The sequence below is a fragment of the Carya illinoinensis genome, chromosome 11, assembly GCF_018687715.1.
Source record: "Carya illinoinensis cultivar Pawnee chromosome 11, C.illinoinensisPawnee_v1, whole genome shotgun sequence".
Lineage (NCBI taxonomy): Eukaryota > Viridiplantae > Streptophyta > Magnoliopsida > Fagales > Juglandaceae > Carya > Carya illinoinensis.
The window spans coordinates 26,327,502-26,399,590 of NC_056762.1; the positions used below are offsets into that span (position 1 = coordinate 26,327,502).

General features: G+C 35.8%; 3 protein-coding genes, 2 non-coding genes and 1 pseudogene across 5 annotated transcripts; 4 read left to right on the forward strand and 2 right to left on the reverse strand.

Moving 5' to 3' along the window:
* Positions 1-9,221: 9,221 nt before the first annotated feature.
* LOC122281047 (E3 ubiquitin-protein ligase HOS1-like) lies at positions 9,222-34,484 on the reverse strand. Its single transcript, XM_043092262.1, has 10 exons — positions 34,194-34,484; positions 27,385-27,775; positions 26,920-27,054; positions 26,660-26,835; positions 19,177-19,581; positions 18,951-19,109; positions 17,354-17,851; positions 16,424-16,561; positions 9,901-10,580; positions 9,222-9,764 (listed from the first exon to the last, which is right to left on the reverse strand). The coding sequence occupies exons 1-10, from the start codon at positions 34,302-34,304 to the stop codon at positions 9,593-9,595; spliced, it is 2,865 nt and encodes a 954-aa protein (XP_042948196.1). The 5' UTR covers positions 34,305-34,484; the 3' UTR covers positions 9,222-9,592.
* A 3,323-nt stretch (positions 34,485-37,807) lies between these two features.
* Positions 37,808-48,710, forward strand: LOC122282329 (annotated as a pseudogene).
* A 35-nt stretch (positions 48,711-48,745) lies between these two features.
* LOC122282330 lies at positions 48,746-49,171 on the reverse strand. Its single transcript, XM_043094290.1, has one exon. The coding sequence runs from the start codon at positions 49,169-49,171 to the stop codon at positions 48,746-48,748; it is 426 nt and encodes a 141-aa protein (XP_042950224.1).
* A 17,309-nt stretch (positions 49,172-66,480) lies between these two features.
* On the forward strand, positions 66,481-70,722 carry LOC122282889 (rRNA 2'-O-methyltransferase fibrillarin 2-like). Its single transcript, XM_043094944.1, has 7 exons — positions 66,481-66,633; positions 67,191-67,486; positions 68,147-68,242; positions 68,360-68,437; positions 68,519-68,695; positions 70,101-70,169; positions 70,336-70,722. The coding sequence occupies exons 1-7, from the start codon at positions 66,618-66,620 to the stop codon at positions 70,510-70,512; spliced, it is 909 nt and encodes a 302-aa protein (XP_042950878.1). The 5' UTR covers positions 66,481-66,617; the 3' UTR covers positions 70,513-70,722.
* On the forward strand, positions 69,209-69,280 carry LOC122283604. Its single transcript, XR_006231001.1, has one exon. It is a non-coding gene; the product is annotated as a small nucleolar RNA snoR60 (small nucleolar RNA).
* On the forward strand, positions 69,355-69,425 carry LOC122283605. The gene has a single exon (XR_006231002.1). It is a non-coding gene; the product is annotated as a small nucleolar RNA snoR60 (small nucleolar RNA).
* Positions 70,723-72,089: the final 1,367 nt, after the last annotated feature.

Sequence of the window (72,089 nt, forward strand, 5' to 3'; positions counted from 1 at the left end):
ATGATCAGTACTAAATCCAAATAAAAGCAATCCTTTTTTAGTCATTTTGCTCGATCTATTTGGACTGATTTTATTATATCTTTGAGATCATTTAAATGATTATTACTTCATTAGGATTTAAAGAAAATATCAAATTGTGAATTTTTTGCTCAATCTTACTGCCCTGTTTGGTTACACAGATGAGATGAGATGTTTTAAATAGTAATGAATAAAATATTGTTATAATATAATTTTGTAATATTAATTTTGTATTGGGATTTGAAAAAGTAAAGTTATTTATTATATTTTGTATGAGAAATTGAAAAAATTGTAATGATGAGTTAAGATGAGATGAGATGAGTTTTTTAGTTTTGTGTAACCAATCCGGGTGACTGAGGAAGAGATTCTTGTGAGAAAAAAGTTCGGGCTTTGAGGCATTTGTTCAAACAGTTTGCACTCATCTTCCATTTAGACCTCAACAACATAAAATCACCTACTGTTATGATTCCTAAATACATCCAGCAATTTCCACCCGTTTACAACAATATTCATTATTTTCAAATTTAAAATGAAAACAATAAACTTAGCAATTAAAATGGTGGTGCAAGCGGCACTATGTTGATGGCTGGTAATGCAAATGTTGGAGTGTGCGATAGAGATACGACGGCAACACCAAGAAGAAATGAAATGGGGATGATAAACGGCGTAGAAGAAATGAAACGAGATAGTGAGAGACGACAGTAGAGAATCTTAGACTGGGAGTGAGAAATCAAAAACCTGTGTTATTTGCAAATGGAATAAGAAATGAAGAAGAAACAACCTCGACGGTTTCTATACCCAACCATACGACGTCGTTCCTATCTAAAAGGAACGTTGTCATTTAACTTATGAATAAAAATAAACACAGATGCAAAAAGATGTCATTTTGCATCTCTGTTATTAAAAAAAAAAAAAAAAAAAAAATTGGAGTCGAAGTTCGGAGACGGAATTGGAACGAAGTTCGGACAGAGTCAGAATTCTCGAAAATTTGCACAGCCCTAATGGCGAGTAAAGCGTGTTCTAAAGCATAATCACATATAAATGATGGCTATCCTATATTGCACAATGATGATTGCGATTCTTCTGAATGGTTATCCAACATATCCAAAAGTCAACAAAACAAGAAAGGGATTTAGGATGTATTAATGATAATTTCAGTACAAAAGATGAAAGTTGGAGTCCACTTTTTTTAATTAATGATTTGTATGTTTTGAATTTGTATAAATCATTAATTAAAAAATAATAATGAAGATTTACATGTAATCCAACTCATAAATTACATTTATTTTGAAATGTGAGAGATAAGAAGAAAATATCAATGGTCAAGTGCCCATGTAATATGTGGCTCCTTGATTTCATCATCAGTTCTCGTTACTATTTGCCATACAATTAGTACCATCCAATATTCACACACCCACAAAATTAAAGATAAAGACTTGATGAATACATAGGTGGAATCATACTATTTTTTAATTTAATCTTATCTCATTATATCTTTAAATTATCAAAAATAATAATATATATCTTTAAACTCAAGGATTACATTGTGTTATGTCATTTATATTTTATACTGGAAAGGGCTTTTTATCTCTGCCCAAGCCACCCAACTAAAGCCCGTGATTGATAGTTTGGCAGGCTAAGAAGTGATAAAGAAGAGGGCCCAAACAGGCCCTGAAAGGGGGAAACAAACAAGGTTCCCCCAAACTCAGCACATTAGTGAGGGAAAGGCTGGTCAAGATCCTGTTTCTCGCTAAATCGGCTACATTAAATGCTATGTCAAGTGGCCAGCCTCGAGGTCAAGTCCCTGTTGTTGACAAGAGTAGTTGCATTAAATGTGACACCATGCCATCTAAAACAAGGGTGATCATTACAGCAACAGATGAGTCTAACAAGGGATTCTATATAAATGGGAAAATGCTAGTGACAAAGAAGAGGTTACTCATTCGCTCACACTCTCTCTCTCTAGCTCTCTTATACTTCTTACTTCCTTCTTCCTTTGCTCTGTCCTAGAGAGATTTTGACTTTAGTATCGAAGGTGACACGATCACACCCGACCACCACTTCTTCCACCCTTACTAGTATTAGGAGCATTATCTCAGTTGGCGGCTACAAAATACGCTTTAATATATACATTTTAACAATCCAATCCTAACTTACATTGAAGGCATGATATGACAAAGATTATAACTTATAGTTCATATTTTAAAGTGAATAATAATTTGAGAAATTATAATTCTCTTATAGGCTAAGTTCACTATAGGCTAAAAGTAAAATTGGCTAAGGTTGCATTTTGGATAGAAGTATCATAATTGTTTTTTAAAATATAAATTCATATTTGATATATGATCCAAACATGGAATTTAAATTATATAAAGTAAAATTCTAAGTTGCCCCCCAAATGTGCTTATGAGTTTGCCCCCTCACATGTAAAAGAGTGGCTAACATGGCAAGTCCATGTAAGGAGGGGCAAACTTGGGGGAAACCTAGCACCCCCCTTATAATACTTAGTCCCAAATCCTCCTTCTCAAATCCTGCAATCTAAACACACCATAAGTCCATTTCAAAATAATAACAAAAATTAAAAAAAAAAAAAAAAAAAAAAAAAAAAAAAAAAAAAAAAACCTAGAACCTACATAATTTTTTGTTAAAATCGAAATTATTGTTCAAGTAAAAAAATAAGTAGGCCCAAACAATCAAACCAAATACAACATGACAAGTCTATATTGACAAGACAAATATATGAGAATGAAATAATTGTGATCCAACTAAATGTAACGTGTTCAATAATGAAATGGTCGGCAGCTTATTTATCATTATGTAATTAATATATAGAAACAAAAAAAAAAAATAGTACAGAACCCTATAGAGCTCTATGCACCGAGATAAGGGATGTTAGGAAATGGCAACAAAAGCCTATGGAGCTCTATGGACCATGGACCCAGATAAGGGATGTTATGAAGGGTAGGAAATGGCAACAAGATTAAAATCTAGAAAGATAAGTGGTTGTCTATTCCTACAACATTTAGAGTGCAATCTCCTGTTTCTTCACTAGACAGAGAGACTAAGGTGAAAGAGCTAATAGATGCTAATGCAGGCTAATAGAAGGAACATGTTATTCACCAAATCTCAAACAAGAAGAAGCTGAAGTTATTTGTAGCCTACCTCTAAGTCAAAATGGGAGCTGAAGATCAACTGGTATGGGGATATACTAGAAAGGAAATTTCTCTGTCAAGAGTGTCTATCATTTAAAACATACAAGATTAAAGAAAATGAAGGGATAATCTTTCTTATCATCAGAAGGGGAGCAATAGTGGGAACAGATTTGGGGTCTTATGGTTCCAGGGATGGTAAAACATTTTCTATGAAAAGTAAGCTATGATCTGTTGCCAACCAGACAGAACCTTGTCAAGAAAAAGATTGTTGATAACCCTTTGTGCCTAACTTGTGAAAGAGAAGAAGAATATGTAGTACATGCTATTTGGAACTACCTTGATGGCAGTGATGTTTGGACTAAATTAATTAGTCCAATCAAAAAGTGGTCAACTTCAAAGACTAACCTCAGGGAATTGTGGAAGACTTTGAATTCAAAATTGAAAACTGAGGATATTGAGTTAGTAGTTTTCATTATGAGAAGAAATTGGTTTAGAAGATATTCTCTAATTTTTTAAAACAAGTTTGAAGACCCAAAGAAGGTGATTTAGGCAGCAAATACTGGATTAAATGAATCCTTCTAGCCTAGAGCAATCAAAGAGAATACAAACAATCAGAGAATTTTGAGAGAAGTGTTGTCAAATGGAATAAACCAGCTAAAAATCAAGTGAAAGCAAATTGGGATGCAGCTATTGATTCAAAATCAAGAAAACTAATATTGGGGTGATTATTATAGGTGACGCAGGGGAGATCATGGCTTCACTAAGCACAAACATCAATTACATTATGAAGCCTACTACAAATGAAGCAATGGCTTTGAGGAAATCAATGGAGCTATGCTCCGATCTGGGGTTTACTAGTGTGATCTATGAAGGAGACTTAGAAGTAGTGATCAATGCTACTAATAGTAATGAAAACATCTACACAAATTATGAGACATTGATACATGACACTCGAATAATGCTGGAAAGAAAATCAGGCTGGTAGGATGTCTTCACTTACCGAGAAGCTAATAAAGTAGCACATAATCTTGCAAAGATGTCATTCTTACATTTAGATGAGAAGATTTTGTTAATAGAAGGTCCTGTGCAGATTCTGAATCTTGTATTGAAAGAGAAATGTTGTAATAATTGATTATATTGATTAATAAGATCATTTCCATTCTGATTTAAGAAAAATGATTACAGAAGAATTATCGACTTTCTCATTTATCATTTTATTTTGTTATAATCTTAAGATAACTGTGATGCCCCCAAGTTATGCTTGAGATTTGACAAAACTTGAAGTGTCGAGACATGTAACACAAGATTACTTGCCTCCGTTCATGACAAATAAAGATGAAATGCACCTAACCTGCATATAATAATATGCAATCTTCACAGTGGATAATTTTTTTTTTAACAACACTATGTACCAAATATGACATATCCAAAAATAACATAAACATATTTCATCATCATATAATAACATAGATCCAAAAGTTACAGTGTTGGTCCAAATAGTTGTAACATCATGAGTACTAGAGACAACACTCATTAAGTACATAAATAAACTATCATAACTACTAGGCTAAACCAATGAGTAGCTCACGCAACTCAGCTAAGATAGTCATAATCCTATCTACAAATTGGAGCATCAAAGCAATGAGGTCCTCGTTGTTGCATTGCAGCATAATCAACCTCATCCAGGCCATTCTTTGCTGGTTCTTCAAATCTTGACACATGATCTACCATTTTGGGAGGAATGGTAGTTGGGACTACTCTAATCTCACCAAGTTAACAACCAACTTAAACTAACAGTATACAGATACATGCATGAAAGTAAAAGATATGAATGCTAATGTGAACATAAATGAGCGTTACATGACTTGACAAATAGCATGACGTGTGTTGACATAACTTGAATTGAACTAATATGAACTATAATTGACTTAAAACTGAAAATGAAACTGAACATGAACTGCACTTAAAACTAAACATGAATTTGGAATCTTGTTCCATAAAAAAAACAGGTTAATTAAACATGAATTGTGTATGCAACATTGATCCCCTTAAGCCGTGTGCTCTTGCCGATACCGCATCACATCATAGGTATCTGTAGCAACTGTGAATAGCTTAACATATGTATCACACCACAAATATCTGCACATGCTGTGAATACATAATGTACATATCCAATAATAGGTATTTACACATGTTGTGAGTGCGTATAACATAAACATGAATTGTGGTTGGCACCATCAGCGTTGGTTCTTGACTCTGCTCCGACAAGTAGTTACTTAGACCTCATTCGAAGCCTGTTGAAGATACTTTTTCAACCCAGGAAATTTCATACCAGTTTAAACACTCCAATCTGAACAGTAAAATTTCACTAGGATATTACCCCATCCTAACACTTGGGGTCATGATAAATATAAAAGACCCGACTAACTTGAAAATATTATTTTTCGTAACATATTCCATGTATGTGACATGAAATAATTGACAACTGATATAACATGACGTGAAATGTACGTCTGATAATTGACATGGCTTAACACGGCTTGTAAAATATAAGTATGTACTTGGAATAAAATCATGGCATGGCATATATAGCATTTATAATGAGCATGATAAACATGAATGATGATTTCTCACCACCACACATACACAAGTATCCTGAAAGTAAGTTAGAGACCAACTTACAGTGATTTAGCGTGATGTAAAGTAGTGCAAAATAATGTGATCAGTGTTGGGGTTATTTTTCCCCAAGGCCTCAGACCTAAGAGGATAGGACTAAACCCAATAACAGAGGGAATACTCACAAATCCCAAGGGGCCAGCTCCTAAAGGCCTATACCTGCCAAGCCATCAGGCCGCCCGATCATAGGTTCTCGACCCATATAAGCGAGGTTTGAGATCCTGGGTCAGGGATGGGATGCCATTCCTAGCGCAAAAGGTCATCCCCATGAAGAACGAAATGGACACACCATCTTGACGAGACTAGACTCTAAAGCAATACCATAAGATCATGCTGAATTAAATGCATGCACCAAGAAGATCATGCTACATTAAATGAAGCCTGGCAAAACGGGCTCCTGGAGGACATCCCTCTGCCTAGCCGCAGGCCATGGGCTTCTGACCCCGAACCCATGCTTAAGAATGAAGGCCTGCGTTGCTGGAGGCTTGGTTGAAAAGCATACGAAACACGACGTTAATAGACAGGAGATATTTCTAAGGATGAGAGACTTCTCACTAAAATACTTAGAAATAAAAAATCACTAACTTATGGCAAAATTACAATTTTCCTCTACATGTGAGGAAATGATCATTTTGCCTATAAATTAAGGATTTCGCATCCTAACTTCAAAACTTACCAAAATTTATATTCATCATGTAAATTTTGTCCTAATTTTAAATATATAATCAAAAAAATTTTAAACACATCACAACCATAAGAACTATGCTTAGACTGATTCACCTAAAAAAGGCCAAATTTTGTATTTTTGTTACAATTCATCCAAACTTCAACTTTCATGCCAAAACCAGTTTATGAAACACTTAAAAATCACATCATATATTTTAGAATCATGATAAGACCATAAAATATACACTTCAAAAAATCACAAACTCCTCATGGCAAGAAAAGTGTCAAAACACTAGGTTTAGACTAATAGAGCAACTACTCGATGCACTGATCTAACACTTTTCAAATCAACTCCAAGAAGTCCAAAAGTTCATAAACATACTCTTAACATATTTATAAGTCAATCCTAATAAATAAAATTATTGGAAAAACAAATCAAAAAACACAAAATCACAAAACATCACCCAACATAATTGGCTTGAACACTAACTTCAAAATCGATTACCACATGTTATGACTTTAGATCAAATCACTAAATCCAAATTTCTCATGAAGTAAATATTCAAAAAATGAAATCATATACCTCATATTCGAGTTATAAACTTGATCTAGGCATTAAACCTAGGATCACATGGCAAAAATTCATAAAAACGCAACGCAAACCCGTGAGCCTCAAGTTTGTGTTCTAATCAAACCTTAGCATGAATAACAATTTCTTCCATCAAGATCAAAATCATTGTTCTCCAAAAATAACTTCGTAACATGTGTGTGTGTGTGTGTGTGTGTGTGTGTGTGTGTGTGTGTGTGTCCTAAGAACCACATATGTGAATATCAAGACCATAGAATCTTGTATACATAACAAAAGATCAAGACTTTCTAAGATCGAAACTATTTTTACACCTCCAATTTCCAACTTTAAAATCATGTAAAACTCTTTGTAAAAACTCTTAACATGCCACAAATCCAAAAATAACTTACATGTTAATGCTAAGCCATAAAACTATTGAACCAATATTTTTCCAAAACCTTCGTAAAAAACATCAATAGTTTACACAATATCTAGATTGTCGCTCAGCATGACCATTTCATGCTCAAACCAACTTTTCAGTAACCAAACCCTCATGAAAAATAAATAAAATAAACCATTTGAAACTAGACTCAAATAGAAACAATTTATATGGAGTATTTTTTTGAGAATCTACTTATAAAGATTTCGAAGAAATCAAGCAAGATCTGCGAGAAACACTGTTTGAAACTTTCTCTTGAGTTCTTTCCAAGAAAGTGAAATGAAAGTGACAAAATTATGAAGGACAAGCCATGAAAGACTTATATATGACTAGAGGGCTTATAAAGGATGTGAGAGTGACCCTTTGATGGTATTTTTGTCGGCCAAAACCATATGCAAAACCATGGGTAGCAGCACATGAACCTTGGAAGCTGTCGTGTGGAAGGGGCTTTGTGTAAGGTGGTTTGAGCTCCCATCAGCCACTATTTGGGCTGAATATCAGCCATAGGATAGCCTTTGGTGGTGGGGGAGCTTCTTTAAGAAGCCTTGCTTAGGTGGAGCTTTTCAGTGGGCCTTAATGGACCTAAGTCGATTGAGCCTCAATTAGGATTTCAAGAGGATTTGGTTTGGGGTTTCAGTTTCTAACAAGCCTAAATCTAATTTTTCTTAGCCTAATGAAATTACCAAGGTATAAAAGAATGAATGAGGGTGTAATTTCATGAATTTGAGTGGTTAATAACATGTGAAATTAATTTATTCAAGTGATTAAACACTAAGATAAATCGGCCAACATTTAGGAAACCATCTAGAGTTTTGGCTCCCACCAAGGTTTTGGGATTCAATTGAATCTCAAGGTTTAGGGAGAGGAAGAGTAGAGGGAAGGAAAGGGGATGGTCATTGGTAAGTTATTTTAGAGAGAAGGGAGAGAGTTTATGAGAGTTGAGGGATGTACCAATATCATGTCGTATCTTATATTCGTCAATGGGCCAGTTGAGCTAGAGCTAAAAAAATGTAAAGACGTCGACATTGGGCGCCACATGTAATAGACTCGCAAGCAAACGAGATCTATGAATTGACAGGCAAAAATGGTGTCTGTAGCTTAAACATGTGACCTAAAAACAGAATTTGTCACGTCACACAATATATATATATAGACACAGAGAAGTGCTACAATATTTGTAAAAAAGTATTTCTCTATAATATATTTTAATAGAAATGATATTTGCAGTCGTGGTTGTGCAAGTGGCGTACAGTCGCTTTGAAAAAAATGAATTAATATGAGACCCACATGAAAAAAAAAACTAACTTTTTAATCGTAGACCCCACTTTTCTTCAAAGCGATTACGCAGCGTTTACAATTCCACGACTGTATATAACATTGCTCATATTTCAATCATTAAGTACAATTCTTTTCCTAGAAGAAAATGATTTGAAATTTTGTACAGTACTAAAGTGTGCAAAACCCACACTTCCTTTGAAAAAAGTAAAAAAATTTGAAAACCAATATGAAAAAATCTACTTTTAATGATAGGCTGTACTTATTTTCAATAGAAGTACGCGGAGATCTTACCCACTTTAAAACAGTATCTAACATACACTTTATGTAAATCAAATATTAGAACACGATTCAGGTAAATTGTTTCATGTATCTTACCAAAACGTTGATGGTACCAAAAGACTGAGAAACCTTTGAATTGCCTCAATAAAAATACAAAAGACTGAAAAACCTTTGAATTGCCTCAACAAAAATACAAAATTGTCAGAAGCTGCACAGATTGTTCCTCCTAAAAGACAATTCGCCTCTTGTCAATGACGAGGAAAAGGAAATGATTCAATGCCCTATCTTCTTACTGGAATTTGGTTAACACAACTGTATACAAGAATTATGTTTACTCGTCCACTTTCCACCCATGAAAACTGAAAAAAGGGTCGCAGTATTAACCTTTTTACTCGAAAGACAGACTCTTTTGCAGTGCTAGCTAGCTCTTGCAGCTTCCCTTTTCCCAGACCAAATTGAGAAGCCGCCATGGAAGGGCAAGGATATCAAAAGCTTGAAAATTGGCACATGCATTCTTTACCTCTTGGCAAGTCTACTTCTCCTAATTCTTGTGGGCGTCGTTTGATAAGCCATTCCCATACTTCCCTCTGGACCCTGCTCCTCCTCCTCGTCACTGGTCTCATCAGACCTCCATCTCAGTCCACAATTCATACCGTTGTCTTGGGCAGCAGAGCCCCTCCCTCCATGGCTGAATTTAAGAGATCATATAAATAAGAATGAGTTCAAATTCTGAGAATATGTGCATCTGCAATTAACTGTACAGGCAACAAAGCAGGCTAACAGACTTAACGTGAAAGGAGGAGGACATACGAAGTAAGATTTACCTCCACGAGATTTCCATTTGATCATCTGAAGATGCCCCATTCCAAAGTCTATAATCTCTATCGGATTGGATCCTTTTACCAGTGAAACTGGAATTCAAGCCTCCAGAATCTTTAAACAAGCCCTGGTTGCTGCTAGGTGTGCCTATTGGATTAGAGCTAAGCCTGTAGGAATATAAAGGACTGGCATCGTGGAGTTGGTTAATGAAACCATTTTGTTCCATTTCAGGTGAGGAGTCTTGGAGATTGCCAAAGGTAGCCCTGTTAATTTCTCTTGACAGCGAGGCATTCATGAGACTAACTCGACGAGTTTCAGGAGTTGAGTCATTTAAGTTGAAATCTTTGTTGATGCTACTTCTAGGTCTTAGTCCCCTTCCATATAAAATTGATTGGGAACCATACTTGATGACTTCAGAGTGATGAACATTGATAGACCCAGGTAGTCTTGTTTGATTTTCAAAAACCGATGATCTCGAGAAAGGAGTCAGGTGGTCCATTCCAAGACCAAGAGAAGAAGTAGACGAAGGAATCAATAAACTTGTTGAGATTGGCTCTTGAACCATGGTAAAATCAGATTTTGCTGGCATTTCAATGTTTTCGACAGAACTAGCAGCAATCTCAGGCAATTGACCAGACTTTACTTGTTGCCTTTGGACGTCTGGCAGCAATTCCATGCATTTATCCTGTTTATTGAAGCAATCCCATCCAATGTACGTTAAATATCTTTTCTCAAATAACATACTTGTAGAAGAGCATATAAAATATCAAGCATGTAAACATATGTTTATTTATCATGCTCAAACTAGGCCCAAGTTTTCCACTTCTCAAACAAGGTCTTGACAAGCTGAAGTTGTGTACGTTGTGGTGTGCTCAAAAATAATTTGCTAGATTTCCGCTTATAATAGAACATCCATTGTCCAAAGATGCAGGATCTTAACTCACTACTAAGAGGGTATAGGTCAGTTCCTTCAAGGAATAGCATACAAAATATAAAATGCAGAAAACAAAATCAAATCTATCCTTGCAATGTCCAGAAATTGTATTGGAGTTGAAAGAGTAATCTAGCAAAAGCTGAGTTGGTTCCAATGGGTTCTGTGAAGGATTTGGATAGTTTTTTTTCTATTGGCATCAGGGTGTCCAGTTCAAAGTCCCAAACTAATTCCAAGTATGCCCAAGCCCTCAACAAGGAATTTCCCGCAAGTGCACTTCTGGTAATTCAAAAGAAAACTTTCCCAATCCAATGACCACAAAAGTGTGAAAAGTTTTGAACCTAAGACGTCCGATGGTTTGTCCCAGGACCACTACACCACCCTTCAGATTGAAGGATGTGGATAGCTTAGCAGGCATTCTTGATAGTAAGGTCACTTCCCTGCCCATGACATATATTGGCCTCCCATTGGATGCTCACTTCAAGGCCAAGTCTGTTTGGTGGGGTATTCTTGAGAAGATGGAATGGATTGGTATGGTGGAAAGAGGTTATATATGTAAAAGGGAGGCAGAGCTGCACTGGGGGTGTGGGGGAGCAGCAAAGATTTTCCCTTGTGAACTGACCCAAGGTTGGCTCCCCATTAACATGATATCCTATATTCTTAATACCTATAGATACATCTATAAAGTTTTTTTTTTTTTTACAAGTAAAATAACATTTTATTGAAATTAGTAAATAGGCATAGCCCAAGTACACAGGAAGTATACGAACAGCATACACCTAGTTATAAATTAAGAGCTAGAAAGTGATACAAAAAAATCATTAAAGTAGGCTCCATTAAAAACACAAGCTGAGGCCCAAAGAGAAAGTATGGAAGAAGAAACTTCTGAGCCCAAAGAAGAAACTTGGACCATTCCTTTCAATCCATAGACACCACATGATACATGAAGCAATCATTCTCCATACATCCACAACATGGGAATTGACCCCACTCCTTGCCAACAGGCAAACTCCACACATAACATCCTTGTCACCACAAAGTGATATAAAAGGTGACCCACCGACTCCCCACTCTTCTTACACATATAAAACCAATCCATTACAACAAGACTACGCTTTCTCAAATTGTCCATAGTCAAAATTTTCCCAAGAGATGCAGTCCATCCAAAGAAAGCAATCTTAGGCGGCACCTTACTTTTCCAAATACAAAGGGAACGATATATAATTTTGACTCGACAAAGCCTTGCACAATGATCGCACAATAAACTTCCGACTCCCTGTCTTCATCCAAAGCATTTTGTCCACCACATTCTTAACAATACTCAAAGTATACAATAAATTGAAAAAAAAAAATCAGAAATAAATCATGAGCAACTCTAATATAACAAACATTCCACTCTGGACAGTTACAACATTTTCCATCTAGCCAATCTCCCCTCAATTTTCTCCACAACCCCATCCCAAATAGCCTTTGCCTTGAAGGAGGCCCTAAGTGGAAGACCCAAATATTTCATTGTAAATGAAGCTACCTTGCGACCCAAAATACTTGCCAAACTTCTAATGTTCCTTACTTCGCCCATTGGCACCATCTCAAAACTTCCTCAAGTTCACCTTAAGACCAGAGACAGCTTCAAAACAAATCAAAAGAGCCTTAATTGCCTAAAGATGGATTGGACCCGTATCACAAAACAGTAATGTGTCATCTGAAAAAAGGAGAGACATTAATAAAACCATTGTTAGTGCCTCCCACCAAGAAGCCAAATAGAAATCCCGCATCAACCACAACCTCCAACATCCAACTAAGCACATCCGTAATGATCACATAGAGAAAAGGGGACACCGGGTACCCTTGTCTCAAACTGCGTGTTGTTAAAAAAACCAACAAGAGCACCATTTACCAAATCAGAGAACCGAACAGTGGTGACACAATGTTTAATCCACATACACCACCTCTCTCCAAAACCACATCTCTCAAGTAAAAAAGAAAATCCCAATTCACATGGTTATAAGCTTTCTCCATATCCAGCTTACATAAAATACTTAGCACTCTCATTCTCAATCCACTCTCCAAACATTCATTTGTAATAAGAACCGAATCAAGAATTTTTCGCGCTCCTTAACAAACGCATTTTGAGGTTTGGAGATTGACTTCTCCATAACCGTACTCATACGATTAGCAAGTACCTTGGAAATATTATTGTACACCCCATTCACAAGGCTAATGGGATGAAAATCCTTGACATTCGACACCCCCATCCTCTTAGGAATGAGTGCTAAGAATGTCGTATTGAGGCTTTTCTCTAACTTTTTGCAAGAAAAGAATTCATGAAAAACACTTCTAATATCTCCCTTCCATGGAAAAGCCATCCGACCCAGCGGCTTTATCTCTAGCCTTCCCTCTTACGACATGATGCAGCTCCCCCCTCAAACGGTCTCTCCAAACCAATTTGCATTCAGAATATCAGTAGTCTCAAAAACCAACCCATCAAGTTTTGGCCTCCACAAATGTTGTTCCAAGATAAGTGTCTCATAATAATGAACCACATGGTTCTTAATATCAAATGATCATCAACAACACGACCTTCAGAATAGAGCATCTCAATGGCATCGTTCCTACGGTGAGAATTGGCCACCTGATGAAAAAACTTTGTACAACGATCTCCTTCTTTCAACCAAAGAGCCAGAGGTTTCTGCCTCCATGAAATCTCTTCCATCAAAATCAGCTTTTAAAGTTCAGCAATCACTGAACTTGAACTTTTCCTACTCAACTACTCTGACAATCAACCCTATCCTCCAACCTTTGCAACTACTCGAAGAGAAACTTTCTTTGACAATTGACATTCCCAAAACTTCCATATTCCACTTCCTCAAATCATTCTTTAAAGCTTTAAGCTTACTTGCCAAAACTTGGGGTACCGATAAACTGGTAAGGAGACCATCATTGTCTCACGATATCCACAAAACCATCAGTTTTTAACCACATATTTTCAAACTTAACATACTTTCTACCCCATGAATACCCCCACAATCCAATATGATAGCAAAACGATCAAAACATGCCCAAGACAATCTTTTCTAACGGCACTCCAGAAAATGAGCCTCCCAAGAAGGAGAGACAAGAAGTTTGTCCAATATCGACCATGCCCAATTGTTAGACCACGTGAAAGTACGGCCCCTCCAGAAGCAAGTCCAATAACTCCATATCAAAAATAAAATCAGAGAAATCTGCCATAGCCAGACATAACCAAGACTCTCCCGACCTCTCACTCGGAAAGCAAGTAACGTTGAAGTCCCCTCCAATACACCAAAGCACATCCCATCAGTTATAAACGCCTGCAATATCATCCCATGTAAGTCTTCAACTACTATCTAGATTAGGCCCATAAACAACTGCAATAGCCCACTCAAAACTATCTTCCAAATTCTTGAAAAAACAAGCCACCGAGTATTCCCCAATACAATCCTCAAGTTCCACATTCCTCTTATCATCACAATGATGCCATCAAAGGCCCCTTAGAGGCAAGGAACACCCATCCCACATAAACACAACCCCATAAGCTTTTGATAATTCTCCTATAAAAAAACTACAACTTTGTTTCCAGTAAACAAATGACATCAACCTTCCATTGGCGAAGTAAATTTTTTACATGAAGGCGCTTGTCCCGCTTCAATGGCTATAAGTAAGGCCCTAAACTGGTCTTCAAAACCCTTACAGGAGATCCCCAAGCACTCCTGAATTTCTTTAACTTTCTTAAGCACCCATTTTGAAGAGCACCCAACCATACTTACACCCAGAAGCAAAGTACATAAAGGCACAGGATCATCACCCACCTTCTCCCTTTCAATAAAATTACAATCCATACTCTCCAAATCCCCCTTATAACCAACTGCATCTCAGCAAGCCTCTGGTCATCCCCCCATAAGCTTCAAATCAATCCCACCAAAGAGCTAAAATAATAATCCTCCTCTCCACACATGATATCACCGCACCTAGAAACACTCTCAGAGCTTTCCCTCTGATTCTGGAGATGAAATTGAGGAAAAATATCGCCTTCATGTTCTGTTCCAGGCAAAGCCTTCAGACGTGAAAATATCAGCAAAACCACTTGCAAAGCCTCAGGAGAGTCCATCAGTGAACATTCCAACGACTGAATACTATTCATGGGGACAAAAATGGCCAGTGACCTATTTTGTTTCAACCCCAGTGCTGGAGGAGATTCCGTCAATGTTGACCGATGTTGTTTGAGGTTGAACCCGAATTAGACCCAAATACATTCTTAACCTGCCACACCGAAACAGGCCGGGCTAACTTCTGAACATCTGGTCCAACTTTTTGTTTACCTTTATCCAATTCATTGGATTTGGGCCCCCTTTTTACAGCCGACTGAAGTCTTCTCTTTATTCTCACAAGAAACATGACCCACCTGCATACCAGCCCCATTTTTAATAGCCAAGCCCACAACCCCTAAATCACCCTCTTCCTACACACCTCCACCCCAAACCACCCAAATGCAAGTTAAGGCCCATCTCCTTAAAAATCCTCAAAAGAAAATTGTTGATCTTCTTATTGATTTCGATCAGATCAAACTGCAACTCCAACCACAACTTTTCCTCTACCCGACCTGATATGCCTCCCTCAGAGACTCCATGCCACCTGTTGAAACATGTGTTTGCTTGGAGGTGTCAGCAATCTTTACACCATGGACTAATCCGCCACCTACCTCTGCCACCTATTGTGTTCCACCAGAAACTTAATGGAATGGCTGGGAAAGACATCGGGTCTCATTAACACCGCCTTGTAAGACCCTTCTCCCAAACTAGCCCTGTCAACATTGACTTGGAAAGATCTCAACCCCCACCATGAGCCTGAACTTTTACACCATAATCCAACCTTCCTCTGTTATTGGTGATAGGAACAGGGAACTTCAGAGAACCTATCCTTGAGAGTTTCAGCAAAACATCAATCCCTTCCCATCCACACCCTTAGGGATGACAATGAAACCTTTCCTGCCACCATCACCATACTCTGCTATCACTAAATAAAGCCCATAGTAGTTTTCACATCACTGTGCCAGAAAAGCTCAGTTCTCTTCACACAACATCTTATAGAACTCACCACCTCTGGATGCAGTGCATGCAGCAACCGTTTTCTCCAACCATCTCACTGTCACCTTACCGATGATTGATAACAATTTTTTTAACTTTTCTGCTTCTTTTGGTAATACGCATCAACCCTTCATTTACAATGCAAAAAATGAAAATCTTTGAGTCCACCAATAAACTTCTCTTAGAAGCCATCCGGAAAGAAAAATAATTTTCAAAACCCGAAAAATGAAGAAAAAAGAAGGAAAAGAAAGATTTAAAGAAGGGAAAAAGATTGGAAAAACAAAAAGGGGACAATTATGGATTATTTCCAGTGCTTCTTGCCAGAAATAAGACGACAGGTAGTCATGAGAGGGGCAGAGAATATCGAGAGAGAGAGAGAGAGAGAAGGCAGGAGTTAATCATTTGTTCTTTCTAAAATAAACTAATCATACAGAATGCTTTTTTTTTCCCCGTAACAAGTAAGATTCCATCTAGAAAGTTAATATAACTTACAATCAAACTTGCTCTCCAGTGACTTGCTGATCTTATTCTAGACAAAACTTCTTTACCAACAGAACTCTTCGAGATGAAATCCTGTTCCACGGTCTTAAGTTTAAAATCGACTTGGAATGCTTCAGTATATCGGTAGCGCTGAAATGATAAACAAAAACAATTTTGTAACTCTGAAATGATAAACAAAAACAATTTTGTAACTCAGAATATCCTTTCAAAAAAAAACTGTTGTTATACACAATAAACAAGCAAGTCATCATAAATTTGTACGACATTTTGTTTCAAGAAGCAAAAAGGGACAGCTCCAAGTAACAAAAATTCACAAAATAATCCACACATCTATTAGATACAGAGATATGTCAACACCTGGCAGTAATTCATTTTTCTTTTCTTTTTTTATAAGTAATTCACAATAATAATAAGATGTAAACATATGAAAAAACACTATGAGACCAAGTAAAACAGCATTAATTTCCTCAATGAAGCCTTATCCCAAAGAAAAAGGATACACAAGTTATTTCATTAAACGATTTAATGAATAAAAAATGAACCGAAATGGAGATATCCTGCAGTCATTTAAACAAATTATTGTGGTCGCCAACTAAAAAGATAAATATTTATTTTGACATAGAACTACAATTGTAGCTCATCCAGCAATTCAGTAGTACAAACTTACGAAATATGGTTCAATAAAAAGGAAAAAGAAGTTATGTGGAATAAAAAATAATAAACAGAAAAAGCTACCACAGACTTGAACAAAACAATAGTCATATTAACAATAATGATTATTTCAAGAAGTTGTATTGCATGATTCTAATGATCAGCAACCATGCAGTAGTGTTAGATGCTTAACCCAATTACTCAAATTTAAGTCAAACTTAAAATCTTGTTGATTCCTGAGTCTAGCTTCACTTAAAACCTTGTCAATACCTGAAGATAGAATACGACAAGAAGACTTCCTGTAGTTGTTGAAGGGTCTTCAATAGAAAATTCCAACAGGCACTTATGGATATGCTTCTCCTCATCAGAATTCCATGGCAACTCTATCATTCGATCTACCAAGTTCCTTCGTATGCAAAGGCAACAGATTTCAGTTACCAATATGTCCACCCATTCCACCCAATTCCTGAACTCACTTTTGAAATTATCAGAATCATTTCCAGATGGTCCATGCTTCAACTTCTTCTCCCTGACTTTGGTGCAGAGCATTCTCTGATGTGTAAATGCTTCAGTCAGAAGTCCACACTCCACCCTTACCCGAACAGAAGTTATGGCCTCACTAAGTGAAACCATCTGCAATCCACCATCACACCCAGACCACCGTAAAACCATCAGAGCTGTATCAGGATTATTCCTTTCTAACAACACTCGTGCAATCTTAGGATGAGTTGTGGGGCCTGAGATCTCTGGAAGAAAGCGACAAGCTTCCTAAGCAATAGGATTTTGTGAAATATAATTAGCAATCAAATGATAGAGAGCACCAAAAAACACTTCCATATTGTCAAGCACCTGCATTTTTACATAAGATTTCAAGCCAATAAAACAGATATACTGTTTAAATAGTTTAATCAGAGTCTCAGCTGCTACAACATTGAAATGTTGCTATTTTATGTTTGAGTGAAAACAAGATAACATGCTACACCAACATAGCCCAATATGAGTTATCTCAGGTTAGACAAGCAGCACCATTAATCCAGTGTACACTAGGGCACACATCTAATTCAGAATTTCATATACATGCAACTTATTTTCAGTAATCTAATTTTAATAAATACACTGTAATACCCTAGATTTAGTATGAGGGTGGAGAATGGCATTGTTTGAGAAAACCTTTTATAATGATTTTCAAGAAGCTCCAATTGTAACATTAATTATTCATTTTGGAGTATAGGCTCAGATGTGACTTAGACCTTTCCTGGGTTGTTCCAAATGAACGTTAATCAAGGAAGGCCTAAACCATATCTGGGCTATACTCCAAAAGCACTAATCAATGTTACATTTGAAACTTTTTAAAATCATTATATTAGACAAAATTCTTCCCAAGCAATGCGGCATCCTATTCACCATACTCATACTAAACCTGGGGTATTACAAAGTTATTTCCAACTATCTACTTTTATGTCAGGTCTTTAGATTATTAAGTTGCGAGACCTTTTCCAAGTCAAATTCGCTTTCCCAAAAACAATAAGTTGGTAAATTCATTTCCCTAGACAATCAATGAGGTGTATTTAGTGCCCCCTTCCAAGAGTGTGGTGATAGTGTTAAAGGCGCCATGGCCACCTGGAGCCCCAAAAGTTGACACGTACATGGTTAGATTTTATTATTAGATATAAACCATTGAAAACTTAATTCCTTCATATAAAAATACTCATGAAAACATTATTGTACACCAATTGAATCTTCAGACTCATACTGCAGTAAAATTTTAAGTGGGTTCAACTGAAGTAGTTACAATTGGTTTAGCCATATATATAATGCTTTGACAAAAAGCAAATGGTCATATACAAACTCATCGCCAAAATGTTACCTGCAGAGCCTCATCCGTGTGGTCATCCAACAGATAAAAAATTAAAGATTCCAGCAATGAGTGCCTGGTGATGCTAAAGCTGGTTGCAAAATCTTCCACAATGTGTCTCCACATTTCATCAGGCATTTTCCAATGTCGATCAAAAAGAAAATAGAGAAGCTGCCATAAATTAAGGGAAAAAAATCTTGTACACTTACAGCTTGCATAATTGGTAAGAAAAGGATACAATTGCTTGCTTTGCAACCACCAAATCAGAACTTCCACATAAGAAGAGTATATCAACTGCAGCTCGAAGATTTTCAAAAGGATAGCACCCTGCCAATCCTTCTATTTTAGACCGGAGAATTGACAAGACTCCACTTTTCACCAGTGATGCAGCTTCTAATTTCTCTGCTGTTTCCTCTGAATCTCCCTGCTCAATATCAAGATTCACCAAAGCATCTTCGATGAACAAGGAACCATCCTGTCTAGTGGACTCTGCAGAGAAATTTACTGCATCAGGCCATGAACGCTTAATTGCAGCTGATTTCCGTTCAGAGACACAGGAACGCCATGACATGAAATTAGCATATCGAGATCTCACATTCTCCAGAAATTGATGTCTTATGCACCACATCATTATCTCCATATGCTGAAAATTGAAAAACAATATGGAGAGAGAAGATCAATTAAGGGCAGATAAGAGAAATGGTCATTGGCAGTTTAATTTGAAGAAGTCCAATCAGACCCTAATGCTTACTCAAAACTCCTGCCACAAAAAGATTTAACACTGGCCTAGTCACAATGCATGGCATACACATTAAGCATCTATAACATTTATAATTTTCAAAAGCAGCATAAATTTTATCATTTAAACATTTGAAATTAAAACAATTTTGAAGCCCAAAGGTTTGCTACCATTTTGTGATTTGCTAACTTTGTTTTATTTCCACAAAAAGAGTCTCTTCAGTTCTCCACAACGGAGCTTTTGTTCAATCCAAGGAAAGACCCTTCAGTTCTATGCCGAATCCAAAAGAATACCTCCACCTACTCCTGAAGGGAGCTCTGCTCCTGTTTAGTAACATCATTCACTACCATCATATATGTCATTATATAAAAATTAAATAATATATGTTATTGAAAACAAATTTATTCAATGAAATATAATATTTAGTAATTTTCATTTTAGAGTTATAAATTTTCTGATGCGTATTTTTTCAAAAAAAAAAAAATTATCAACTCATGCCTTTTATTAACAAATGGATGCATAAATTTGTAAGAGTTTTCGAGTAAGTTAAGTGCTCTTGATAGCCAGAGTTACTGCACACTTTGTTAAGAGCTCTCGATCTCTCTCCATAGAACAAAGTTCCTAAGGTTTCACATCACTAGCATAGAAACAAAGTGAAAGGAGAGAAGATCAAGATGCTCAAAGGAATATTAGAAATCAATGTGCTAACATTGATAATCTTCTTCTTCTTTTTTTTTTTTTTTTTTTTTATTGGCACTTAGTGTCCGGGAACAACATCCTGACTAATCCCGGGGGTGCACAAGTTCTCGACAAGGAATTTCCCGCAAGTACACATCGGATAATTCAAAGGGAAAAACCCCTTAGTCCAATTGCCCTTAGATATTGTTTGCACCTAATGGGAATTGAACCTTGAACCTTGGAGGGAGCATACCACCAAGACCAGGGTCTTTACCACTTGAGCCAACCCCTAGGGGTTTCTAACATTGATAGTCTTCAAGACTTCATCTATTTTGTAAAGTATACCCTAGTCAAATATGTTACGTTAGGGCTTTGGAAGAACTCATGGAGAATGGAGAAGAGGGCAAATAATATGTAGTTCAAAGATTTGGTTCTACACTCTTACTATTGCACCATATGAAATTTGGAAAATGACATTTGCATTTACAATTTTTACACACATAACAATACATACTCACGTGTCAACCATTGATATGCTGAAAATTATGAAATTTAAAATTTAAAATTTGAATTTAAAAATAAAACTGATAAAATGGATCTTGTACATAAAATTGTAAGTACATGCAGCACTACGCATATAACTTTGCTCACATTTTTACATTTCTACCATCAAGGGGTATACTAATTACAATTATGCTCTCTAACAAAAATTTTGCCCTCCAACAAAATACAATTTTTTGTTTAATAAATGAGTAATGCTAGATACAATTCTAAATTATGCAAGCCTCACACACTCCCTTTGAAAAAAAAAGGGGGGTCCACCATGAAAAAATGATTTTTTTTCATGTGGGTCCCAGATTTACCCACTTTTTTTAAAAGGGAGTGTGCAAGATTTGTAGATACTAGGATTGCAAATATCATTTCTCTTAATAAATTTTGTTATTCCTAAATATCACATAGGTCTACAACTGTATTCTAAAAGAATCCCATCCCATCAATTGTGATAATTCACTTGCTTTTTGTAGTCGAAAAACCAAGAGAGAGAAAAAACTTTTGTTGTATAATTCATTGAAAGCTGTCCAACTATAAAAATACATACAGTGATCATTATACCCTCATAACATACACTTAATTACAATTATGCATTCTAACACTCCCCCCCGAGCTGGGGCATATATATCATATAAACCTAGCTTGGAATAAATAAGCTTTAGCCCACTATGACACAGTGATTTGGTAAACACATATGCAAGTTGATCAGCAGACTTCACAAAAGGTGTAACAATGTCACCACTCAATATCCTATCTCGAATGAAGTGACAATCAATCTCAATGTGTTTAGTCCTCTCATGAAATACAAGATTAGATGCAATATGCACTGCAGCTTGATTATCACAAAATAACTGAAGAGGGACAGGAGCTGGAAACCCAATCTCCTGAAGAAAGTGTTGCAACTATGTCAGCTCACTAGCAATGTGAGCCATTGCTCTGTATTCAGCCTCTGCACTAGATCGAGCTATTATTGTTTGCTTCTTACTCTTCCATGTAACCAAGTTACCTCCTACAAAGGCACGATATCCAGTAGTCGATCTTCTATCTAAAGGAGATCCTGCCTAATCAACATCTAAAAAAGTTTCAATTCTAAGATGTCCATTTGGTCTATACAACAATCCAAGGCCAGTAGCTCACTTCAGATACTGAAGAATATGGATTACAGCATCCCAATATGAGACCCTAGGCATTTGTAGAAATTGGCTCAATACACTTACTGCATAAGAAATATCAGGTCTAGTGATAGTCAAATAATTTAATTTTCCAACAAGTCTTTGATACTAACCTGGATTTCCAAACAACTCTTCTTCCTATTTCAAGAGTTTACGATTTAGATCCATACGAGTGTCAATAGGTCATGCAACCAACATGCCAGTTTCCTCCAAAAGATCAAGTACATATTTTCTTTGAGATAGGTTGATACCCTGTTTTGATCTGCTGACTTCGATTCCAAGAAAGTATCTAAGTTTGCCCAAGTCTTTTGTCTGAAATTAATCATGTAAAAATTGTTTCAGCCTGACAATTCTAGCTGAGTCACTTCCAACAGTTACAATGTCATCTACATATACAATCAATAAGATATGACCTAGATCACTATGTAGATGAAATACCAAGTTGTCCGTTTGGCATCTATGAAGACCAAATGCCAATATAGTATCAGAGAACCTCCCAAACCATGCTCAATGAGATTGTTTCAAGCCATATAATGCATTTTTTTAACTTATACACAGTACCTCGACACTCCCCCTGAGCAACAAATTGCTTGCTTCCTATACACTTCCTCATTCAAGTCACCATGTAGGAATGCATTTTTAACATCCAATTGAAATAGGCACCAATCCAAATTAGCAGCAAGAGAGATTAATACCTGAACAGATAAAATTTTGGCAACAGGGGATAAAGTCTCACTGTAATCAATGCCATAAGTTTGAGTGTAACCCTTAGCAACCAAACAAGCTTGCAAACGTTCCACAGAACCGTTAAGATGAAATTTGACTATATATACCCATCTACAGCCAACAGGTTGTTTTCCCCGCAGTAAAGGAACAAGATCACATGTCTCATTATGTTGAAAAGCATCCATTTCATTTTCCATAGTTGTCCTCCATCCCGAATCAGTTAAAGCATCCTAAATTGTCTTAGGAATAGAAAATTTTGAAAGTTGAGAAGTAAAAGATGAAAATGATGGAGAAAAGGCATGACAAGAGACATATTGGCTAATCAGATGTTGAGTAACACAAGAAATAGTACCTTTTCCGTGAACAATAGGTGGAGATTCTGAAGCACTAGGTAACTCAGGATCTGAAGGCGGAGACAAAATTGGTGGAGGCAAGAGAGCTAGGGGTCGTAAGCAACGCGAGTACACCTGTAGGGGGACAAGAGAAGCACTGACGGGGATTGAATAACTGTGGTGATTGTGGAGGAGAAAGGGTAAGAGTAGGTAATGGTAGAAGATCACATTCAACAACCGAAGACGTATATGAGAAATAGGATATGGACTCAAAAAATGTGACATCAGTACTCGTAAAATAGCATCTATGAGCAGGACTATAGTAACGATATCCTTTTTGAGTCCAAGAATAACCAACAAACACACACTTGGTAGCACGTGGATCAAGCTTATCAAAACATGGGTCAATGTTAAGAACATAGCAAACACACCCAAAGATTTTGGGTGGAAGAGAAAAGGATGGCATAGAGGGGAACAAGATGGAGAAGGGAGAGAAACCATCAAGGACAAGGCATACAGATGACAAGGTGACACGTAGTAAGAACACATCACTCCAGAAACGTTTATGAACATGCATGTGCAGTCAAAGTACTTGGGTTACATCTAACAAATGACGATTTTTGCGTTCAATCACTCCATTCTTTTAAGGTGTATAAGAGCATGAAATTTGATTAACAATTCATTTATTACTTAAGTAAGCAGCAAAGGCATTAGATTAATATTCTTTAGCATTGTCAGAATGCAAAACTTGACCTTTTTGTCTAAATTGAGTTTTAATTTCTTTTTGAAAAACTTTAAATATGGAAAGAAGTTCAGATCGTGCTTTCATCAGAAATAGCCATGTCATACGAGAATAGTCATCAACAAATGTAACAAAATACTAAAACTTGTTTGATACAATGTTGAATGGTCCCCATATATCAAAGTGAACCAATGCAAAAGGACAAGATGCTCGATTATCAACTCAAGGTACAAAAAACACATGATGGTGTTTACTAAGCTTACATGCTTCACAAGGAAAGGGAAACACATTTTCAATATTCTTAACTTGACGTTTCAAAAGTAAAAGAGATGGGTGTCCAAGGCGGCAATGTCATTCAAGAGCAGATGATGATGAGGAAGTGAGGGCTCGAGTGGGTGACTGCTCGATGTCAAGATAATACAAACCACCAGCTTCATGCCCCATACCAATCTTATTCCCCGTCTTGAGATCCTGAAAGATACATACAGAGGGATAAAAGGTCACAGAACATTGAAGATTTTAAGTAATTTTACTAGTGGACAACAAACTAAAGGGAAAATTAGGAGCGTATAGAACATATGACAAGCATATAGAATCAGTGAGTTTGGTGGATCCAATGTCTATAACTTTAGCAAGAGAACCATTAGCAAGAGTAACACTCTTGGGAAATGACATAGTACCTAAATTAGATAAAGAATGAGACAAACCGGTCAGATGTTCATTAGTTCCTCAATCGATGATCTATGAATTTTGGGTAGATGAGACAAGACATGCGGACGCTGTACCTGGTTGGGCAAGAGTAGCTCTGGAAGATGAAGCCACTCGTGTGACTAAAAACTGATCATACTCATCTTTCGATATGCTAACCATCTCTGGAGGTAAGTTGGAGCTTGTTGCTTATGATGTAGCATCTTCACAAGTGGCCTGATTAGTGAACTCAGATGGTCTACCATGTAGATCTCAACAATAGTCCACAGAATGGTTAGTGCGACTACAATGGGTGCACATACAAGATTCACGACCTCAAGTGCAATTACCTCCAGCATCACGTCCCCCACGTGCACCTCTACCACTTCAATCTCCATGCCCACCAAGAGCAATATAGGAGGTAACTAAAGCGGATCTCTCATTACTCTGATCAGAAGACAACTGAGATCCCTATCCAGATAATGTGCCTCGCTGAAGTCGGGAAAACACATCAGGAAATGAGGGAAGCTATGGGCTTGCCAAAATTTGAGAGCACACCGACTCATACTCAGATTTTGAGCCAATAAGAAAACAAACAACTTTGAACTCCTCACGTTGTTTTAGCATAGTTGAAACATCAGAAGTGATAGGCTGATAAATTTTGAGTTCTTCACATATACTCATTACTTGAGAATAATACTCTTCCAGGCCCAACGTACCTTATTCCAACGCAAAAAAAAATTGTTGACACAACTCATAAATACGGGTTGTGTTTCCAGCATCCGAGTACATCTGTTTGAGATATGCCTCCATATCTCTTGAGCAGTGTCAAAGCGAACTAAACTAGCACAAATATTAAGCTCACTAACCAACATCAAGAAACAGATTTGAACATCTTCTTGCTCCCATTGAGCAAAAGTGGAACTAGTTGAATCAGGCATTTGATCAACCAAGTGGATACGACGAAGATCCTTGCCTTTCAAAAACATTTCAACAAATATTAACCACAATATATAGTTTTTTCCATTCAATTTCACCGTAGTCATAGGCATATTAACGTTTGATACAATAGATAGTGACTCAAACTTAGCTGCCACGGAGAAAAGTACAAAACTATGGATGAAAACTGAACAAATACAAGCTGGAAAAATAGAAACCCAGCTTAAAAGCCAAATCTAGGATCTATATCGGTTGAAAACAAACTATACCGGCCAAAACAACCAATTTTTGGGCCTAAATCAGCCTATTTCGGGTCTGAACCGGCCAGAACCGGTACGTATCAGCCTGTTTCGGGTTTGCCCGTATCGAGTCCAAAGAAATGCTCAAACCGAGAATATGCTATCCTAACCGGGGATAAGAGAAACTGGGTTACCGTATTCCTGTTACCAAACAGGTGCTATTCCAGATATGAATAGGTTCTTACTCCAAGTTGGGACATGCACACTCGAGGATAGGATAGTGGAGACCCGCAACCAAACGCCCCGAGACTTCCTCTCCGGCCGGCAATGAACAATCCTTCTGGCAACCGTTGGAGACGGAAAAACTCACCGGAGTGGACAGACCAAGCCGGCAAGCTCAATTCTGGTGTCCATTACCAGAGAAAACCACTTTTGTCACCGGAAACCTCTTGGAGAAGAAAAACTACCGGCTGAAAAACCTCACAGCCACTATGCACAGCCACCAGCAACCACCGACTACTCAACTCTCTAATACCATGTGGTCGAAAAACCAAGAGAGAGAAAAAAATTGTTGTATAATTCATTGACTGCTGTCCAACTACACATATACATACAATGACCATTATACCCTCATCACATACACTTAATTACAATTATGTATTCTAACACTTTTCAAGATTAGGAATTTAGACTTAACCAAAAAAATAACTGCCTCATAAGGACTCTAAAAAATCAATGCCATATATCGCGAGTAAATAAAACTATTTTATTTAAAATTAGAAAGAGACTTTTTATAACTATCATCACAAAGATAAACGGTATCCTAAAACAAATAAGAAACAGGTCAGCCATCAAAGCTGAAAAATGTAAATGGTAGATAAATGTGCTCCACCAAAAGTAACTCCCAATTAAAACCTGCTTCGTCTTCAATATGTTCTCTTGCAGGTGGCACAAGTCATGAAGCTGTGCTGAAAGACTGCCCTTAAAAGATGACTCCAAAACTTCAAGCACATTGCATATTCCAGTCAGCTGTACAGAACAATTGAGTAGAAAACTCAACCTAGATTTCATCTCTTCCACTTCAAGGTTATCTAATGAAAAATGATAAGAAGAGAACACTTGAAGCTATGGAAAGTGTGCACACTTCAAACATCAAAATATTGCTCTAAGGATACAAATTCCTTGGAGTTCTGTTGCAATGTTTCTGAAAGTCCTCTTGCACCAATCCTTGACAACCACTTCATCCAACAAGAAAGCAATGACAGGGTCACTAGACACAGCACTTTCATCCATGCAAACATCTGTTACATCTGTGAACTCTGTTAAAGAAACATAACCTTCAATAGAATAGCAGAATAATGTCATGAAGTTACACATGCCTGTAACCTAAATAAGAATACCTAAGATCAAGTTACCCATATAACATTTTTACTATGTATTCAGATTTTGTGAAGAAAATAATGATATAAAGAAAGGAATTATAATGTTGAAGGGAATTTTCCAGCCAGAAATGTACCCAAAAAAAAAATCTTTTGATAGGTAATAGCAGAGACAAAAAGTGTTGAAATCCAAAACTAATTTATAAGTCTACGAGAAACAGGGAAAAAAAGTTAGCATATCAATCTAGACATGAAGGATACAATGGCAAACCAAAGAAACTAAGTTATTCTCCAGCGCAACATCAAACAAGGAATAGAGACGTAGGACATCAGCAGTTAGTTGCTTGTCCCCATCTTCAATCTCTTGAAATCTCTCATCAGATCTTTTGGAGATGAGGCCAGCTTGTATGCACTCATAGTAAAGGCGGAGCCGTAGTCTATTGCCAATCTTTGGTAGTGGGATTCTACATATGGGGCAAAGATCACACCGTTGACTACACTCTTCGCATAAAGAGGCATGACCACACGCAATCAAAACATTGTGTACATAGCGTCCACAGATTCTCAAGTCTCTAGTTGCACGACAGTGTTCAACTTTTGCCTCATAACACAACTCAAACAGGTCAATGGATGCCAAGCGTTCCAATGCTTCCTGAAATTGAAATTAGAAGCTAGGTATAGTTTCTCATGATATAGTTTCTAATGAATCAATAACATTACAATTGGCATACTTCTTTTTTAAAGTAGCAGCTCATGATATGTTATGGTCCATTATATACATGGAAGCATGAAATGCTATAATGTCAATATATCGATCTTTTTTGTCTTATAACTTTTATTAATATCAGTAGGTGTAGCCAAGTACCTTTTATTAATATCAGTAGGTGTAGCCAAGTACACTGGATTTATACAAGAGAATCAATATGATATCAATCTCACTGTTAACCACGTTTCAATGGGAACATTTCAGAGCCCATTGAGATTATCATCTAGAGAACTCAACTGGTCATGCTATATTTTTAATAGGGAAGTCATAAGCATTTCTTGATATGCAAAAACTAGAAACAGGTTTTCTATAAGTATCAAAAGTCTAGAAGCTGAACATATAAATTACAACAAAAACTCTGGTATTTTTTAAACCGACGGTCTAACATCATCACTCCTCCAACTCCCTATTCTGGGTACAATCCCTAAGGTTTTAACACTTTTTATATTTTTTTTGCAAATTACCTTGTTTACATTGACTTGCAGCCCCGTCACTTCAGCTTAGAATAAACCTACCAGAGCCATTTTGTTAATTCATTGGCACAAGCATAAAATTGTTTCATATCAGATACGCTTCTCAAACTTTAATGATAGTAGTTCAGATTATTCTATTTTGCACCATGTATGTATCTATGAGTTTCAACCAACCTGCAAATTGTCATTCTCCAATAAATCACAAAGAAGATGTAGGATAAGAATTAAGCAGTTGAATCCTTGGATTTTAACAATCTGGGACATAAGAGAGCAAAAAACTGAACCCCTAGTTTTTATTCCAATAATTATGATTGTCATATGTACTTCAAATGCCTCATCGCAATCTAATTGGTCAAAAACTACATAACAACCATTTAAGAAAAACCTTCTGAATTGATATTGTACATGCAGTTAAGAAAGTTAGGATTAGTGCTTCAAGAATCCAATTTGATGTTATGTATTGAAGTTGTTTCCGGTCTCAAGGTGAATCTTGGAAAGTTTGAGATGATCCCGGGGGGTGTGGTGCACATTTGGGTCTTCCGTTGGGGGCTCGTTTTAAGGGTAAAGTCATTTGGGATGGGGTTGTTGAGGAAAAGTTAGTAGGGTGGAAAAGGATGTATCTATCAAAAGGAGGGGGGGTCGAATCACTTTAATCAGGAGTACTCTCTCTCGTTTCCCCACTTATTTTCTATCCTTGTTTACTTTGCCTACAGGGATGGCCAATCGGATTGAGAAGTTATTTCATGCCATCTTTTGAGGTGCAATTAGGAAGGAAGCTGAGTTCAGTTAGTTGGAAAAAAGTTTGCTCTCCAATTTCTAATGTAGGTTTGGGGGTTCGTAATCGGAGGATTTTTTTTTTTTTTTTATATATAGGTAAGTAACTTGCGGATATTTAATAAAGCCCTTTGGGGAAATGTTTATGGGGGCATCAACTGGAAGGGGAGTCGCTTTGGAGGGAGGTAATCAACCATAAATATGGAAGCGCTTGGGGGCTTGGTGTTCTAATAAGGTAAGAGGGGTCTATGGTGTGGGTTTAGGGAAATTCATTAGGAAGCAATGCGAGAGTTTTGCCAGTCACTTATGTTTTGCAATTGAAGTGGGATCTAGGATCAGATTTTGGCATGACAATTGGTGTGGTGATCAGTGCTCTCAATAGGGCATTCCTTGTCCTTTATATCGCCTTGCTTCTGAATTGGACGCCTCTATGTCGGATCTTATGGTCTATTCAAATGGTTCTCATCAGTGGGATGTTTGTTATGCTAGAGCTGTTCATGATTGGGAATTTGAAGATGTTTCTGAATTTTTATGTCTCTTATATTCTATGAGGTTTGTTAGCAATGAAGGGGATGGGATGCTTAGGAGGCCAAATGGGAGCAAAATGTTATAGTTTGATCTTTCTACAAGGTTTTGGCATCACAGAGTCATATGTAAAGTTGGAAGTGTATTTGGAGGTGTAGAGTGCCTTCCAAAGTAGTTTTCTTCATTTGGACTGCCTCTCTTAGGAAATTCTTGACGATGGACAATTTGAGGAAGCATAGTCTCATTGTCATGGATTGATGTTACATGTGTAAGAAGAATGGTGAATCTGTGGATCATTTACTTTTGCATCAAGAGGTGACAAGGGCGTCATGGGATGAGAATTTTAGTAGATATGGCATTGCTTGGGGGATGCCTTCGAGGGTGGTGGATCTCTTAGCTAGCTGGAATGGTCTTCATGATTGTTGTCAAGTGGTTGCCATTTGGAGGAAGATTCCTTTGTGCCTTATGTGGTGAATCTAGATGGAAATGAATGATAGGTGCTTTAAATCTTTTTATGCACACTTTGGATGAACTTTGAAATCTTTTTATGCACACCTTATTGCTTTGGTTTTCTGCCATTGTGTTCAATGAAACGTGTTCATGATTTTCTTATTTCATTTTCGGGTTCCTAGAATCTATTTAAGTGTTTTCTTTTGTATACTCCCTATGTACGTGGGCAACACCTATTTCATTTGTATTAATAAAGTTATTTTTACTCATAAAAAAAATCCAAATTGAATGATATTCTATTAATAATTTTTTATCTAATAAAATATGTGATTTTTTGAAAATTATGTGAGCATTGAGCATGATGATGCATAACAATATGATGAATCTAGATAGATCACAGTGAGTATATTGATGGAAGTTGATATTCCTTGACATGGATATAAGTCATTATATGGTCGAATAGAAAGCCATCAATTATCTATTAAAATTAAAGGTTTTAAAGCCCTTTAGTACAAACATCTGCAATTTGAGATTATGAGCGAATATGAAGGAAAAGATTCCAGGACACACCAATTCTAGAAGAAAATGATATGAAATATCAATGTGCTTTGTCCTAGCATGGAAAACAAGATTGGTTGTTAGCTGTGTGGCACCCATATTATCAAAATAAGGGGTGAAAGGAGAAGAAAGAGCTATGACAAGATCATGAAGGGATTATATTCATAACAGCTCAAAGGTGGCAGAAGAAAGGCCTTTTATTCTGCATGAATAGGAAAAGTGGTGAAACTATGGACCACTTGCTACTTCATTGTGAGGTTGCCAGTGCCCTATGGAATAATTTTTTTGGCAAAGTTGGGATAGAATGGGTTTAAGGGTGGTTGATTTTCTCACCGGCTGTAGAAGTCTTCATGTCATCCTGCAAATCACAGCAATATGGAAGATGGCCCCCACATGCCTTTTGTAGGGTATCTGGAGGGAAAGAAACTATCAAAACTTTGAAGATAAGTAACACTAGCTTGAGGAACTTAGAAGATTCTTTTTCAACACGCCTTTTTCTGCACAACAACTTTAGATTTTAATGGGCTTAATGTTTATGATTTCCTTGTATCTATTTCTTCTTTCAAGCTAGGTGTTCTATCTTGTATACATCGAGTGCACTTGATTGCGCCTATTGAGGTTAATAAAATTTTTACTTATAAAAATAAATAAATAAATCACAGGCTTTTATACTAACAAAATATTGTTTGATAAATAGATGATGAAGTTGAAAATTTTATTTTATGAAATTATCACATGTCAATTATGATGATTAATCTTAATCATGGAACTGGAGGCTTCTAATTGACATGTTCATCATATACTTTGAGTATATTGAACTGGAGCAGAGTAATTTATTATCTTGAAAAAATATTGTTGATTTAATAACAGTTTTAATTTTACCACAACAGCAAGCGATTCCTAATCCAGAGAAGATTGTGAACACAAATGTGACATGTAGATCAGTTTAATGAATTAGAATTGAGATCTTATTGTGTCAATATCTCAATACATTGATAAGTAATAAAATTTTATTCATCGAATGCAATAGGCAAAGCCCATGTACACAGGAAGTATACAAAAGATACACCTAGTTACATTCTAAAATTAGGAAACAGAAACAAAAACTCATGAAAAGTCCCTCCATTAAGTAAAATAGCTGGAACCCATTGAAGCAAGGTAAACAAAAAAAAAATTTCCAGATTTCCTCTGCAGTACGCTCCCTGTTATTAAAACACCACTCAGTCCTTTCCATCCAAATACACCATATAATGCACAAAGGAATCATCTTCCATGCAGCTGCCACTTGAGAGCAACTATGAAGCCTATTCCAACACACAAGTAGATCCACCACTGTTTTAGGCATTACCCAAACCAGCCCAGCTCTACTGAACACACCATCCCATAACACCTTAGCCACCTCACAATGTAAGAGTAAATGGTCCACCAATTCACCATATTTCTTACACAAGAAGCACCACTTCATATCTCAATACATTCGGTAATAACATTCAACATTGTGAAAACATGAATTTTCAAGAAAGAATCTATGGGGTTTTTTTTTTTTTTTTTTTTTTCAAAAAATGGTCCAAGGCATGTCCATTTGGACCCACCCCTACAGAGTAAACCCTAGTCCCATGCACCACACCCTCGGAAGTTTTCCTACACAAAACTGGTTAAATTGCTAGTTTTTCACCAAGGGGTGTGGCCCCAAAAGATTGTTTGCACCCATGAAGTGTTGAACCTTAGAATTTGAAGGGAGTGAGACCCCAAGACCAAGGCCTTCACCGCTTGGGCCAACCCCTTGGGGTTGAATCTATGATCTTTATTTATTTATTTATTTATTTATTTTTTTGACAAGTAGAAAGAATGTATGATCTTTATTGAGATACAAAATACCAATTTAAGATAAAATTAATAGAAGTTGATTATTTTAAATCAAAGGCCTGAGTATTTTGGAAAGAAATTATTAAAAATTATTTACTCAATAGAATGTCACTCTGGAAAAAGCTTGTACAATTTGGGAAGAGGTTAAGTTTTAGTTCTCTATGGATTTTTTATGGAGGGATCAAATCGTAGTATTTAGTAAATTGGGGGTTCTTGCCTAATTAAATGAATTCTAGAGTGCAACTATAATTTTTTGTGATATAAAATATAATTAATAGTATACTCGGACTAGTTATGAGATAACGAAGTCTTTATCCTATTGAAGTTATAATTTCATTGATACCCTATAGATCCTTTCACAATCTATATACACACTACTTGGCCTTGGCCGAACATATGGAGCAAGTTTTTCTCTGAAAGTTTTTTTTTTCTTTCTCAAGGGTGTGTGGCACGGAGTAGAGAGGTTATGAGAGCATTGTTCTTTCAATCTTCTGTCCTCAAGACACAAAACTGAGAAAGATCTTAGAGAGAGAAACATTTGGGTGGTGGCATACTTATTTTCCGAAGAAAAAGCTCCTTGTTTGACCAATGTGTGCTACATGCATGTCACGGGTTTTTCTAGAAAGCCCACTCTCAATTAGCCGAAATAGACTAGGAAAGAAGACCTGAAGGGTTTCAATTGCTGCAAATCTGAGAAATCTGGAAAGCTGTTCTACAAGGTAGATCTGAAATTGAAAAGCACATTCCAAGGGTATGAGTCTTGACCTATGTAGATCTAGTTTATTGAAAAGACTCAAATCCGTGATTTTGCATAACAAGAATTTTTATCCATGTGTTTCCTTCCAATAATATAGGACATGTACTCAAACCAGCTCAACACTAAGACGAAACAGCAAAAAACTAATATTGTCTAAGAACCAAACGATCATCACCCTAAATAGTTAGAATTAATCCTACAGTCCCCATATAACAGCGGGCATGTATGCTAAATACACAATGTGAGCACGTGAAATTGTACTCTGGTGTTCTTAGGAAACAAAGATTTTTTTTTTTTTTTTTTATAGGATGTTCTTCGAAAACCAACATAAAACAATCATGTGAATCTAAAGAACAAAATGAGAAAATACGAACCTCCAGAGCAATTCAACTATTCTCGAGCACCGTAAAACCCAAAATTGCATCTTTAGTCTATGATATACAGGTAACAACACGAACAAATGGGTACGAATTCATTTACTTAAGTACAATACTTCCCTAAAACCCCCGGGCGGCAGTCAACCCAGAGGTTTAAGATAGTCACCGTCTCGAAATCACTTCTATTGCTTGTGGAAGCCGTATTTGCATCAGTTGAAGCCCAAAGAGTAGTTTTAGTTTGGACTTAAGGACTGTAAAGTACTAATGAGCTAACCCATTATGCTCCTCTTCCCTACGCAACTGATTCTAAAACCCTAAGGCGTCACTTAAAAGCTTGTTTTTTAAAAGTAAAAAATAATGCTTTTCAAAGAAAAACTCGCTTCAGCTTTCTATTAAGAAAACGAAAAAAATAACTAAGCAGCAAATAAAGAAGAGAAGCAAAGAGCGCCCATAAGAACAAAACGGCTAGGGTATAAAGAAGTGGACGCATACGAGCATGTGTAGAGTTAGACAGAATTGAGTACCTGAACGGCTCGGCTATTGCAGTTAGGTCGCGGAGGAGGAGAACTCAATCTTGTGGCAGCGGCGGCGGTGGAACTTGAAGGGGCGGTTGGGCCGTTGAATCTCCGGTCCATTTCTCGGAGAGTGCCCGAGAGCAGACCGTTCCCAAAAACGCGAATGAGAAAGAAATTGAGAGGTTGGTGTTAAGGCTTATCGAAGGACTGCATAGCCATTGGCAGTTGGCACTCAAAGAGACATCCCAGTCCTAGGAGACAATTGGAGGTGTTTTGATAAAAAAGAGCGTGAGGAATATTTTTGGGGTAACGATGGAAAGAATTATTTTCATTTTATAAAATAAACATACTTTTGTTATAAGTCTTAAAAAAAAAAAAGTAGCAAATAATTCAAATATTATTAAAAAAAAATTGAGAGATTGGAGTATATTTAACTCTTACAAAACTTAATATCATTAACTACTCTTCTATTCATGTGTCTTATAAATAATCCGCAAGACATCCTTTTAGGTTGCGTTTTGCTATTGAAGATAGTTTAGAAGAATTGTAAATAATTATGAGCAGAGATGGAGTGAGTTTGTGAGTCCCGTTGAGATGAGTTTGATGTATTTATATATATGAAATATGTTGAGTTGTTGATTTTTGAGTAAGAAGTTAAAAAATATGTGGGTCCTATCAATGATTGATTTTATTAATAATGATAGTGAAATATTGATTTTATTTATATGTTCTATTTATAAACACAATTATTGTTATAAATGATTCCTAACACCTTTAAAAATTAATTTTTCTCAAGTTTTTTTAGAAAAATTTATTTAAATAATTTTTTTAATAAAATATATAATACCAACTTATTTTTCCTACAAATCATTCTTATATCTCCATTTTGTTCCCAACTATGGTTATATATTATGATCACAATCTAGAGGTGAGTTATTTCATTTTATTTTCACATGGATAAACTTTATTAATTAAATATATGTAAATTATAATAAATATTTTTTTCTAATAAATATTTTTTTCCACACCAATAATTATTTAATTAAAATTTTTCAATCAATTGTCAACAAGTTGTTCATTTTAAATAAGGTTCGGGAATGTTTTTAATTAAAAATACTCGTAAAAAATTCAATTTATTTCAATTATCAAGACGATATTCTCATGCTCCACCCATTATCAATTTTTTTACTACCAATGTTCTCATAAAAGTTATAAAAGTCAATATTCGAGCTTTTACATAACTTTTCACCCAACTTCAACATCAGTTGCATTTCTCATTAATTTTAGACATTGAATTAGTAATAAAAATTACATTTATATTACGACACAAAGCTTCCAATTTTCAAAACATGTTCGACACGTACAAAAAGCGTCATACAATACAATGAAAAATATTACAACTATCAATTCGCACTCCTATGTGCCCACATAGGTTGTGCAATAGATTTCCTGATTGCAGTCATGGCTTGTGCCGCCCCAGATGACATGTCAGGAGTATGCAATATATGATCCGGGTTATCTACATTTGCCTAACCTTCATAATGATTTGAATTGCTAAATTGACGGAAAATGCGATCATTAGGTGTAATTGTGCGAATAATGTTGTGTATGACACAACATGCTACAAAAATATATCGTTGCTTTGTTGGCTTGTATAGGTTCATTGATCGCAAAATTCGAAATCGTTTTTTCAACACATCGAAACTCCGCTCAATAACTTTTCAGAGAGAAGAATGTCGATAATTCAAATAATCTTGATATCCATGGAATGAACGGTTGCTGTGACGTTCAGATCTGTGATATCACACCCTAGGATATAGGGGCAAATCCCTGAGTGCATGGATAGACAGAATCTACTAAGTAATAATAACCTAAAAAATATTAAAAGCATCCATAATGTTTATGAAATATTAGCCATCCAGGAAATAATTAATAAATAATATTTATCCTCGGAGGCCATGGAACAGTAATCTCTAGACGAGTCAACGCATCCATAAATATGCGCGCATCATGGGCAGTGCCCTCCCACCCAGCGTATATGAACGCGAATCTCATATCAACATCACAGGCTGCCAACACATTTTAGTTAACTCAGTGATGCTGAGATATATACGCATTAGTTGCCTCGGCAGGCGCCATGCGTCAATATAAGTCCTGTCAATTGCTTCATAACATTTCTACACTATAACATGTCAACCGCATCTCGCTTTCCTTGACTCAGAGTATGAATTTTTTTTTACCTCAAACCATGAATAATGTCTGGGATTGCCTTCAATATAAGGCGCCACGCCAACGACATGTGTAGGTGCAATCACCTGAGGTGCAAGGCGACATAGTGCTCACATCATTGCGCCGACATGTCGATTAACAATTTTACTCGAATGTTAAAACAGTCACCTGTGACTCGCTGAACTGTCCCATGTCTGACGGTAAATGCAAACATTGCAACAGCTTCCTTTACGGAAACCTCTCTCGTCAATTCCAAAATTGCATCTGTGCGTAATATATTGCATAACGCTTGGAATGCATAAACTTCCATCCAGAACATATTTCTACAATTCTTGGAATGCCCATTGAGGATTGCGACTATATACTCTCGTCTGCGTAAGCCAATGTTATGCTGCGACATTCTCTCAACCACTTACCCTATAGATTCCTCCTCTTCTACGGCAGCCAATAGAATGGCCATGTGATCCAAATATGTGTTATCTTGCCTCCTCCATTCTTGGTATTCATCCCACGTTTGATCAAAGTCACTACTCGATACACCTTCAGTCGTGTTGTTGGCCTTCACCTGGGGCTCATTATTTGAACTACTTTCTCTTTCCATACTGCGCTATATCAAATAATTAGGTTAAGAACACTTTGCCATGGCAATCATTATTTCAAAATAAGCGTGTCCTTAGTATTGTAATGAATATCCAATAAAATATTTATTATCCTAGTGCACATGAGCCGTCTAATATATAACTTGTAAATTATATGGTGGCACAAAAATAATATAAAGACAATAATATATAATAAGTTGCAATTTAAATAATATGCAAAATGAATTAAATCGTTACCAAATTATACAAATAATCTCACAATAGAAAATGTCATCAACCATAGAAGAATGTAAATAAAAGCATAAATGGGCCGCATCAAATGTAAACATAGATAAACTAAATACTAAACTAGATAAACTCAATGTAGCATTGCCCTACGTTACATCACTGCAACCCGTGGATCCAACTAATTTTGCGGTCCGGTGGCATTTCAAGGAAGAACTCCTGCGCATCGTTATTCATCAAAATCCCTACTACTCGTCCATAATGATCCATAGCAGGGGTGGGTTGATGTCATTTAGAAACTTAACGCATTTAGTTGCCATAGAAGATGATAAAATGGATGCAATCTGATTGAATCCTTCTTCTCCTTTACTACGCTTTCTACTACAATGCTCATCGAACATCTTCTTGTCTAGCTCAGCTCTTGCGGTGGCATTGGCGACCATAACTTCCAGAGCTTTGCTAAGTTCTAGGGAAATGCCACCCTGGAGCGGCTCCCTTCTACGGCGGCAAGTACTCCCTGCCTGTCTACGGGCCAGGCCATCCATATCTATGTCCACCTCATCTAAGTCAATGGGCACATCCGTGGCAGTTCCCAGTATAGGGCCTCATGCCCTCAGCTCCTCCTCAAGGCGGTCTTCCTCCTCACAGGTGGGGGGTTCTTGTGTTGAGGCATAATGAAGGACCCCTGTGGCCATAGACTGATCGAAAATCGTACAGAGAAGATTTTAATCTTGACATTCATTCGTCTTGAACTTCCTCCATTTGCTTTGCACCTAACATAAGCAAAATTTATTAGAAGGCATGCATACAATATGCATTTGGAATGAAATCCTCAACAACACTAATAAATAATGTCGAGAAATTAAATTATGAAAACTAAATGTAGTTTACCCGTATTGCATTAGCCCAATGCTCCTCAGTGGTAATTACAGTTTTCGTTTCTAGGTTTCAACCCATTCCTATTTAACCCATGAGATCAGTGAACAGTCATTGCCTTTGTTGCAAGCGAGTAATTTTCCCTCTTATTTGTGCTGCATCAATTGTCTTCTTCCCAAGTTTAGTAATTATTTTTATTAGATAATAAACTAATATAATATAATATTAGATTTTTATTAGATAATAAACTAATAAACTAATATAATATAATCCAAATAAAACAAACATGCAGGTATAGTAGATAATACAAGTAAGATAATCACATCAACCGTAACTTTGGCACTCTCTTCTTTATTATATTTCTTTCCTTTTCTTCTTGACATATTATTTAAATGCATTGGTTATATCAACAATGTGGACTGGTATTGTATGTGGTGATTTTAAGTATATTTTATTGCTGGCAATGTGCTAAACAGTCACTTGTTCAATTTAGGACATAGGATAAGCACAAGATGTTAATATATAATTAAATAACGGAAACTCTCTTGCAATTTAAATAACACGACATTTACATAGTAGATATAAAAGATGTTAATATATAATTTTTTTAAAAATATGAAAGGAAATGTTCAGGGGAATAAAAAATTTATGCCATAGAAAATGCATGGTTGATAGATTACCATCATGGGCAGGGGAATTGTTGGTTTGGTAGTCCCATAGAAAACTCAAAGGAAAATAGTGTATGGCTGGTTTTGCCCTTGATTTTCAGTAGTTGATCACACAAAGAAGTAATTTTAGTCCAATGAAAGATGAAATTGAAGATAGAAACGTAAATGGGTTGATTTGAAGTAAAACAGAATGCATATCAGAAAATTTCTGCACTGACGTGTATAACCAGGAAGTTGGTTGTATTCTTGTTTCAAAAATCATTTCCTTTAACCATAAGCCTAACAACACAAGCAAAGGATACTATTGTTGAAGAAAAATTTCTAAGGACTTGACTCACAAAAATGGGCTAATTTGAACTAAAACAGAATGTTTGGGAGAAAAAATCTGCACTTACGTGTACAGCTAGCAAATTGGTTGTATTCTTGCTTCAAAAATTCTTTCTTTTAACCTTAAGCCCAACAACACAATTAACATTGTTCTAGTATTGAAGAAAAATTCGAAAGAAGCGTCATTTTTGTGTAGACATGGCATAAAAACAGCCTTTTAAATTATGCATCTCTCGGTAAGCCAGAAATTGAAAGAGGAAAACTTACTAGTTTGAGTGAAATCTTTGGTTGTTTACTTGAGTTATTAGTTTGGGAAGATAACTCACAACTAGACACTGATTTCTAAGGACTTGACACACAAAAATGAAGGGTTTAACTAAATTAAAAAAGGAACTTAGGGAGAGAAAAGGAAAGCTAAATTTACTACAGAAACTTCGCACTCCTAGACCAAAGAGAGCATAAATGCCAGAAAATCATGTTAGGTGTCACCCCATCAAGCTGTAGGTTGCTCGAATTTTACTTATTTCTAACTTCGCATTGGTTGGTTATACACTTATCTAAGCAAGTATTAGATGAAAAACCTAAGAACAAATGAAGTTGGCAGACATCGTGACAGAATATGTTGCAGAAAATCTCAGAAGTTGAAACCGTGTTGCTGTTGTCTTTTTTATGCAATATGAGAAGTAAAGAGAGGAAAAATGATGGAGTTTCATAACAAACTGAAATATATCTTCTTCCAAATTAAATTTAAAGTAGAGTTCTAGCCTTATAAGGCAAACCTAATAATTTCATACATCAACCAAACTACAACTGCCCACCTATTAGCCCCAATGTCTGCATAATCTAAAATTTGTCAACATATCAATACCAATCAAATAATGTAGAGCTGATTTACAAAATAACAAGGCCCCATCAACTCAAAGAATAACAAAATCCAAAATAAATAACTTTTCTTAAGTAGGAAATAAGACTTGAAATCAGTGTAACTATTGTCAAGATTTCAATACTCCTCACTTTCAATATATCTTTTGTCTTATATTACTCCTATTTCCCTTACTAAAGCAATTTATGGTGGTGCCAATTACTAGTAAGGCACTGCTGCAGCCTTTTCCCCCTTGAAACTTAGGACTAGGTGGCGGTTTGCAAGATAAGGTCATATATGGTACCGAAGATAATCACCAACCTTGTATTCCTTTTGTTAAAAATACTTCAGAGATGTTTGGTTTCACTCAAGGTTGCTTACCCATGCATAGATGGGATTAAACACTCTTCTCGAGAAAGCTGGGTAACAAGGGTTTTTCTTTCTTGTTTACCATGATAAGTTAATCTCTGCCTACTATTGTGAAACTGCCTAAAGATTTCATGGTTTATTTCAGGGCTAAAATCGTTTTCGGGTTAAACGCTCTTAATGGACGATCCATAAATTTTGATGTATCTGCCGAGGGAGATTGGAACTATACAAATGCTAAATCTTTCATCCGTTATACTGTTAGAAAGAACTACACTATTCATGGTTGGGAGCTGGCTAAGAAAAATATTTCTTGTTATTGTTACATTAATATGCTAAGTCCATCTTCAAAAACACTTTCTTATCCTACAAACTCCATGCAAGATCTTAAAACTACACCAAAAAAAAAACAAACTCCATTCGTTGCTGACATAATATGATGTTATGAAATCATATTTCTGAGGTCTGTTTGGTACCCTGCATTTCTTCACTCATAATCTTCCAAGTTTAATTCTAATCATGGAATTGTCCTTGGTACGTTTTCTGTCAATCATTTATGAAGAAAAAATTAAACTCTTTACTGTTCGGAAATGAGTTGTCAAGGAGTGGAGTCGGCACGAGAATTGCAATAGATCAATATGCCTTGGACACTATTGCTTTGCAAAGCATAGTCCAAAACATTTACAAGGAGATCGAACCTAAGCCACTAATCATAGCACCTGGAAGCTTCTTTGATGCAAACTGGTTTCAAAAATTCATTGCTAAGACGACCAAATCTTTGGATGTTGTCTCCCACCATATATATAATTTGGGGCTAGGTATCTTGGGTTGAGCAAACTAATTTTTGAGTCTTATTTCAGTTCTGAGTCTCTCTAATAGATTACATGAAATTACAAGAGTTGATACGCACCTTGTTGAAAAGATTCTTAACCCATCCTATCTTGATGGTGAGGCTAATACATTTAGAAGTCTCCATAAAATCCTCAAGAGTTCTGTAACTTTAGCAAATGCATGGGTTGGTGAGTCGAGAGGGGCTTACAACAGTGGCCATAATGTTGTCACAAATGCATTTGTGTTTAGTTTCTAGTAATTTAGCTACACTCAACAATTAAAGTATTAGGTTTTCTTATCAATTCTAGCTATGATAATGTTTTTTTGGATGCAATAATCAGGTATTTGGATCAGCTTGGAATGACATATGCTCATGACACAAAAACTTACTGCAGACAGACATTGATTGGTGGAAACTATGGTTTACTCAACACCACCACCTTTGAATCAAACCTCGATTACTACAGGTTAGAGTTTTTTCAGCCCTAACATGTCAGACTCCAAATCCACAAATCTGAAACCTTAAATTTAATATCATCTACAATGTTTTTCTTCTTTCAATTTAATTATTAACTTTTGCATGGGTGTACCTGAAGCTATAACATAGATTCTTGAAACTATTTCATACTAGAGCATCACAAATAATCTTGATGTAGAAGTAAGATTAAAATTTTGTTGCAAATCTCATCATTTATCATATTTGGCTTTACACTATCGTTATTCCCATTTATAATGATAAGAACTAATTAGAAAATGATTTAAAAAATAAGAAAAACTACTGAGCAATGAATCTGATACTCTGCATTCTTCATACCAATGCTTTTCTTTGGCACCGATTAATGGGAAATAACATTCTGTCAACAAGCTTTTCTGGAACAAAGAAGATATGTGCTTATGCTCACTGTGCAAAATATTCAGTAATATGCATCCACATTCAATTCTCAAAATAGGTGTGTATGGTCTGTTTGTGATCTAATCAAAATGAGGTTCTTCATCATGCAGAACCCAGTATATACGCAAATCATCCATCAGCATAGAACAAGATCAGGATGTTGATTTATATGCTATTAGTTATTTTGTACCACGATATTCTTCACAAACATGCAAGAATAATGAACAAATTATTCAAAAAAAGTGGAGTTGATTTGTGCTTACCATTCTCGGCCTTGTGATGGCGAACATGGTCACTGCAAGTGTTGGGTGTCTGGACGCAATACGAAGGTGAATGACAGAAGTGGATCTCATCTGTATTCTGCCTTTCTGCATGGTTGTTTTATAATGGAGGGTTCAACTGTAATCAGATCATAGGGGCATAGGTTCGCTGTGTGAAGATCTCGAATCCGAATCTTCTCAACCAGCTACGGTGCAATTTTGACCACAACATCAATCACCCACGTACGACACCTATGATAGCACCCGGCACTGAGGAGAGTCACTGCTTCCACAGTTGTCTATTGATTTTGCATTTTAACCCTTGGACGTTGCAGACTTGGCTAGAGAAAGGGAGAGGGAGAGGGAGAGAGAGATGTAAGACCGGGAGCTGCAACCACAAAGAGAGAGAGAGAGAGAGAGAGAGAGAGAGAGAGAGAGAGAGAGAGAGGTCAAGCTACTCAAACGAAGCAAGAGGTCCCCTCAAATTGCTATAGAGGTCCGCTCAAATTGTTGTAGAAAGATCCGATTGGAGAAAGGTGTGGCTTGGGGAAGATGAGGGTGATGGTTGTCGACAAAAAGGGAGAGAGAGAATGGTTGATGAAAAAAGTTATTTCAAAAGAAAGTAGAATTTAGGCTACAGTAATAGGAACATTAGTTGAAGTGTGTTTGAGTATGTTTAAAGTGTTTGGGGGATGAAAACACTTCAACCGTACGAACTCACCTAAAAAATCTGAGATATGTCTGTTACCCAAACTAACCCTAAGGGCACCTCCATGGTGGTTTGTTGTGCCAACCAAGTCACATGCACAACAACCAATTTACATGTACAACAAACCCAATAAGGTGTAGTTTATATGGTCATCCATCAAATATATGTATTTATAACACTCACCCTTAGATGATCATACACAAAGATTATGTCTCATTAAAACTTTGCCAAAAAAACCAATGGGAAAAACTTGTGGTAAAGGAAAACAAGTACAACATTCTAACGTGTCTTTAAATACTTTAGAATTGCCTCATTAAAACCTTGACAAAGAAAATTCAGTAGGATAAAACCTTAACGAAAGAAAAAAAGTACAATCCATCTTATTATTTTCTTTCCCTCAAATATATGTAGAGCTTCAATGTCTTTATAGTTAAAGAGCCTTGCGTTGATGTATTTCAAATATTGAATACCAACTCTTTAAATGATGTAGATGGTAAAGTTTTGACGAACAAACTCGCCATATTAATTTAAGATAGTTTTAACATTAAATTCACTACTCTTTTAGAGTTGTGCTCTTCTAGAATTCTTGTGTATAACATAGTTTGGCAAAATATATTCACTATTCTTCTGGAGCCGTTTAGGCCAGATAAGCACCGCAAGATATTCATTACCCTTCTAGAACTGTTCAAACTAGACAAGTATCACAGAGCTATAAGGCTACATCTCTTATCTCTTATAGAGATATTCAAATGTGTCACAGGGCTATGAGGCTAGCTCTATTTGTCTCTTGTAGAGAGATTCAAATTTATTTGTTAGAGACGATGTGTCAATAGAGACGTTATGAAGATTTTGAAAAACTCTAGATTTCTATTTAAATGATCATCATTTCTCATCAGAAACTCACGGGAGAAGGATATTCACGAGAAAAGATGATATGAACTCACAAAATTAGAATCTCTTGAACCCACAATCAATTTGAAAAATTCTCCCAAGAAAGCTAAATCAAATCAATGGATGAAGAATCTAAACCCGTTGAGAACTTGTTTCAAGAACCCATCAAAAGAAATTATCACATTGTTTCTTAATCTTGTCTTTGTTTATCCATAACAATGTTATGGCTAGACAGTTTCCTTCCGTCAATGTTCCAGATTTGAATCAAGAACTATTCGTGCCTCAGCCCTCAATTTACTCTCTTGAGGATGTTAATCTTATAATAGGAGTAGAAATGCATTTTTCTACACCTGGTTTGATTCTAATGTTATTGCAGAATCAAAATTTCTTAGTGCTCAATAAGTTGCCTCTGTTATGATCATGTCTCAAAGGTTATTAGCGAGGGTGAATGAGGTCAACCAACTCAATAATCAAATATCTAAGTTGAGTCAGATGCTCTTTGTGAAGAGCCATAAGAACAAGAAGCTAAAACAAAAGAATAAGGAGCTAAAACAGTTTGCAGAATGATATGCTCGTGATCTTCAACACTATATAGAGAATCTGGAAAGAGGTGGGGCTCAAATACAGGATCAGCAGTGGCAGATATCTGAAAAAGTCCAACATCTTAGAAAGTACGGACAAGCTGCATTTAATTTGGCCATGGATATCTAAAGAAGTCCAATGTCTTAGAAAGTATGGGCAAGCCACATTTAATTTTGTCAGTCTAGTAAATGACTGCAGGCTATCTGTGTTTAGCTATCTTGTATCAAGATATATAATTTTGTCTTGCTTTCATGATTTTCTCTATAAAAGAAGTATTCAACTCATCTTCATTCGTATTTCATTTTCTTCATTTTTATGTAATCAATTTGCATTCTTACTCTGCAATTTCTTTTGCAATAGCTTAGCAATCTTTTCATGATCAATATATGAGGCATTCTATACCTTGATCACAAGTTGTTTACGCATCTGCCATAGGTGTTATAATGTAATCTAAAAATGATCTGACTAATAAGTTAGATGATGATGCTATTTATGAGCTTATGAGTCTCGGTACCCGATACTCATTAACCATTGTCGTATTTTCTCGACCACTACAATCTAAAACTTGTGAGATTGACAAACTCAATGAGAAAATTTATATCATTCAACAATTTCTTCATGAGTCCAACATGAAGGTATGAGCAATAAAATAAGAGAATAAGAATTTAAAAGTCTTGTTTGACTCTTCTTTCCGATTGCCTACTCCTTTAGATAGGTATGTCATACAAATCTATAAAGAGCAAGATTGTTTAAAGAATGAGGAGAAGAGCCTCAAATTTTTGTAAATTTGTTTTGGGATAATAAAATAATATTCCATAAAATTTACATTGTGTTTCTATCTTCTGGTAGATGTTTTGTGTGCTCCATTCTATTTCTCTTTTAATTATACACCATTTCTTATACAACTGTAAGATGAATCTAAAATAAAAATTATATTTAAGAAATGATATTTCAAAACAAATAATTTTATTCATCTCCCCCTCAAAGCCTAAAGGGTTTCTCATTTAGATTTCAAATATGTGCAACTTTCATGAGTTCTTCTAGAGTATCAATGACATTTAAATCATCTATATAGACTATAATAAAAGTTAATCTAGTTATTGAAAATATATGGACAATTGGATTATTCTCGAACAGTTTGTTCCACATGTGTTTGAATTTCTTTTGATCATATAAAGATTTTTTAAACTTAATAAAATAAATATTTTGGGACTATATACTTCATACATTTCATATCTAGTAATCTATATAAATATATAGTTAATCATGTGTACCCAAACTCTTTATAACTATCAAGCTAATAAAAATCTTAATGTAATTTTATCCACTTCATGGGCATATCAATATATGATTTTTGCGAGAAACCGACTTGTGATTTATATATCACATTTTTTATTTCTTTTTTACAAATATCCACTAATATTCAACAAGCATCACCCATTAGGTGTTTGGACTATAGGTCCATATATATCACATTTTACTAGTGAAATCAATTCTGTAGGAATTGTTTTTTTCTATTTTGTTAAATATTTCTAAGTCGATATTTTTCAACAGCTTCTTTATTTATTTTTTATTATCACTTCTGGTGACATCAAATGAAAATATATTGTCGACAATAATTCTTATTTCTATCAAATAATTCTCTCGTATTTGTATAATATATCGAAATTTGTTATTTTATGTACCTTTTCCTCTTTAGGAGTTTTCTCTTTAGAAGATTTTATTTTAAAAGAATTTTGTACAGAAAGTTTGGATAAATCTTATAATTTTTATTGCCTATATTGTGGGTATAGCCTCTTTAGGGGTACTGATATCTTTTCTTTATGCTTTTCTCTTTGGGGATATTTTATCTTTTATATCAATAAGCCTCTCACGCTTTCAGGCATGTCTTATGTTCATTTTACTATTAAATTTCTTAATTGTCCTAAACGAACTTAATCCTCGCTGGGGTATTAGTAGATAGAATATGAGACTTTTTTATCTTCTTGCATCTATCAATTAATTTACAATAAATGATCATTTGAACTTCCAGTTCACATAAATTTATATGATAGTCAAGATGATGTCGAATTATTTCATCTTATTTGTTTTGATGTTTTAAACAATTTTTCTTCCCCTCATGGCTGGAAGACTTTATAGTAAAAGAATCTTCTAGTTTTTTAATGGATGTTCATATGAAAATTATTTGATTTATCATATTTGATTTCGGATGATCAAGTTAATCATGAAAATAACAAAAATATTTTGAATTATAACACTTCTGATGCATCATAATATTTGATTCAATAGTTGTATAATATAATCTTAAAGAGAAAGTTGACAGTTTTTCTAAGAGGAATTTCTGGCCAGAAATCATAGAAGTATTTATTATTGCCTTCGTTGATAGTTTCAACATAATAACCATTACGACGAATATCTTTAAAACTTAGTAAATTTCTTTTAGATTTTAAAGAATACAAAACATTGTCGATACAAAATTTTGTTCCTTTTGGTAACATTATATTTGCTCTTTCGAAGCCTTTAATTAAATTCTAAGAATCGAATATGGTATTGACATTAGCTCTATTCAATGTTAAACATTGAAAATATTTCTTATTTTTAAGAATTGTATGTGTGGTATAATTGTCTACAAGACATACAATCTCTATTAATTTTCTTTAAATTGATCAATTCATCAGTAAAACCCATGCTCCTTTATAAAAACAAAAACACATATAAAACTTTATTAATTTAAAGGGAGATTACAATTGATCAATTTACAAAGAAATCATAATCATCTAGGTGGATAAGATCCATTCCATTTGGAGTATAAACTTTGATCTACTAGATTTTTGTGATCAGAGAAATTCATTTCGACCCCATTTTCATTTTTTTTAATGGAGGCCTAGTATTGGTTTACCAAATGTTTTAGTGTACGACAGGTAAGTAGCCATTGTCCATTCATACCACATCTATAACATTTATCTTCATATTTCTTTGTAGGCTTATTCTGTAAGCCTTTATTTTCATCATGTTTTGTCTCAGTGTTGTTCCACTTTCGATAGTATACAAAGTTCTTCTTTGAGTAATATTGAGTACGGTATCCTTGATTCTTATAACTTTTCCTACCACATCCACGACCCTGTCCTTGTCTGAGATTTCTTTAATGATTATAAAATGAGGTTCTATTTGCTTCAGGGAATGGAATAGAACTAATTGGACGAGATTGATGATTTTTTTTAGTAAAAACTCATTGTTTTGTTCAGCCACTAATAAAAAAATATTATTTCAAAATATCTTGTGAATTTACGCTCTCGATATTGCTGCTGCAAGAATGCATTTGATATATGAAATGTGGTATATGTTTTTTCTAACATATTCTCTCATCAATGACTTTCTCTCAACATAATTTCAGCTTTGAATTTATTTTAAAAATTGCATAATTGTATTTAGACACTGTTTTAAAATCTTGCAACCTCAGGTGCATCCAAGTATAGACGTATCTCTCCCTCAAGCTGTTCTACAGAATCAAGAGATATTTTATAGTAAGATACTCAGTTTTCAATTCTTCATGTAAATTATGGCGAAAAAAAAAATCATTATTTTGGCACAATCCTGCATGGACGATTCATTTCCTTCTTGGATGGTATTTCCAATAGTTCATTGCATCAAGATAGATCTCAGTATCCAAGATCTAAGATAAGTAATTATTGCTAGAAATATCAAGATCAACAAATTCTAATTTTGAAAGATTTGACATTTTTTATAACAAATATATTAAATATATAACTGGTATATAAACTATGGGAATATTAATTTACCACAGATATAACTTGTATGTAAACTATGAAATATTAATTCACCACAAATAATAATAATCAAGTGGTATAACTGACCATATGCATAATATATCTTACTAGAGATTAGAAATTTAAAAAATACTACTGCTAGCTAGAGTCTCGTGCCGATAATATTTTATAAAACTAAAGAGAAGTAGCAAATGATTTTTTTTTTTTTTTTGAAAAAGCTAATCTCATTAATCACGGTATCATAATCAACATCACACTCTATGGTAGAATAAGCATAGAGACAAGAGATTACACCAACTCTGAAACCACAACAGACTTAATACAATGAGGACATGTTTCAATGTCATAGATATCTTCAGATTCTTCAAAAGCAGCTTTTGCTAATTGGTGGGCAGCCTTGTTTGCTTCTGTCTTGATGTGAGAAGCTATCCACTTGATGCTTGAGTTTAGCACTTGTCATGCATCTTCAACCAGGCAGCCTCCCAAGCTCCAGTCCAGACCTTCGCTTAACAACAAGTCCACTACATGCTTTGAATCACCCTCTAGACAGACATGTTCCAGACCAAGTTCTTTGCAAAAAATTGTAGCCACAAGTAGTCCATAAGCTTCAGCATCCGAGGAACAACCTTTGAGAGGCCTTTGGGCACGGAGGGTACCTATAATTTGTCCTTGAAAATCTCTGACAATTACACCTATGCCAATGCGCCCCTCCTTTTCTTTGGCTGTTGCATCCCAATTAAGTTTGAACCAGTTCTTCTCAGGCTTCTTCCACCTTTGGATGACTACTGGTGCCTTCTCATGGTCTCCTCTTGATGATGTGAGAGACTCTTTGTGAGCAGTGAACTCCTCTATTGCCCTCTGGAACACTCTTGTAGGGTGCATGAAAGCTTTTCCATGTAGGGCTTCATTCCCCCTGGTCCAGATTTCTTTCAAGATGACAACACTCTATTCCAGCTCTGCATTATCTAAAGACTCTACAAGGAGTGACCACACATAAAAAATGAGATCACTCTGGCACGACATTTTTTGGATATTCTTGCTGCTCTAGTTCCAAACATCCTGTGTAGCAGTGCAACTCCACAAGGCATGGCTTGAGGTCTCAGGTGCTTGTTTACAAACAAAACATGAGCTATCATCAACAACCTTACTTCTTTTTAAGTTTTCCATGGTTGGTAGTGCTTTACTACAGGCTCTCCACACTAACATCTTGAAATTTGGGGGGACACTCATCTTCCAAATGCTCTTCCACACTTACTTGTCCCGAACTCTACTTGATGGCTCTCCTTCCAACTCACCCTCCAACTGTTGATGGAAATGGTTTCCACTCTTCACTGAGTATTGTCCATTAGTAGTATATGGCCACACCAGCCTGTCTTCTCTCCCTCCTATGCTAATTGAAATGACTTTGATAGCTTCAATCTCCCTTGTTGAGAATAGCTGCTGTAGGAGTGGGTCCTTCTAGTTTTTGAGTTGTGCATCAATGAGATCACTTACCTGTTCACACCAGCACTCAGCTGGTTGATGTGACACTATCTGGTATGCAGGGAGAGAGGGAACCCAACCATCATTCCATATGTTTACCTTATTTCCATTCCCTACCCTCCATAGGAGGCCTTTTTTAAGTACTTCCAAACCTGCATGGATGCCTCTCCAAGCAAAAGATGGTCTTGACCCCAATTCTGCCTCTAACAGGTTAGCCTTACTAAAGTACTTTTGTTTGAGGATCCTTGCAGCTAGAGATGTTGGATTCTCAAGGATTCTCCACCCTTGTTTTGAGAGTGAGCTAAGTTGAAACTCTTAAAATCTCTAAAGCCAAGTCCTCCACTCTCTTTGCTATGACTAATCTGTTTCCATTTGACCTATTGAATCTTTGAGGTTTCCTCATTGTAGCCCCACTAGCACTTCTTGATTGGTTGATTCAACCTTCTTGTTATTGAACTTGGAAGTAGAAAGATGCCCATGAAATAGGTAGGTATGGCTTGTAATACTGCTTTGAGGAGAACTTTTCCTGCTGTAGATAGGAATTTTGATTTCCAATTAGTCACACGGGCTCACGTTCTATCCACAAGGTTATGGAATTCTGAAACTTTTTTTCTGCCCACAAGTGCTGGTAACCCCAGATACCTTTCAAAATTGCTACAAAAGTTGACCCCTGCCAGCCTCAGAATCTGGTGTTTAACATCTTGTTTGGTATTTTTGCTAAAGAAAATGGTGGACTTTTCTTTTTTGAGCACCTGGCCTAAGGCCTTCTCATAAGTTGTAAGGATGTTAAAGCACAGTAAAGAGCTCTTAAGGGGTTGCTTGACAGAAAAGAAGGCTATCATCTGCGAAAAAAAGATGGTTGACTGAGATAGGGCCTCTTCCTATTGGTGCAGGTGTTATCAAGCCAGACTGTTCTGCTTGATTCAATAAGGCAGTGAGAGCTTCAGCACACATAATGAAGATGTAAGGGGACACATGATCACCTTGTCTAAGGCCTCTAGAGGGTCTAAACTTCCTTTGTGGTTCCCCATTAACCAGGATCGAGTATGAAACTGAGTTGAGGCAGGATTGGATGAGATTAATCTAGTGAAGTGGAAATTCCATCTTTATCATGGCTGCTTTGACAAAATTCCATTCTACTCTATCATATGCCTTACTCATGTCTAGTTTTAAGGCCATACATCCTTTTTTTCCTGACATCCTTGACTTCATAGAGTGTAAGGCTTCATATGCAACTAGAACATTATCTGAAATGAGTCTATTAGGCACAAATGCACTTTGATTCAAGGAGATGAGTCTAGGCAGTATTCCTTTCAACCTATTGGCAATGGTTTTAGAAACAATTTTGTAGACTACATTACAAAGGCTAATAGGTCTGTATTCACCAACTTTCTTAGGATTTTTTACTTTTGGAATGAGTGATATATAAGTGTCATTAACTTCTTGAAGAGACCCATCATGATTGAGGACCTGAAGAGAAACTGACAAACTTCTTCACCCACCACCTCCCAATGTTTATGAAAAAAATGGGCAGGGAACCCATCAAGACCTAGAGATCCTAAGGGGTTCATTTGGAAAGCTGACTCTCTTATCTCTTCCTTGGTGAAAGGGTGCTTGAGCCATTGTCTCATCTCACCACTCATTTTAGACTTCATTACCCCCAAACATTCTTCAAAACCAGATGGGCTAGATGAATTAAAGAGGGAAGAGAAGTAACCTGTGAATACCTCCCCTATTTCTTCCTACTCATAAACTGTCCTCCCTTGTGGGTCCTCCACACTTTTGATAGTATTTGTCCTTCTTCTTTGAGAAGCATGTAGGTGGAAGTAATGTGTGTTTCTATCCCCAAACTGTAGCCAGTGCTGCTTGGCCCTCTGACGCCATTTTAGCTCCTCAACAACCATTGAGTTTTCCACTTCTTTCTGTAATTGAATCAATGAAGGGATATGTGAGCCAGTACCAGTTTGTTGGATGTGTCTAATCTAGTCTAAGGCTTGTTTGGTGGCCTTGTGGTTAACTAGCTTACTTTTTTGTTGCCACTTTTGTAGACCCTTTTGGCATGACTCCAGCTTATGTCTCATAATTCCAGCACCATTCCCACCAATGTTAAAATTCTTCCACCCCTCTGCAACAATTCTTTGGCACTCTTCATTTAAATCCCAGGCTGCTTCATATCTAAAACAATACCCCTTCCTCTTTCTACCATTGCTTGGCTTCTGTTTTGTAACATGTAATGGGGAGTGGTCTGACTTTATTGCTACTAGTACATTACAGGTGCATTGCTGAACATCTGGTTCCACTCTTTGTTTGTCATTACTCTATCTATGCGCTTTTTTGTGAATTCCCTCCCACTTCTGTTGTTTGACCAAGTAAATTGAGGGCCCTGAGAGTGGATGTCACTGAGTTCATAGGTTTCTACTGCTTTTCTGAAATCTTCTATCTAGTTGTAAGGTCTTCTAGCTCCACCTTCCTTTTCCTTTTGGTGCAAGATTTCATTAAAATCTCCAGCACAAAGCTAGGCAATGGGAGGTGAAGTTTTTAGCATTACAAGTAAAGTCCAGCTGCTCTTCCTTTTTACAGTTACAAGATGTCCATAAAAGCCCGTGAATTGCCATGTATGGCTAGACTCTTCCTCTTTTATCAATGCACTTATGTGCCATTTTGTGTAGCTAATGACACTGACTTGCCATTCCTCCTTCCATAAAAGGGCAATTCCTCCACTCAGGTTAACACTATCGACTGCAAAATACCCATCCATCTTCAAAAGCAGCCTCACTTCCTCAAGTCTTTGTTTCCTGCTCTTTGTTTCCACCAAGAAAACTAAGAGTGGGCTCTTTTCCTTAGTAAGTTTCCTAAGGATTCTAACTGACTGAGGGTTCCCAAGCCCTCGACAGTTCCATGTTAAGAGACTCATGGATTATGGCAAGGCTGGATACCAACCTCTACCATTGGTTGTTTATTTTCATTGTGTTCCACCTTTCTCCTTTGTTTTTTCTTCTCATGTTCCTGCTCATCAATGTGTCTTTTGAGACTCCCTCTTGTACGAATCGTTATTGATTTATTAGAGATTTCTGTTAAGGCCTTCCTATTGTTCAGATCAGTGCTGGTAGCCCTATCTGGTGCAAGCCTTTTTCATTTCCTGCCCATAGGGCTTTCATCCTTCCTGATATTTTCCTTACCTGAACCAACATGTTGTTTGCTAGTAACTAGTCCCTCCTAAATGCCTAGTTCTGTTTGAATTCCCTCTGGTTTTGTTTTTGTAGCATGTATTGCTCGTTGCTGAGTTGTTATAATCTGTTTTACACCATGCAGAGTATTATTTGTGTCAGAGTCCAGATCCATACCTTTTGCTTGTGTATTGACTTGGTCTTAAGGATCAGCTTCCAGGCTGGCTGCCTCTTGGAGGTATGACACTTGCTGCACTGTTGGGACTTGACTTGCAAGACTTTCTCCACTGGGAAAGTCAACCTTAATAGTTGTAAAGTCCACATTGGATGATGGCTTCCTTGCTTCCTTCTGTGTCTTACCTACTCAAGGGTCTTGTTCCAGCTTTCCCGCTCCTGTCAAGTCATGCACATCCGAAGCATGTTCATGCACAGCAGTCTGGTTTCCCGACACTGACTCTCCCTTTGTGCCTATTCCACTCCCTCCTTGTTGCCTTTGGTGGTGGTTGCCACTATGGGAGCCACCATACTTACGGCTATCAAAGATGTTGGTATGCATTGGTTGGGCTCTAAGCCAAGAGCCAAATTGTAGTGGATGATTCTCTCCTTCATGTTGCTCGTACCTTTGTCTCATGCAGTTCTTTCCTTTATGATAGAGAGTCCCACATTGGAAACAAAAACTTTGTAACCTCTCATACTTAAATGAAATCCAATGTCATTGGTTATCAACCATCATCCATTTACCTCTCAGCAATGGTTTGTGAAGATCTATAGCAACTCTAACCCTCATGCATCGACCCCATGTACGTCCATCTGACTCAGTTTCCACTCTAATAACATGACCTATAGATGTCTCCAGTTTAGTGCCAATATCTTCTGTCATTGTTGCTAGTGGGAGGTTGTGCATTTGCACCCAAAAAGGCTCATAGCGAAATTTAAGGCTGTTAATGGACATTGAACCATCCAACTCTTGCAGTGTTAGCAGGCTTCAATCAAAGAGCCAGGGTCTCCCACTCAACATCTTATTTGTCCTCCAGATATTGGAACTCAATCAAGAAACACTGGTCACCTAGTTCCTTATATCTTACCCAACCCACCAACCGCCATATTTGGGACATGGTAGTTCACTGTTGACACTCTTCTCTATTAGAGCTCTCCCTACGATGCAGTGTTTCCCTTTCACATCTCCATGTTTGATCCCCTCCTGCTTAACATGGAAGCAGGCACTTTCTTCAGTTGAGAGATTTAGCCTCTCCCAATGTTTTGCTAGTTCCTCCTCCTCCATTTCTACTGTTACAGCTTGACAAGTGAACAAAGAAACTTTCGACAGAACTAAACTCACAAGATGTGAGACCAAAAACCTCCACGGGATGCCAAGAAGGCACTGAAACCTTACTCTGTCTCTAGAGAGCAGAGAAGGTACTCAAGTTTGATCATCGAGAAGTAGCAAATGATTGAAAGATTACAAAAGAGAAGAAGGAAGATTGAGAGATTGCAATATACTTAACTCTTCAAGAACTCAATATCATTCACCACTTTTCTATTTTTGTGTCTTATAAATGATCCTCAAGACATCCTTTTATAGGCAAATCCATGGTGGTTTGTTATGCCAACCAAATCACACGTACAACAAACCATCACATGCACAACAACTAATTCACATGCACAACAAACTATTACATGCACAACAACTAATTTATACACACAATAAACTATCACATGTACAATAAACATAATAAGGTGTAGTCTACATGATTATCCACTAAATATATATTTATAACAATTTTCTATTATTTAAAATATAGTGGTGTAAATTGTAAAATGTACTCTGGGATACTAAGCAGGGGTAAATTGGTCCCGTATTGGGATGATGGATCCATCATTTTCTCATACCGGATCACCCAAGTGAATTGGATCAAACTATTAGTTATCAGTCCGTTCAGTCTAAAATTATTTTATTTATTTTATTTCATCTTTTTTTATAAATAAATTAATAAAAAAATTATTTAAATTACTAAAATTAAAATTAAGTGAATTACTAATATAGATTATGTAACTAACTCATTAAAAATAATATTTAACTATAATTATATTTATAATATTGATATTACTACTTACTAACTTAGACTTCAGTGCAAAATTTTAAAAATCATACCATACTAACCAGTATGACGAGTATTTGCTATGCCAGAACAGTAACAGGCATAGAAGAGGTATGTGTTTCGTACTGGGTTAAATATCGGTCGTACCAGTGTGTTTCAGTCAATACCAACCAATTTTTGGTGTATCGGCCTAAAGTAATGTATTTTTATAATTAATGTAAAAATTTTGATTTTTCGTAATTTTCACTCTAATTCCCATATCTAAATACTATTTTCTTAATTTTCTTAATCCCGTTTTCTCAAAAACTGAAAATCAAATCCCTACTCCCCTTTTTGCGATGATAGGTGATTATTTTTTTTAATAATTGGACTAAGAACTTAGAAGTATTATTGAGTTTTATAAATATGTGTTTTAGCTTTTTAAGACTTGCATTGATGTTATTTTGAAATATAATTTATACATATATAATTAATTTATCTATATAAAAACTATTTCAAAAGAATATTCAAAACGGTATTATTACCAAAATATTTCATTCAAGTACCTTAACCAAAACGATTACCGGAATGGTATTAAAAAACTTTGCTTTATTATGCATAATTATTAATAATGTCTTCTATTAAAAATTAAAATTCTAATATTTTATATATGGTTAATGAATATAAAATAATTTCATTGTACATAGATTATTCATGCCAACTTAGATATTTAAAAATAATTAGATAATTACTTTAATTAAGTGTAAATAGTAGAATATATATGAATATACTATATATCAACACATATTATCATATGATTTATGATGCATTATTAATTTGATAGCATATATTATTTAACATTTAATATGATCAATGATAATGGATTAGATGAAAATTATATAATTAAATTATATAACTATTATATAAAATAATTTAAATATATATATATATATATATATTAATTCGGTCTGATTCGATCAAAAAATTACAGACTCTGAGATCGGACTGAAACCCATTTGTGTGACTAATCGCTCATTTTCTCTCAATTAGTCACAAGTCTCGTCTATACATTTTAAATCTCAAATCGTTGTTTTTAAATATTGCAAATGATTTTTAAATTGAACCAAGTTTTTTAAGATATTCCAAATATGTTAAGTGTCCAAAATTATTATAAATGGGGGTATTTTTAGCATTTTTTAACTAAGCATAATTTTCAAGTAAGCCTTTTTATATTTTGAAACCCCGAAAATAATATAGTTTTAACAAAGTATTTTATTTAAATGATTTTTTATTTCTTTAAGAATATTGTTTAATATTCATTATTTCATTTTTATGTTAGAAACTCTATTTATTAAGACTATTTATCTTAGAAATGTTTATTAAACTCATAATTTATTTTATGATGAAGATTACTATTTTTAGATAAAAAAAATAAAAGTCAAATTTTAAATTTAGTCCCATTGCATTTCTATTTCATCCTCCTATCATTTATTTAGTTTATTTCTCTTTATATGTTTAATCTCTACTGTTGTATTTGGGTTAGGGACTCCAAGATGTAGGGCGAGGATTAATTCTCTAGAAACCCTAATTCCCTCAATTTTTTCCCCTATCCTCTCTCTCCCCTCCCTCTGGCCATCACCCCCCCTTAAGCTGTCTCCCTTATCCCTCAGCTCCTCTCCTCATTGCACAACCGTTCGCCTCTATTGTCACCAGCCAGCACCACACACAACCCCATCGTAAGTCACCAACCAACTCTCTCTCTCTCTCTCTCTCTCTCTCTCTCTCTCCCTCTCCCTCCTTGGTTTCAGATCCTCTCTTTTCTCCCTCTCCCTCCTCTGTCGGCAATGCTGCCTCCAGCCACCGGCATAGCAACACACAACAGCACCAACGCCATTCACAACCCATAAACACTGAAGTTGTGAGCCCCAACCCTAACACCTCTCTCTCTCTTCCTTTGTTTCCCTTCCTCTCTCTCGGTAATCAACACATTGTCGCAGCATCCCCTCTCAAGCCGCTGTGAATAGTAACCCACACTGGCCCCCAGCGTGCACACACACACATCTCTCTCTCCATTGAGCATGTCCAGACAACACTCACTTCAGACTACATATTTTCCTCCACCCATCGAAGGCCAATGCCCAACGACCGCTCCTCACATGCCTCACGACCTGTGAGAGGGTAAAATCCCAGGGCCAAAGGACCATGCCTAACCCACCTGGTTGGGTTCTAGAGGACAAAAAGTGACAAGAGGGGTAAAGAGGCATGGGGTGTAGTAGGTAGAGGGTTGGACGCATGGAATCAGGGAGTAGGGTGGGCTATTAGCAGGGGTGTCAGGGAGGCATGGGGCGTAGGGGGTCAGAAGGCAAGGCAAGGGGTGTCAAGAGGCAAATGGATAGGGGGTCATCTTAAGGGGAGAAGCCCAGACAACTTCAGGGGATCATTTTCTTCTTCCTCAGCTTCAACTTTATCTTCTTCATCTCCTCCTTCAACCTCGCGATAGAGGGCTCTAGCCCAGATGTTCACCTCTAGCAAATACACCCGAGATTACCATTATACAGTGAGAAATGAGAGACCATGAGACTTCATTCTCCTCAAACGCCTGTGGACGTAGGCATTATACCGAACCACATAAATGTGTGCCCATCTCTGCATTTATTTTCCTTTCACCGCCATGAGTGTACGCAATGTCACCGCACAGCAGCCTCGGACTACTATCGAGGGCACCAGACCACACCATTTGAGGCCCGTATCACCTTAATGTACCAAGAACGGCTCTTTCTCCTCTTTCAACCTGTTGTGCGATTTTAGAGCATTAACATGACCTATCCCGCAAAGCCTACAACCACAAGCCACTAACCTCACGCCCAAACCCCAGAGTCACCACTGCTCAGCCCACCTCACCAACGTGAGTCCGCCACTGCATGCAGTGGTTGAGTAAGTAACAAAAATATAAGAACAATTATAAGTAATGAGAGAGTTATGTTTAGTGGATACCTTCTTTGCTTCAATTTCCTCACAAGAAAAGTGTCAAACTTTTCCATAATTATAGCACTTCAATTTGGACACTTGTCTTCGTAGAAGTGCTTGCCTTTGCGGCGCTTTGCTACGCTTTCATCTATTGGCACAAGACTATTTGCACTCCAATAAATATCTCATATTGCTTGCATTTAGACATAAATGCCTTGCGCTTTTCAACTTAGGCAATAAGAAGACTACTAAGGTGAGCATCTATGTGCTCTGGCTCTAGCTCCAAATGGCGAGATATATAAGCAAAAGTCTTAATATTCTCATTGTGTGTCGAAATGAACTTGATCTCCATTTGCCCCCTTGTTGACTCAGGCAAAGATTGCATCACAACGGTAACTTTTTGTTCATTAATGAGATTACTGCAAGCAGACTTTAGATTAAGAATCAAGGTAGACATCAGTCTCAAATGCTCAGTCATGGTATGTTTAGAGTCCATAACATATTGTTCAAACCTCAAAGAGAGAGCACAAAATTTAGTAGAAATGTCGCCTCATAAGTAGCTGGGTCCACATATCTTGGGCAGTTCTTAAACTTCCTAATAAGATCATTGTACATGATGCTAAGCATGGTAAATCATGCACACCAATCTTTCTTTGCCCAAGCACGATGTTGGCAAATATTCCGTTCTTCAGGTTGTATCATAAGGTGAGACAGATTTTCTAAGACCTCTTGTTCATTAAGTAGATATTGGATTTTCCTATGTAACATGTTATAGTTGGTCTCATCCAACTTCTCTTATTTAGTAAGGTTAGCAACTACTTTCTTAGCAATCATTATCACTACATTTGTTGCGTAGAATTGACATTAGCACACACTTAATTTTATTCCAAAATCTAACTAGACTATGATATTCATTCATACATAGTGAGATAAAAAATTTGGCAAAAAACTAGTAATCATTTCCCACTATATAAGTTAAAATATCATATCTAATTAATTTTGAATAAAATTTATAAAGCAGTCTTAATAAAAATTCAAAACTCATGCACATGTAATTCATTAATCAAATATGAAAAATCCATAATTATTACGCTAAACACATTGCGCATAGGCTCAATCTAAAACCTTATTAGTAATTTGGTACATCATGTTAAGGTAACCTTAAAGTATATTGATAGACGTGAAATACATGGCTTCAATAATAAAATTACGTTTCCAATATTACATTTCCAAGAAAATCCTACTACAAATCTTATACAAAAAATAAATAAATAAGTAGGGATGCCAAGTCATGGATATACTTAAGCTTCACATTATTTATTCACATAAAAATAACTATATATATTACACATGAGCACAACAAATTATCGATATCAACTATGTCCATTTTAATTAAAAATAATAATGAACTCAAGTATCCAATCATAAAGTTACGCATGGAGTTTTAATGGATAGAGAACTCACATTTTCAACTAGTGAAAATGGTTTAATAGGTCATCAAATCTAGTGACACATTCAATATGGATATGCTTTTAATAATATTAATTCAATACATGCATCCATAAATAATCTATATAAATATTCATATAACAGAAAACTTGGACTTGAGGAGATATGACAAGTGTCCATAAAATAATAATTATTATTATTATATTTTACATATATTAATCAAAATGATTTAAAAAATATATGAATAGCTCTCAACCTCAACAAAAAAAAAATATATGAAACAATTTTAGACACAACACAAGAATACACGTGCGACACGTGACAAAAAATGGACACTGGAAGCTGCAACACGTGCCTCCTATGCAAGTGGGCATCATTTTGGCTCAAAAGCCTATCTTGCCTCTGTTTCACTCACTGTATCAAAGAATCTTTATAACCTCTGCCACTCATGGTGTTTTCCAATGTCCAAGCCCAAAGTCTGGTCATCTTAATATGTATATGTGTTTATATAACATGAGCAAACACCAACTCGAAATTTAAGAGTGGATTCCACTCTTAATGGTTGAGAGTGGGACTGGTAAAAAAGTATTGTTTATCGTCTTCTTCCATAACCCAAATTTTTGGTTTTCCCTAATTATGACCACTCATTTTCAATTGGTCATAACTTACTCATATTAAGTTCGAATTAAGTGTAGATATGTTAAATTAAAGTCCATGAAACCAACTTTCTAACCATATGGGATTTATTTACAAAAATTAACATTTGGTTCATTAAAAGTTGGCTCGAAGTCACAGTCTGAGCATGAACTTTAAAATTACAGTTTTAGATTTCTCTCTTTACATGCAACGAAGCTAAATTTAAGGGGGATATTTCTGACACTATAAGGAATGTTTTCATGTAAATAATTTTATCTAAAATATGTCATACCGCAGCCTCTAATGAAAAGTCTAAAACATAACAATCATGGCATATCCTCAATTATATGCTTTTAAATAAAGTCAATTTGAATTATCTCAAGGAGTAGAATTCTCACAAACTCTTATCTTTGCTCGTCTTATAGCCCACGTCATTTCGTTGTGATTAGACCTCTAGGTCACTTAGGGGGCTACTAAAGTCTCTTCAATAATTTTACTTTTCAATATCCAAAGTTGATCAAGATGATTGCTCTAGAAAATTATATACAGGGATAGAGAGATAGGAGACCTTTGGTTTTGTACGTTCACGTTTCACTCTTGTATAGAGAGTGGTTAATTAACTTCACTGAAATTAAGTGTTAATGGTGGAGAGTTAATTAACTTCAAGTGGTAGTGAGTTAATTAATAACTTTTTCATCCATATGGACACAACATGGGTCATAAGGTATCCAGAACTAACATGTTTAGATGCATAAGCTATAATGGGTCATAGTAAGGAAAACCCTAGGTGCGAGAAGGAGATCACATGAAGTGTTGAAAACTTGAAACACTAAGTGCTAAGAGAGCTCATGGGAAGGGGGACGGAGTAAGGAGAGTTGCCCTAAAGAGCTTTTCATTTATTGAGTGGGGGGTTTTGGCCTTTTTACCTTGCCAATGTGGCAATTGTGTAAATTAAGGGCAAAGAATATATTTTTCCAAACCCTAAACCTTAATTTCAACTATAACAAACCAACCAAAACCCCATCCATCCCATATTGTGCGTCTCTCACTCCGTGCTCGACTTTGGATGCGTTCTCTTTCTTCCCGACGTCTCGCTGCAATGACACATCCTCGAGGTAGCTTTAGCAATGAAACCCTTTCTTCTCTTTATGTTGTCTATCCTCTTTTCTCTCTGCTTGGTTGCTGCGAAAGTGTGGAAAAATATTTGAGATGGAATATTTAAGTTTTTCTTTTAATTGGTGAACTAATAGACTTCATTAGCCTAATATTATGGTTTCTTGCATTTTTCTCTAATTTTTCAGCGATCATACACAATATAGAATTATGTTTTGTTCATATTTTATTTTGTTTGTTTGAATATTTTATTATGTCTCAGTGATCTATCTAATATTTACAGTGTGAGATATTTCTCAAATTTTAATGTTAACACAATAGAGATTTAGGTGCTCACTGACTTTTTTAATTTTTGTTCTAAATCGTATGTTTTTTCTTATCAATCTTGACTTTCTTGTTTTGGAACTTGAAAATATCTTAACTTTATATGACTTTTTTGCAGTTGACCGTTAACCCAATAGAGTTCATATATGAACCAATGCTGGATTTTGTCTTTTTAATTGTTTGTATTTGTGCAGGACGTGGCGGTGGATTTAGGGGTAGGGGTGATGGAGGCAGAGGTGGTTGATGGAGAGGAGGTGACAAAGGTAGTGCCATGAGAGGCCATGGTGGTAGATGTGGCAGTGGACGTGGTGGAATGAAGGGTGGAAGTAAGATTGTGGTGGAGCCTCATAAGCATGAGGGTGTATTCATTGCTAAGGATAAAGAAGATGGTATTGTCACTAAGAATTTGGTACCTAGTGAAGCTGTTTACTATGAGAAAACGCTCGTTTATATTAGTCAATGTTGACTCAGGATTCTTGCTCTGGTCTGGGGGCACTTCCCTCTTGCCCCTGGATGGTATTGTTCTTGTAGGTGCTATCACTACTATGGACAGTCGTAGGAGACTGGTAGGCAGTAGATTGATGCATCTTGATACCATGGACGGGAAACAAACAAAAAACCGAATAAAAAAAAAACCAATAGACAGATCGGGGTGAGAGTTGGACAGGGGGAGGGTGGCCTCTGGACAAGGATGGGAGGATTATACCGGTATTGGTTGGAGATAAGCTATTGCCTAGAGAGAGAGAAAATAGATTCAAACGTTTAGATTTGACTAAAAAAACTGGTAATGAAGCAATAAAAAAAAAAAAAATGATTAAGGCAACTGAAATGCTAAAACCGTGCCGGCATTTTATTTTTTATTTTTTAAAACAGATGACAGGCATACGATTTTCTCTCTTGAAAAATGATAATCACGTAATACATTTTCATAACTTAAAATAGCACTCAAATGTCCAATTAATTTGTTGTAACTTCCAATCTTAATGATTAAATGAATTTAAAAACACAAGACGTTACAAAAAACTAGTTTTGTAAAAAATCATGCGCAAGCATGACATTACTCAAAAACTAATTTCATTATTTAAACTTGTCTCTTTTGAAAAATATATTATATCTAATTCTTTATAATTTTATTTCTCTTTCATTTTTCTTTGAAAAGTAGGCTTGTTTTTATTGGAAATTTCGAAGTGGAAGGAGAGGTGTATGAGTTTTGCTACGTACAAGTAAAGTCACGTACTAATCTACGTACTAATATTGATTCCTTCATATTCCAAATTTAAATTAACATTGTTTTCAATAAAATCTATTTTTTAACTAATCACATTATATTGGTGTACATATTAATGCTATAACACTGCCTAGTAAAGAGATTCATATTTTAAAATACCTCATTTTTTTAAAACATTAATTAAATTGAACATGACTGTTTTTGAAAATATAAAATTGAAAACATAAAAATAAAAACATAAACTAACTCTACATGTGACCTTTTATTCAAAAATCATAAAAGAAACTAAATCCTTGCATTAGAACTATTCCTGATCCTCCAGCTTTATGTCTTTACAATCAACATCTATGACAATTAAAAGTAGTGAGTCAAATACTCAGTAAATAGTACATCATACCGTAAAACATAACTTAACAAGACTTAATTTTTAAAAGACTCTTCAAACAAACATATATCATTCACGGATTCTCCTAGCATGTTTATTCATCATTAATATGAGCAGAAACATATATAATCATGGCGAACATATAAATATGAACGCATAAATTACTTGTTTATCTTGTCTTTCACTTATTATATGGTGAACCACGTTTGAGTCCGTGACATCACATAATTTGTCATAATATGGAGTGAAATATGTTTAGGTCCGTGTTTCACTTAATATAAGGTGAATCACGCTTGAGTTTGTGGCACCGCATAACATAACTTGTGGTAAACACGCTTAGGTCCGTGTCACCCTTAACATAACTTGAGATGAACACACTTAGGTCCGTGTCATCATTAACATATCTTGTAACGAACACACTTAGGTCCGTGTCATCCATAACATAATTTGTGATGAACACGTTTAGGTCTGTGTCATCTTTAACATAACTTGTGATGAACACGCTTAGGTCCGTGTATTCTTAACATAACTTGTGATGAACACGCTTAGATCCGTGTCATCCTTAACATAACTTGTGATGAACACATTTAGGTCTGTGTTATCCTTAACATAACTTGAAGTGAAACGCACTTAGGTCCGTGTTTTACTTAACAGATGATGAACCACGCTTAAGTCCATGGCACCATCTTAACATAGCGTGTGATGAACACGCTTAGGTCTCTGTCACCCTTAAATATCTTATATTTCTTAATGCATGAAAACTTATTTAAATATCATGAACTTTTCTAGCACGGCATATACTTATAAATGGCATAGCATAACATGACATATCCTTGTTCGTGGCATAACATAACATGACATATTCTTCATACATGGCATTATATGATCTAAACATAAACATTTCATGGCATACATGATCTGAGTTCTATATGAACTTTACCTAACAAACTTGATCTAAATACTTCATGATATTACATAGCATGTAAGATTTAATCACTATAGGAACATGACATACATGATCTAGGTACTACATGAACATGACATACATAAACTGGCTATTTTATTACATGGCATACTTGACTTAAATTACTACATGAACATTTTCATAGCTTCCATGTGATTTTAGAACCATTCACTCCATCAAACAATAAATTTATTCATACAAGCATAATGTCATAATTCATTAAAGATCGTAAAAGGAATCTAATATTGACTTAGCTTGTAGCCTAGCGTAGACAAACATCATATTTTCATACACCATTAGAAAATTTACAATACACATGCAATTATATGATCATACTAATTACCTCTCAGCGCTACTTCTAAAATCTTACTTAGTAACTCGTGAACTATACGAACCACCAATCGTTACTAACTTTTTTAGAAAAATGTGTCGTACCATTCTAAATACTTAAAATCATAAATAGAGATAATTTAATTACACTTAGATTACTAAATAATAATATTATTCAAAACTCATAACATATTCCTTAACTTCGATTTAAAAAATCTAACTTGATAATTTTATAAAAATCTAGTTAAAAAGTCAATTGGAATATTAATTAAAATAATAGGCTAAAAAATACCATAAAAGAATACTTTAAAGATATAATTTAAAATATGCTTAACATCCTTCAAAAATTAAGAAGGCCCAAGGCTCAATTAAAGAAAACATTCCACCTTAAACACTCAAACTATTTTTGAAATTTGGTAAATCAAGCCCAATTTCAAATATTATGAAAGCAACCCCTTTTAGAAAATAGGGAGGCCCAAGGCCCAAGTGAGGGGCCAGCCCGTATAGAAACATAAATATAGCATGGATACTTAATGGCAGAATTGTAATTTTAACTAAAGGTTCTTCAAAAGATGATTACGGGGTATGCATTAACGGCTTGAAGGGCATAACGGTAATATTAGAGTTTATTTGAGGAGCCATTGGAAAAGTCTGAAACATAACAATAAAAAAGGGACAAAACAGATGGATAAAGAACTGGACTTGGGAGGGGAAAATCGTGTGACACTCACCAAAAGAATGAGGCTGAGGCAAAGGCGACTCTGTGTGGCTGGAAGTGATCGGCGATGCCAAAGAGCTCCTCGAAATGGTGGTGCGAACAAGAGAGAGAGAGTTAGAGGGAAAGGCTATCAAATAAAAAAAATGGAGAGAGAGAGAAGATTTAGGTGTGGGCTTAAGGAAGGGAGTGAGTTCGACGAGATTAGGCTGGTCGGTACTTTCTGTGACTGTTTCTGGCGAGTTAAGTGTCTTGGTTGGTTGTGAGAGTGGTTTTCTCAATTACAGAGGCAGTTACGTTGGGCTGGTGTGTATAATATTTTCTGTTTTTTCCTTCTAAGGGTCTTGTGGGTTTTATAGAGAGGGAAAAAAAGAAGAAGTACGTGTGTGACTAGGAGACTAGGCTAGAGTTTGAAGTTGGAGTTAATTTCCAATTGAGAAACTATGCAGCTAGGAAACTAAGTGAATCACTGTAAGAAAAACTAAATGAGATGATTGATGCGTGAAGGGTGAAAGGATTCCAATCCTACTGAAAAGATATTGGTTTTGGAGCGTGAAAGAGTCTTGATTCAAAACAATATCCCCTCTAAAACATATATGATAATAATAACAATAAATTAATAATAATAATAATAATAATAATAAGATTTTAAAATTTAGTATTATATGTTAAATTTTAAAATCTTATATCATTTTGTTTATTGTATTAATAGTTATTATTAACTATATCACTATATATTATAATATATAATTATATTATATATTATAATATATTACCATAGTCTATAATACAATTATAATATATATTATAATATGCTATAATATATTATCACTATAGCATTATATATTATAATCTAACTATAACTATATTATAACTATAGTTATAACTATATTATAATATATATAATATATTACATTAAAACTAAAAAATCAGACTGAAAATCAGTAAAATTGGAGTATCGATTTAGGACAGTAACCGATACGTAATCAGTTTTGAAAAATACAAAATTAGTACATACCGGTTCGGTTCTAAATTTTATAAAAAATTAGATTGGACCGAACTGAACTGATTACTTATCTAGTTTTTTTTTTTAAATTTAAACTACATTCTGAAATATCCATAAAAATACATTTGAGAAAAAATATTTTAAAATATAACACCTAAATAACTAATTTTTTCATTAAAAACTTTTAAAAACTATTTAAAAACTTTTTAAAATTCCTAATACAATCCCAAGAAGCGTCAAGGAGAGTTGCCAACGAGAGCATTTCATATTTAGTGGGGGGTTTTAGGTCTTTTTACTGTACCAGAATGGCAGGTGTGTAAATTTAGGGCGAAGAATAGATTTTTCCAAACCCTAAAACCCTAATTTCTACTATAAAAAACCGGCCTAAACCCTACACTCCGCCTCTCTCGCTCCATTCTGTCGTCTTTTATTCAGACTCGCTCCGTTCTCGCTCCATTCTCTTTCTTCCCAAGGACCCGCTGCAATGAGACCTCCTCGAGGTAGCTTTAGAAAACCCTTTCTTCTCTGTCGTCGTTTCTCTTTGCTTGGTTGCCGAGAAAGCTTGGGAAAATATCTGAGATGGAATATTTAAGTTTTTCTTTTTAAATGGTGAACTGATAGACTTCTTTAGCCTAATATTATGGTTTCTTGCATTTTTCTCTATTTTTTCAGATATCATACACAGTATTGTATTCCGTTTTGTTCATATTTTGTTTTGTTTGTATGACTATTTGAATATGTTTCGGTGAACATAAACGTTTGATCATTTGAAAGGACGCCATTGTTTAAAATGTTCCGAGCAATGATCAATCTAATATTTACGGGGTGAGATATTTCTTAAATTTGAATGTCAACGCGATAGAGATTTAGGTGTTCGGTGTCTTTTAATTTTTGTTCTAAATCATATGTTTTTTTCCTATCAATCTTGACTTTCTTGTTTTGGAACTTTAAAATTTCTGAACTTTGTACGACTTTTTGCATTTGACTGTCAATCCAATAGAGTTCTTATACGATTCAATGCTGGATTTTGCCGTTTTAATTGTTTGTGTTTGTGCAGGACGTGGTGGTGGTGGTGGATTCAGGGGCAGGGGTGATGGAGGCAGAGGTAGAGGCAGAGGTGGTGGAGGGAGAGGCGGTGACAGAGGTGGTGCCATGAGAGGCCGTGGCGGACGAGGCGCTGGTGGAAGAGGCCGGGGTGGAGGTCGAGGTGGAATGAAGGGTGGAAGTAAGGTTGTGGTTGAGCCTCATAGACATGGGGGAGTATTCATTGCTAAGGGTAAAGAAGATGCTATTGTTACTAAGAATTTGGTACCTGGTGAAGCTGTTTACAATGAGAAAAGGATCTCTGTACAGGTCATTTTACAGGAACATCTTCTTTAATTTAAATGTGCTTTTGATTAATTAGTAATTTGTGGATCATCGAGATTCTATTCTGTTGCACTGTGCCGGAACTTTGCTCATTCTCAATGCACATAGCATATTGTTTTGATTTTTGCATTTGTATAAGTCAATGTTGACTCAGGATTCTTGCTCTGGCCTGGTGGCACTTCCCTCCTGCCCCCTAGATGGTATTGTTCATGGTCGGGATTCAGTCCTCCATAGTGGGGAATATATTCTTCAAGAAACTGTCTAGAAAAGAGACACTGGGTTTATTAAATTTGCTAGATTTAAGTGGTGCTAGAAAAGAGAAGGTATTTCTATGATATCATCTTCCAGATTCCAGAAAAGTGGGCAAAATAATAAATTTATAAGGTGGTATTAATAATATGCTGGATGCGAATTTGTTAATTTTTCTTCTGTACAGAATAAATTTTTAACATATAATGCTAAACTTTTTTTTCTTCATAAAAGTAGGAAATGTTTATATAACCTGGTATTTTGGGATTATTATTATTATTATTTTTTATGGAGACACTATCTTGCAGCATGCATAGAACATCAGTTCTGTGTAGAAAACTTAATTTTGTTAAATGTTATTGATCTACTTAATTCACAATTTTTTTTTTCTTCCAGAATGAAGATGGCACAAAAGTGGAATACAGAGTCTGGAACCCATTTCGGTCGAAGTTGGCTGCTGCTATTATTGGTGGTGTTGATGAGATTTGGATTGTGAGTTTCTCCATTTTTAAATTCGTTTCAATTTTGTGTTTCATATTTTTGCTATATTATTATACTATAAATCTATGCATAACCATTTTTTGTGTTTGTGGTTTAATAAACTTGAAGAAACCTGGTGCTCGGGTCCTCTATCTTGGGGCTGCTTCAGGAACCACAGTCTCCCATGTGTCTGACATTGTTGGGCCTGTAAGTAGTTCGCATGAAATCATTGTTAGAAGCTTGTTTATATTTAAAAGAGTTGCGTGAAATTCCCTCTTTTTCATGCAGACTGGAGTGGTTTACGCAGTGGAGTTTTCTCATAGAAGCGGTAGGGACCTGGTTAACATGGCAAAGAAGCGCACTAATGTTATCCCCATCATTGAAGATGCTAGGCATCCGTCCAAATATCGAATGCTAGTTGGCATGGTGGATGTAATATTTTCTGATGTTGCACAGCCTGATCAGGTTTGCTCTTTTATGTGTTTCTTATTCAGTTGGTCTTCTCACATTTAAAATGGTAGACACGGGGGAACCATTGCATTTGAAGTGGTCGCAACATCTATTTTCATTAGTGCATTGGAAATGCCTTGGGACATGTTGTAGCAAATTTTTTTGTACCTTATCATCAAGTTCCTTTCTGCTACTCTTAAATTACTTAACAAGTGTACTCGAGTTTTTTGTGCTTTTAGGAAACATTTAGTTCTTTGGTTTAATGCAAAATTATTTTCTGAAGATGAAACTTATTTCACGTGTTTTATAGTTTTAATTCACTTGTTGATACTCCTGAATAATCCATGTAGTTTAGTTTCTTCTTGTGCTGATAAATTTTTTTTTTTTGTATAAAAGTTTGACGGTTTTTGAAACTCTTCAGTTATTATATACACTCTTGGACTTGGGATTTGTAAGCTTCATGTGTTTTTGTTAAATTTAGTGTTTTAAGTTTTTACATTTTGTATCTTGTTAGTCGTTTTATATCTTGACCATATGATGAGTTAACTCGGATTCCCCTTCAAGACATAATGGGTGATGCAAAAACGAGTTTCTGATGGTGTTATAAAGTCATTTCTTGTTTTATTGGCATTAATTATATAATCTTTCAAGTATTATATCTTATTTGGAATAATGAGTATATAATGAGTTACTCGAGCTTCCCTTCAACATGTTTTGGGTGATGTGGGCTTGAGTTTCAGATGCTCTAGACAGAGTCCATTGAATTGACTACTGTTATGTACATTATTGCTTACATATGATATGGCTGTATACAACATTTTACATTCTGTCCTGTTTTTTGTTAGATTGTTCTTGTTTATACATCTCACTTGTATCTTGATTTATTACCATGCACAAACATGAATTTTTAGTGCTACTTTTCCTAGTAGTTTTTAAACTTCTGTATCTTATTTCCGCATCTTTTGTTTCTGAATCTCTGATATTTTGAGTGCTTTCAGACTTGATTCTTCTCTTGTTGATGGTGCTGTTAAATGGTTGTACAATTTCCATGTAACAACCATGTCTGTGCACTTTTAATATCTTTTAGCTTAAATGCCGAAAACCACAGTTGATACCATGATTTTGGATCAGCATGAAGCTGACTATGTTTGGTTCTTCCATTAATTGGTGCTTTAACCCTTCAAATTGTTGGAGGATAAAGCTATTGAGTGTGAATCTTCAATAACTGAGTTGCATGCCCTTTTTAGAGTTTAGAAATGTTTTCAGTTTGTTTATGTTACTTTGCCCCGTTCTTATGGGACTAACTTGTTTTCGTGGACATATAGCTCTGCCCTACTAATTTTGCTGGGGCTGGTGTCGGGAATATTTTACGTAGATTGCTTTACTTGAATTTTGTTTTCGTTTTTCTATGAATCTGCAGGCAAGGATTCTAGCATTGAATGCATCATATTTTCTTAAAGCTGGAGGCCATTTTGTAATTTCTATCAAGGTTTGTACAGTCTTCTTATTTAGTTTTCTTCCTATATCACTGTGCTTGTAACGATATATGAATTCCAATTTTTTTTTTCTCTTTATATTTTAAATCGAATTTACTTTTGATTCTGTAGAAATTTGCCTTTTGGTTTCCTGATGTTATCTCTGCTTGAATATTTCAGGCCAACTGCATAGATTCTACACAACCTGCCGAGGCCGTATTCCAGAGTGAAGTGAACAAGCTAAAGCAGGATCAGTTCAAGCCATTTGAACAAGTTACGCTTGAACCTTATGAGCGTGACCACGCCTGTGTGGTTGGGGGCTATCGTGTCCCAAAGAAATCCAAAGTTGTTGCCTAGAGATGTGAGGGGCATCGGTAGCCTGTAACTGATTAAATAGTTTAGAAATTTGTGTCGAAGACATTGTAATGGATGTTTTCTTTCTTTTTTATTAGTTCTATGATTTTGTTGATTATTATTATATGTTCTAATCATTTCTAAGCACATTTAAAGCCATATCTCAAGTTCTCAACTTGGGTCGGGACATCCTCAAGAACTTGATTTGGTTCCTTTTCGTTTGCCTGAGTATGCTCGATGCATAAATCGGTGGAGTTCAATGCTTTAGGATTCTGTTTTGATCAGGGCATGTCATGTACTTTCCAGGTTTGAAAACCGACATTTTCGGTTCGGTAAAGGGCCGAACCGACGCCGACCGACCAGACTGTCCCACCCAACTTTGCCGACCGAGAACCGACCGTTCAAGGGGCTTGAACCGGCCGGAACCGATTCCGGTCGGTTCAGCGGTTTGGGCCGGTTTGGGCCACTCTTTTAGGCCCCTTTCAGAAGGCTTTTTTTGCTCATTTTGGGCTTTTTCTATTCAATATAGTGAATTTATTAGTTAATATTCACAATATTTTAAATTTTTATTCTTGTATTTTTAAAATTCATTAGTAGTTTAAAACAATAAAACTAATATTGTTTTAGAAACTAATAATAGTAACTAGTAAGTTATAATTACTAAATAATACTTTAAAATCTAATAAGTTAGTTAATAACTACTAAGTAATCAATAAAAGTATCCACTAAATGAGTAGATGTTTAATACAAATACAAACCAACACAAATTGTTTTAAGCAATAAACAAGCAACTAATACAAATTAAACATTAAAATCTTGGATCCTTAATTCTTCATTCCATATCCAAAAAGTCTTCAATCTTCAATAGTTGTGACGCCTGATTGTACTCCCATTTTTATATAAATATGAAAAAACAAATTAAGATTAAAGTTAAACATCAAATTTTAATAAATTTGGATAATCAATAAATAAATGAAATTAAATTATAAAAATAAATTAATATTGAATGAATACATTATCAGATTCTACTACAAAACTCTCCACATTATCCATGGCCCCTCGAAGATCAATTGGCGCCGACGGATGTCGTAACCAATTCTGAGTACAAATAAGTGCCTCAACTGTTTTCGAAGCCAATGAACTCCGAAACTGATCAAGTACACGCCCTCCTGTACTAAATGCTGACTCTGAAGCAACAGTGGAAACAGGCATGGCTAACAAATCTCGTGCAATCTTTGCAAGTATAGGATAATTAACCTCATTCTGTCTCCACCAGATCAACAAATCAAAAGATGAACTGAGTGCCTCACAACCATCTGATAAATATCGGTCCACCTCTCTTTTAGCAGCAGTTGATTCAATCTCGTTATCTGGCTCATACCAATCCATATACAATTGTGACTCTTCTTCACTTTCTACTGAGGGTATAGATGTCGAAACGGGCACATGTTCTCGACTACTCGAAGTAGAACCAAATGTAGCATTATACTCATCGTATAAGTCGAATAGTAACTGCCTCACACTAGACACCAAATGTAATCCTCGAGTCTCATCATAAATTTTTCTCAAGTTGCGGGTGA

Bases quoted from the DNA above. Each gene is read 5' to 3' on its own strand.
- LOC122281047 (XM_043092262.1), bottom strand. From the start codon at position 34,304: ATGGACCGGAGATTCAACGGCCCAACCGCCCCTTCAAGTTCCACCGCC. The intron at 16,562-17,353 runs GTATTGACAAGG...TTATCATTTCAG, and splicing joins TTGTCGTATTCTATCTTCAG to CGCTACCGATATACTGAAGC. The intron at 10,581-16,423 runs GTAAGTTATATT...TTCAATAAACAG, and splicing joins ACTGGAGAGCAAGTTTGATT to GATAAATGCATGGAATTGCT.
- LOC122282330 (XM_043094290.1), bottom strand. From the start codon at position 49,171: ATGCACCCTACAAGAGTGTTCCAGAGGGCAATAGAGGAGTTCACTGCT.
- LOC122282889 (XM_043094944.1), top strand. The intron at 67,487-68,146 runs GTCATTTTACAG...TTTTTCTTCCAG, and splicing joins AGAAAAGGATCTCTGTACAG to AATGAAGATGGCACAAAAGT. The intron at 68,438-68,518 runs GTAAGTAGTTCG...TTTTTCATGCAG, and splicing joins TGTCTGACATTGTTGGGCCT to ACTGGAGTGGTTTACGCAGT.